The following is a 72089-nucleotide window of genomic DNA, read 5'->3' on the forward strand; positions in this document are numbered from 1 at the left end:
GGAAGTGGGGGGCTACTGTTACGGGGGAACTTAGCCACCATGCCCCACGTGACCGGCACGCGCGCCCAGGAAGACTACGGCGGCCCCTTGATCCAGCAATCCGACCCCGAGTCGGACATCTTCGGCTCCGCAGCCCGACCCCGAGTCGGCAGCCCCTTGATCCAGCAATCCGACCCCGAGTCGGACATCTTCGGCTCCGCAGCCCGACCCCGAGTCGGCTGCCCCTTGATCCAGCAATCCGACCCCGAGTCGGACATCTTCGTCTCCGCAGCCCGACCCCGAGTCGGACATCTCTCGACAACGACAGGCTATTCCCCAGAGGCACGCCGCAGCCTCCTGCTCCACTACTCCCTGCAACGGTTGTATCTGGCGCTGCTCCACGATCCCCTGTAACAGCCGTACAAGGCGGAGCTCCACTACGTCCTGTCATGGCCGTACCCAGCGCTGCCCCACGACGCCCTGTAACGGCTGTGTCAGTGGCAGCTCCATCGTGCCCCACGATGACGAACCCCCCTGAAAGACCCCCCAGCCTGGTATATATGCGGCTGGGGGGAGGAGGGGGGGTAAGCGAGAACTTCCAGAGCATTCTCTTACTTGCTACTATTATCTCTCCTTCTCCTCCAATCTCCTCTGACTTGATCGTCGGAGGGCCCCCACTGCCCCAGTGGTGGTGCGAGGCTTGCTTGCAGGTTTCCCGGTGGAAGGTGGAGCGCAATCAACACCAACCAAGGCAACTCAAACGGAACCCCGTTCACACCGCTGTGCCAATCGTTCTCGGTTTGGACCACCAACAACAAATGTATATTTTTAAACAAAATTAGGAATTAGTGAAAATGAAAACATACTCTAAGAATCCGTGCACATATGTGTTTAATCCTACATCGGTTATTCGCTAAGTAGATCTTGGGTACATATACAGGATTAAGAAATCTTAAATAATACTTTCTAATTAGCCGTTTTAGGTGAGCACCTGAATTGTTACAAATGGTATCAAAGTAAATCCGACCTATAACGTATATGGAATAGGAGACACTGCAATATGGATCTATTGGGGCCGACCACAGGCCGATTGTGGTGTTTGTGATTAGACTTGAATGGATTTGAACCCTTAGCCTGACGAAGAGGTTAAGGATTGAACGAAAAAGTATGTGAAAATTCGTGTGGACATGTGTTTAGTTTCACATTAGCTGAGTAGATATATATATATATAAAGTATTGTTATTATAGAAAGAAGGGAGATGAGAACACAAGAAGAATTGTAATAGAAACTGAACAATTCACTGATAAGAATATGCAGTTCAATGAAAAACTAAACACTGATCCATGGAAAGATGAACGAACTGGGAATCAGAATACATCAAAAGATCAACAGAGCGAAGATTTCATCATTCAGAACACAAACCACTCCCAACTGCTCTTTGGATTACAACTTCTGTCTGCTTCGTAAACCCACTACTAATGGAAAAAAAAAGAAAGAACAGAAAAGAAGAAGAAGAAGAGAACGAAATGTAGATTTCTAAATCTTTCTACTCGAACGAAGTCGACGCGAGTCCCAAGTCCTCACCATCTTACGCCGTGGATCGCCCAGTGGAGAGGAGGGTGAGAATTCCGAGCGGTATCCCCGGCCTCCGCTTCTTCGCCTGGGGATCGGAGGGAACGCATCGGCCGCGGCCTTCCAAGCCTTGCAGGCCCTGCTGAAATTGATCTGGCTTCTTGAGCTTAGGCAACGAAAGACGAGCCCCAGTGCGTCTCTTGGGATGCTCTCCGAAGAAGAGATCTCCGAGGGATTCGCCATGGAGAAGAAAAGAAGTATAAAGCCTAGTGGAGGGAGGAGCAGCGGAAGGAGCTCTATTTATAAGAGATGAGCAAAGTTAGGTTTTGGTTCTGCAAAGTACCAAATTAAAAAGCATAATATAACGTCTTATTCCGACTCGGAGAAGGATTTATATTGGGCGCCCTTTTCCAATTCGTAATTGGAAGAATGATTTAGAAATTTTAAAATTGACGTGCGGAGGAGCTCCGTTTGACGTCTTGATGGAGGACCGAGGATTCGGTTCGAGTTCGAGCTTGTGCCATTGGAGCACAAATTCTCTGTAATATGTATCTGACATCGTAGAGTGGTGTGCAGCTATAAATGGCCGCTATCAAAAATGGACAACCATCAAACAAAACAGTCCACGAGCATTTGTCGTATTATGCACAATACACATTGTTTAATGGCCATTCATCTTCTGATAATAGCCATTCAGGGATGCATAGTACTATACAATGCATGGTCTACACCATAAAGGATCCTAGTTTGTGCCATCGTCCATCAAATATAGCCTAGTTTGAAGATTTTTATGAACCAACTTAATTATATCATTTGGTATAATGATATCAAATTGCTTAGATAGTGTTTTTATGTAGGGTTTGGCATGCCACACTAAGCTCATCTGACCTGCTTAATCAATGACTCCAGTAGTCATCTGAACCACTCTCTCAGATAGCTTATTGCCTCTCTTCTGGATGTGAAAGAAGATTCGGTCAACATACCTTGCTTGCTTTCTTGTGAGAAGAACGGTGATGAATTATGTTATCAGTGCAAAAGGAGTTTCTAAGAAGGTTCGGCGAGTTTAAAGAGATAGAAGGTCAGTAGAGCAATCTGGCAGTTATTGGGGGGTAAGCTTTGGGATTAGCCTGATCAACCCCTACCAGTGTATATAGTGTATAAATATAAGGATTGGCATTCGTATTTATAATTTTCCGGATCTATCCTCTTCAATTAACCCTTCTATCATTGCATCCTTCAAAGCAATTCGTTGTGAAGCGGGCGGCGCTAATTAATCGACATTGTTTGGAAACGACATAATTGGAGGGATAAAGCATGCATTTATCCTGTTTTATCCCTGGGATAAATGCCAAACCTACCAAAATTGTAAGGTGAAATTGCCAACTCCAAGTTCCAACAATTTAGTCAGGCTATGGAAAACCAGGGATTGACCTTCCAAGGGTCCTCAAAGTTTCACCAACCCTACATTTCATCCCCACTTGGTTAGTAAAACTAACAAAAAAGTAACCAGAAAGCAAGCACACATTTGACTTTTTACACAGATGATAGCAACTCAGCTGTAATTGGAAACAACACAATGCTTAAATTGAGACAAAGAATCTTATTCCAGATGCAAATTTGGCACTATCCTGGTGTGCCCCACATTATTTCAAACTGATCATATCTAACAAGTGATCTTGAGAATGAGGCTAAATTCATCGATCGGTTTTCCCTGTTGCGAGCATGCTGGTGCATCGGTGCTATAATTCTGTTTCATTTTACTGAAGGTAAAAGGGAAATAAATACACTGGGCCAAATCGCAATAGCTCTTGGCGCAACTTGGACGTAAAATTGTTCAAGATACCAAGCAAACTTTCGACAAACTGAAGCAGCTTGTTCTCAGAGATCACATCGGTCGACTCCTGATCGAATCCATCTACTGTTCCATCTATTTAATTGAGAGCAACTTTTGGAAGGTCAAGCGTATGGCACTGAGATCTTTTGGCCTACTTTGAGTATGGAAGGGAGCGACTACTCTACTGTTACTGATTAGATCAACAGATAACCCATCAAGATCAGGAAATATCACCTGGTGATTGTGGATATATGTAATTATCTAGCCACTCCTGACAAGCAGATGACAGAATGGAAGGCTCTGCAGCAAACTTCATGAATTCAATTCTGCAAGTTTTAGTTGCAGTGCTTTTATTCATCATGTTTGTATGGACTGTTTGCATGATTTGGAGGTCATTGTTTACCGAGCCAGAGCATTATCAGCCAGGATTTGGAGGCAAAATAGCAACAATAACAGGGAAGAGAGCATAAGATTTAGGGACTAGATCAGAAGAAACACAGACCTCAAAAGATAGAAAAATATAGAGGAAGTGCCTAGAAAGCAACAATAACAACAGAACCACTATGGTTCTAGCAGCCAGCAGATATTGCACAAAGAGAGTTGAGAGCAGCAAGACAAATTTTAGAGAAGACTGGAGTATCAACTCTGCCTCAGATCGTCCCGTATGTTCGCTAAATTCTTTCACAGCCTCAGGAAACCAAATTCGCACTTAAAGTCTAGGCTGATCCCTAAGTTCTTTCTCACTAAGATGTAAATATATTCTTATATATCTTGGGCAGACCTCACTTTTTTCTCACATTCATACCGTTTAATACACACATTACCATACCCATCAGGATTTTCCTTGCAAACATATAACAACAATAATGGCAGAAACAACATACAACGCTCCTCATTCATGCAATTATGTAATAATCTGCTTGCTCGACATCTAATAACAGGTTAAAACATGTGGAATCCATCAAGCATATGTTGAGGGGCACACCATATGTTATTAAATTCTCAATGTACTAAGAACAGAACCTCACATTATAAAGCAACGACCATCAAACAGCAGCTTCTCCCAAAATCTCAGATGATAAGGACATGATGTAGTAAGGCAAACATAGGATAGAATGACCAACAACAATCCAACAACATGGAAAGAACATTACGATAGCAACCAGAAAGTCCTAAATAATGGGATATAGCAATCTTTGCAACCCCAAATCTAAGCGGCGGTCAAGGTGTTGGCGATATCAATGACAAATCGATATCTGACATCTGACTTGGCAAGTCGCTCCATCGCCTTGTTCACGTAATCCATACCAATGAGCTCGATGTCCGCTGTTACATTGTGCTTTGCAGCAAAGTCCAACATCTCCTGGGTATCCTGCATTCCTCCAATGCAACTGCCCGCCACAATTTTCCCACCTATAGGCAGATCCAGCAATTCATTTCATCAAAACACCATCAAGTAGAACATAGGAAACACCAATCTTACAGCACATTTAAGAAACAGCACTTTACTTACCCATGATCAAAGAGAAAACTGGTAGCTCCAGGGGCTTGTCTGGAGCACCCACCATGATCATCTTCCCATGGGTCTTCAGCAGAAAGAGTAGTGGCATGAGGGAATGGACCGCAGATACTGTATTGATAATACCATCCATCGTGCCCATGGCAGCCTAACAGGACAAGATAACATACAAGAGTAAGATACAAGTGTTGGTTGCTGTGGATTTTGTAGTTGGAATTGCTCTATTTTACCTGCATCTGCTCAGGGTTGCTGCTGATCATGAAAGCATCAGCTCCCAAATGTTCAATTGCTTCCTTCTCCTTCCTCGGGGACGAGCTAATCACTGTGACCTTCACTCCAAATGCCTTGGCAAACTTCACAGCTACATGGCCGAGCCCTCCGAGCCCGACCACCCCAAGATGCTTCCCCGGCTCATTGAGTCCAAAATACTTCAATGGGCTGTATACAGTGATGCCAGCACAAAGCAGTGGGGCACACTTGTCTAGGGGCATGGTGTCAGGGATCCGCATAACGAAATGCTCTTTGACGACTACCATGTCAGAGTACCCTCCATAGGTCATTGTTCCATCAGCGTCGATGGAATTGTACGTAAGTATCATTCTCGGACAGTAGTTCTCGAAACCTTGTTTGCAGCCGTCACAGGAACGGCAAGAATTAACCAAGCAGCCCACTCCCACCTTGTCTCCAACCTTGAACTTACGTACATTGCTCCCCACTTCAGTAACGGCGCCAACAATCTCATGCCTGCAAAGTTACTTCTTTTTGGTGAATCTTCATGTACTTTCATGTATATGGGGGATGTCTATCAAATGGTTGCTTTGTGCAATGGTGAATATTTTTTTGTGCTCATGTGAATGATGTTGAGAGTGAAGCAATATTGAAAATTTCTGCTTCCCTAAGGATGAATGCACTGATACTCCATGCACAGGCATGACTGCAACAGCAATAGTAAGATGAAAACCATGACAGACCATGACATCATTACAAACGAGCACTTGCCACAGTTAGCAGGCCAGATCTTCACATTTAACATTTATAGGTGCAGTCAACCAGATTCTTGAGATAATTATTAGCCAGCACATGCATCAGCAATTGAAATAAAAGATTTTATTATGCTAACAAAATTTTGCAAAAGCTAAAAGATTTTACTCCAGGTCCTATTTTATGTGGCAAGCATTCAAAAGTCTTTTGGTGTCCATTGATATGCAATGGCTATGGTGAGTCTCCAATGCTGACAAGTCACGCTATAATTGCGTCATATCGTAAATAAAATCGACTCTAATCATACCATTGAATAAAAGAAAGCAGATCACGTAAAGCTTAGTTACCAGAAACTGGGTTGGCTGCAGGAGCAGATTTAGTTGCATATGCGGGTGCACAAAAGCAGGTCTCTCAAAAAAAATTTAGAATTGGAAGTGCTTAGGAAGTAGGTAGAGGAGCAAATTTCCTAAGATTCTGAAGCGGGCGCAGCACCATGAGTAGAAACTTCCTGCTAGTAACAAGTAAATTACAACACGCAACTGTATCATTGAAAGAGAATGCTGTTTTTCAGCAAAAATAATCAAAATATGCATTTTCCATTTTCTTTAATCTCATCTAAATGAGTATTAGAGAAAGGTTGCATTATGGATAAAAATGTTTGTTGGTGTTCAGAGGTACATACCCTGGGACAATCGGGTAGATGGTATTTGTCCATTCATTCTTTATGCTATGAAGATCTGAGTGGCAGATCCCACAGTATAGTATCTTTATGGTGACATCGTCATCTCCATTGTTCCTGTAGGCCAGTCAATTGTCCTGCTATTAGTCATTTATTCACAGACAAGAAATGTTTAAAGATTTCAATCAACTACCGCAGGAATCACGGACAATCACAAAAACAATATAAGATCATAATTATTAGATTCCAACAATATCCAGATACTTAGCCAGTTATCTAAGCACGAGGCAAACTACCCATGTTTCATCAGATGACTTCCCCTTGATAATTTTATTTTAGAAGGCAAACTATCATTCGTCCCTCTCAACTAAAGGATTGAATCCATCATGGCCATTGACCAATCAATCAAGCATTTAAGGCAGACGGGGCTGTCCCGATTTTCTAATTGAATGGGATGCACCGCCGTCCCGCCGCTTCCTGACATTTGAGATAGAGAATATCGATACGCTGATCGAGACGCTAGGATGATGGCGAGACGGTCTTATCCCGATATATAGGACAGTACCTCATCTTGGTGACCTGCGGGATGTCCCCACCAAAACTTGAATCCTTAGGCCCTATTTGGAGGAGCTTTTGGAGAGCCAAAAAGCATTTTCTGGCCCTCCAAAAAGACTTTTAGATGAAATAGGAATGTTTGGTAAAATTTCGGAGAGCTATTTTAGCTTTTCCAGAAAGCTAAAAACAGCTTTTTGGGAAAGCTCTATTTTGAAGCTTTTCGAAAAAACACTTTTAGACCCAGTCGGAAAGCTGTTTTTTTGACCAAAATACCCGTGATAAAATATAACAATTACACAAAATATCTCTTTAATAATTGTTTAACCAATTTTATCACCTAGCTAGAAAATTTGTTATATCATGAGAAATTAATTTACGCTAATAATTATAATATTTTATATCTTTATTATTGTATTATACTATAAATATAATATTATATTGCATTATATCATAATACATTGATATGTTATGTTAAATAATTTAATATTATATTTAATTATTATGCTATATTTTGCAATATTATATTACTATAATATAATAATTTTATATTACATTACAGTAATATTATCTTATATTATATATTTATGTATTAATATATATATTATATTTTATTATGCTTTGTTGTATAATACCATGCAATATCCTTTATGGTTATTTTATCATACCAAAAATACTTTCTCAATTTGTTTATCAAACACATGTTAAAATGGCAAAACACTTTAGAAATGTAGTTACCAAATAGCAAATAGCTTTTTATAAAAGTTGTACTTCAAAAAACTCTACTTTCAAAAGTTCTACTTTCAAAAACTCTGCTACCAACCGCTCCCCCAAATGGGGCGTTAGTATGGACAGTGCAATTTGATCAGATTATATTGGGCTCAAATTATGTTGTTGATCAATGGTGTAGGTTTTGGCCGAGCTTGTTCATAAACAAGAAAAGATAAAACCAGGTCCAAATAGACCTCAGACCATGGTCATAAACATAACAAGTGGGCAGGTCATGGAGTAGGTGCAAAAAGGGTTTATAAACATAGCACACCCACTAATCTTTTCTTTCCAAGCTTTGCTTCATTTTAAAAATATTTCCATTATTTTCCACCTTAAAAACGATATCAATAAAATTGTCTAGAATAACATAAACAATATAAAGAAAGAATCTCGCACCATCTATCCTTGGACACAAATAAAATAATAGAAAAATCGGTAGAAAGAACAAAATCGATGCAAATCTAAAGAAATGACGCCAGGAATACTTGAGAGGGAGAAAGAAAGAAAGAATCCCATGGGGTTTTCTATAACATTAAGAAAATAAACCAAAATAACAAAGAAGAAACAAAAAGGAGCTAGGATTCTAAGTTTTAGCTCATGTGTTCTTAAAAAAGAGGAGACGGAAGAGAAAAAGAATGGTACCTTCGAGAGAAGGAGAAGGGAGAGAGGACGCCGGAGTTATCTCTGGCCGCCCACCCGAAGGCCTTCCGGGGGTGCTGCGTTTCCGGCGATGCCTTCACTCCGTTCTCCTCCGTCACCGACCCCATTTCTTTTCGTTTCCTCGGCGACCCCGGCAGAGAGAGTGTGATGGAAACAATGGGGAAAGGAAGGAACGAGAGAGGAAGGACGAAAAGATTCGGAGGATGTGGAGAAGGGAAGAGAGGCTTCTGGTCTTCAAGTATCGCTACAGGCTAGGAGGTGACCAGCATTATATAGAAAGGGGAGTAATGGCCGATGACGTGAGTGATGACATTAATTGATTGGAAAATGGTTGCCCTTACTTGGGAAGGGGGAAATAAAATTACATGGGAAACGCGTTCAGCTTTTGGCGGTTCTCCTAGCTTTTGCTAATAAATATGATAGAAATTTGAAAAAAAAAAAAAATTCTACTACTAATCAACTTCCAACCGCCGCCTACTTTACCAAGCCGATACGATAATCCGAGATTGATGTGGTACAGGAAGGTAAATTATAATTAATTTTTTTAAAAAATTATCCTTCTATATTTTATTTTTATCCCATACTTTAACATATAATTTAATAACATATTAATTAAATCATTAACTTTATATAAGATCTAAATGCCACATTAAAAAAAAAAAAGTCTTAAGTAATATATCGACAATCCAAAAATATAAGAAAATATGTGCATCTCCACTAATAAAATGAAAATTTAATTTTTCACCAAAAGTAAACAGTTTTACTAACATCTTCAATTTAACTGGTTGTTGGTGTGGACTTTACAAAATGCAACATATAAATATAAAAAATATATATATCAAACTTCTAAATAAACGGTCTATGAGGTATTGGGGATCGATGGCATCATTATCATCTCTACGATTTGATGAAGTATCGGGAACCTATAAGAAAAAAATAGAAACTTTAGAAGTTAAGAATACGAGAATTATTAAGTTCATACAAAAATATGTTATAATTATATAAAATATTCAAATTGATGTAGTTATTTATCTGAGAAAGGGCAAATCTATGCAACATAGATGAAATCTGGTCAAGCTGAGCCCTTAAAAATTGTATCTCTATCAAAATTGTATCTCAGTCTGATGGCTCTACGTCAACTCCACTATATCGGTATGATAGCTTTGCATTATCTGCTCTAACTCTGTCTGATGGCTCTGCCTCATTTTTTCCATCGCTGCCTTCAGACCACAAATATCTACAGTGCTAATACCTTATCTAGCAATAGCATTTTGGGTATATCTTCTTACTGCAGACAACTAAATGGTAGTAACTTTAGCACCATAACCCCTCACTCGACTATAACACTTCGGGCTCACCAATTTGGCGGACACCTGAGCTTCGACGCGACTAGTTGCACCGGATGATGATGACTCCCTAATATGCTCTGAAATAAGGGATGCAATTTTGTCCTATATCTCTCAAAAAATAGCACATATTAATGTTTGAAAAAATGAAACTAATAAAAAAATTGTTGCACAAATCAAAGATGAATACATATAACTAAATCTCTCGACTCTTTCCGAAAAAGCTGCCATCTCGGTGGGTATGAGTCATCCTATAGAACTCCACCTCACTAGACTCTCTACCATGCTCTTCAATCTACAACAAAGTATATTGGCAAACTATATATCATGATATATGCTATATGATAGAAAAGTTTCAAAGAGTTTCAAAAAAACTTATGAATTCATCTCTACGCCTCGCATAACTCTTCGAGACTAAAGTGTGAGGAACTGCCTGAGATGCTCGTACTGTTCTACCAATGTCGGAATATATCTGCCAAAAAAAAAGTAAACAATGTATAATATATTCGATGTATATATTTGCAATTCATATTAATAATAAATAGAATATAAGGTGATGGGGGGCAAAATGGATCGTCCCGCTCAAGGCAAGGGATCGTCCCGTCCCGGCTGAGCAGACCACAACGTCGACTAGATAGGACCACAGTCCTGCTCAAAATCAACCCGATCTCGGACTCCACCGAAGGCTCAGCTGACCTTGGCCGGATCTCTCCGCTACCACGGCCTCCAGTAATCTCTTCTGATGCTTATAATGACGTCCCGGGCCCGAGCTCGGAACACCCCACTGTATCAGCTGCGAGCCCAAGAGCTCATTCGACCATAGAACTATACTCACCGATGCGCCCTAACCGAGTCCGGGGTGCCCCTTTATATATTCGCCGACACACCCCAACCGAGCTCGGGGCGCCCTATATATTCGCCGACTCGCCCCAACTGAGCTCAGGACACCCTTTATGTTCGCTGACGCGCCTCGACCGAGCTTGGGGCGTCTTATCCATCAACGCCCCTCGACCCTTGAGCTCGGGAAGCTCTACTGAACGACCTCGGGACCGAAAAGCGAGGTGGACCTCAGCACCCGCCAAGCTAACCTCTCTGAATATATGATGCGACCCCTCATCAAGCTCGACCTTGCCCACAGTCGCACCCACGTGCGTACCCATGCCAGCCTACGTGGCTGTACATTACAACGTCACCGTGCCATGCTTTGCTTACTCGCCAACGACAGTCAAGGACAACGCTATGCTGCTCCAGCCATATCCCGTCACACCTATTAACGCCTCACCATTTATAGGAACGACCTATGCCGTGCGCCTCAAGCAAGCTCTAGCTGCGCGCTATCTGTCTAAAACCTATCTCCTCCCATGACGAGGATGGGCCATACCTCCGCCACCTGGACACCTCTACGAGGACTATAAATAGCCCCATCAGGTAACACAAAAGGAACTTTTTAGACCAACTAAGATCCACCCTAACTTGAGCATCGGAGGGCCCTCACCGGAACCACCCGTGAGTCTTTGTGCAGGTACACCGCCGCGCATGAGGTGGCCTCTCTTTCTCCGCCCCAGCCGGCAGCTCCCTTGACTCCCTCGGCATGGTCACCCTCGAGCCAAATTTGAACCACAACATAAGGTATTGAAACAATATATACAACCTGTCCTCTCTCTCAGAAAACCAGTAGTGAAAAGCTCCCTCCACTAATGAGGGTATACATCAGAAGGACAAACACGAGCAACCTCCTCCCTTGTCATGCCCTCGCGCTTGTAGCTCGTCTACAACTTCGTCATCCTCTTCTTCCAACCCTTTTTTTCATATTATATGAGTCTTTAGGTTTAGTCTTAATGACAACAAACCAATCTTTATCTTTTGATTTTTGCACGAAAAGCATTTGTTGAGATTGAAATGAAAAAACGAATGGGCTCTTTCAATAGCATACCAGTATATAGTAACCTTGAAAAATTTACAAATGTGAAGCCATTTATATCTTGCCTCAACTAGGTGAGTTTATATCCACCCAATCACATCGAAATAATACTACCTTTAACTTTCCATAATAATCCATCTCATAAATATATGTTAGGGCATCATAATAAGTTTTTCGTCCACCTCAACCATAATCCTACTATTTTGGATTTTTCTAAATTTCTCACGCTCTTTAGTATGAAATTTAAAATTATTTATAATGAACCCATCATATCTGTTGACAATATTGTTCGGATCTCGAGCAATGATTATTAATTCATCAGAATAATTTCTCTCCATCATTGTTGGTACCTAAAAAAATGATAGAAGTAATGATTAATTATTCAATGTTAATGTCCACATAAATTAATGTATTAAACATCTAATCTGTTTGAAAAGCTATTCAAGAAATAACTCAACCAACCATTTTTGCTCAATCCTTGGGTTAGGACGAATGTTGACGCTTCGCTGAGCTATTAAAAATTCTCTGAACGATCAAAAAATCTTTAGTTAAAAATATTATATCTAATATTATAACCACACTAACCTGTGATACTCGGATATTAAGTCACTTTGAAGTAAAACATAGCCTGTGCCAACGATTTTTGGTCGAGAATAACACTTTCAACTTTTTTCAAAAATTTTTCACTAGATGAGAACTTGTAAACATCTGCATTCTCTATAATACCATAATTCGTTTAAGGTCGATTGAAAGCAGTTTCAACACTTCCAAGATATCTCGAACAAACTGTCAAACACTCCTCAACAATATATTCTTTAGCAATCGAGCCTTCGAGATATGCTCGATTGAGTACATAATCCTTTAAGTGCACAATAAACCTTCAGTAGCTAAACCTAGCCTAATACTGTGAACATCAGAAGCAACTTTGTGATGCCTATCATCAAATATTTTTCATACTAAACTATCCGCTGGGTGTCTTAACATTCCATTCTTTGTACGGCTTTCGTTATGCTATCTCATCGAGGAAGCTGTCTTCAATGATGCATACATCCTTTTCAATCTAAGTATGAGAGGAAAATACTCAAAACTTTAGCCGATTTTTTTTTAATCTGTGCAACATCCACTTCATTTAACAAATTATGCTCGTCTTCTTTATATTTTTTTCCATCGTGAAGATATTCGGCATGACTCTTGGTTAATATTTTCATCACGTTATAAAATATAGTCATTCGGACAACTGTGTGTCTTCTTGTATCCAAGATCTAATTTTTTTACTAGTTTTTTGGCTTCATAAGAAGGATGGCAAAGTAACACCTTCCGAAATGCATCCTTTAATGATTGAAGAAGCATAGTAAAAGACTTGCTAGATCATCAATTCAAATATTTCAAATAGAATAAATGCACAAAAAAAAATATTTATAAAATTCTTACAACCCGGATATAGTTCTTGATCACAATATTTCTCTAAGTATGATACTGAGCTGTATCATCAGAATGTATAAGTTTCTCAACATGTATAGAATCGGTAACTGTACGCTCATCACCTATTACAGCTGATTCTTGTCATCTACTAAAATTTGTTAATTTTTTAATAATATGTCCAAGAGCATATCTGAGTAAGCCTCCTATATCATCTTCTTCTACATAATTTGTTTCCATGTTACTGGATTCAAAACTAGAGGTGTGTTCTATATAAGAGGGTTGGTTACATAGAGACGACAATATGGACTCTCTATAAAATACCCATTCAGTATAATCCTTTAGAAAATCATTCCACACCAAATATTCTTCAACAGTTTTTGGCACAAGAGAAGAACTATTTACATATTTTTGACATGGACATAAAATCTTCATATTCATATTAGATTTCTCAAAAGCAAATATAATAAAATTGTAAACTCCATCCAAATATTCGGCAATGGATCTCGACTTATTTATCCAACTTTTGTCCATTCTATTAGAAAACTAATTGAACTGCAACTTATCTAAAAAAGGTAAACAAAATAAGGATATGAAGAAGGATGGCATAAAATTTATTTGACGAAAAGATCAAAGAAGAAGATGTTAATGAACATGTGGATTTATATGTCCCTTATATGTCTTGCTATTCAGAGAACCATCGAACTTACAATCTTTTATTTTTTGAATTTTTAGAGGTTTTATTTTGAAAAATTAACTAACACAGAGTCCAATTTCCTAACAAAAGTGAAAACAAGATACATGGCAACCAAGCATTCTTCTGAAAACAAACAATGGAAAATAATAAAAAAAAGATCATCATCAATCTTTATTACTTTCTACCAGTTAATTAATCAAGATTTCAACTTCTTTCTCAAAAAAGACATTAAAATACAAAAGAAAAGCCAAGGTTATTTCTCCTCCTCGGTGGAATAATAGCTATCATTAATTAAATAAAGCATCACAATATTATCTTTGTTCTATATTTCACTTAGCACCAACTCGAAAGCTTGAGCTAGTTCTATAAAATCCCCAAACCAGTCAGCAAGGCAAATTTGCCATCTGGGGTTAGGTTTACACTGAATGCTGGTGTGTCTTGAAATGGTACCAAGGAGGTTATGAATACCAACTTTTTATTACAATGCAACTACTCTGCGGTTCTCTCTTGATAGAGAGAAATGGATCAAAATGCAATTGGCAGTCTCTAAAGAAGAGTTGGATAGAGCAGTGGCAGGTGACTGCTTATTTTCACCATTATGATAATAGTAGAGAGATAAAAATGCCCTAACAAAAAAAAAGAAAACAAGAATAACATTCGTTTGTAAACTTTTATGATTGTCCCCTTTAAAGTAGAAAACCAAGGTGTTGTCCATAATTAAGCAAGGAGCAAGGTGATATAGATGCAAAGATCTTTACTCCACACTCTTCCTATTGAGCCTTTTACAGATTCCATTCACTCCCAACATTGCCCTTCTCATTAGGATTTATGTGTAAAAAATATTTGTAAATTGAATCTAAAGCATACAAACGATTAAAGAGAAGAGGCGTCGGAGAGGGGGGAGGAGGAAAAAGATACCTCGGGCGGAGGCAGAGCTCGATCAGGAGTTGGGGTCGGTTGGTCGGCGCCGGAGAGGTGGGAGGAGGAGACAAATACGTTTGGCCGAGGCAGAGCTCGATCGGGGCTTGGGGCCGGTCGGTCCACGCTAGAGAGGAGGGAGGATGAGAAAGATACCTCAGGTAGAGGCAGAGCTGGATCAGGGGTTGGGGTCGGTCGATCAGCGCCGAAAAGGAGGGAGGAGGAGATCCATTAGGACTTGGGATCGGTCGGTGGGCGCCGGAGAGGAGAAAAAGGGGCTAGTGCCAGTGGAAAATGAGGGCTTCAAGTTGGGTGCTGGAGTTTTGTTGGTTGGGACAGTTGCCCTCCGACGACGCTTATGTGCGTTGTCTTAGGTCTAGACCTCCGGCGATACTTATAAGCGTCATCTTAAGTGTCAGCTTCCGACGATGACGACGCTTCAAAGCATCATCGGAGGCCTTCGACGATGCTTATAAATGTCGTCTTAGGTCCTAGGCTACAGGGGCGTAGGATTCCGACGATACTTTTAAGCATCATCTGCTCCTTTCCCTCCTTAAGTTCTTGGCCTCTGATGACACTAATAAGCATTGTGCTTTCCATTACGCTTATTAGTGTCATCACATTTTCATGCCTGCCACTGCTATTTTGAAGTGTTGGCAAATTTTGGCGCCAGAGCTAGAGTTATCGACGTCTTTATCTAGCGTCGGCATGTATATGCCGGTATTTTTCACTTTCACTTTTTCTGGTGATGATAGATCTGAAGCCGATGACAATAAACCCAACAGCCAGGACCATTACCTAGTACAACAATCGACGGACAGAAGCCACTGTCATGACAAGATGACAATGTGACGAAGTTTTGTTGGGAGGTAATAACTCCAAGTTTCTGTTGCAGGTTGTGTGTACTTACTTGGCTCTTTGCTTCTAATCCATGTTTAACTGCGGTGCTCGCTCCAGGTCAATTCCCTAGATGCACGTCAACCACCAAAGTCGGACGCAGAATCCCACGTCGCACTATCCATTGGCACCCGGGAAGACTAGCGTTGCGGCCGCGGAGGGCGCTCGCACTGCCACCTGTCCACGTCTCGCAGTCGCCCGGCAGGACTGGAAGGAGGGAGGCCGGCGGCGGAGGTGTAGCAGGCAACGGAGGCCGCAAACAGGAGGTTGACCGGGAAGGCGGTGCCAGCAACCAGAAAGTTTCCACGCTCCTTGTCCCACCAAAAAAATATTCCATTCTGACTAAAAAACCAACTCAAATATATTAAGTTAAGGCTTACATGGTACTAAAAGGCAAATTATCCCAACTAAAGTTGGAATAAGAATATGACTGGAAATAAGCTCGGGCCAGACTTTGGGCTAAGTCCGAAAAAGTTTAGATTAGATTTGGGCTTAAATGTAGAGCTTATTTATTTTTCGGGCCAGGCTCCAGTAGATGTCATTGGCCCAGCCTAAGCTCGAGCCCGAACAAGTTCCAAACAGAGCCCGAATTTAGGCCCAAATCAATTTGCTTTTGTATATTATTATTTAAACTGAATAATGAGAAAGTAAAGGTAAAATAGATTTAACTGAGAATAATGTATTATGTATCATTTATTTGAGTTATAGGAGAGAGCTTAATTTTTAACTAGCTTATTTACTTGTGAAGCAATATTATGATTATTAAACTTCAATCAGGTTTGGGACAGACCTATTTTTTTCCCAAACAAGTAATTCGGGCCAGGCTCAAGCCTAAGTTTAGGTCCGGCTCAGGCCTAAATTATCTAAGAATTTTCAAGCCTAAGCCCGGCTTGAAGCCCAAAAAAATTGGTTCGAGTTCGAGTAGGGCCATATGGCCCTGCCCGGCCCACTTCCAACCCTAAATAAGGAGCTAAGATAAACATGGAATAGAATCCTAACACAAGTAAAACAAGTAATGATTCTCAACACTCCTCATTACGAAATCAAGGCTAACAATGTTGAACCAGCTATGCAAATTTTCAACCCACTCAATCACCAATCCATTAGTGAAGATATCCACCACTTGCTCTTTTATTGAAAACTTTCCTTTTTTTCCTCACCTTATAAACCTACTTATGAGAAATAGGAGGAACACCACTGGACAAAGAAACCAAATTCCATATTGCATTCCTCTTAAGAGTTGAAATCTCTTTTTTTTATGATATCCTCCAAAACACCATTGCCTTTGGCCTCATCATGTGAAATGGGTTCAGCTAATCAACAACAGTAAAAGTATAACAATAAGAATAAGCAATAGAAGAATAATCTCAATCTTCACACATGTCAATTGGCTTCTTCTTACTTTTACTTCTCTAAATTGGTGATCTACCTCTCGCATCATCTACTAGCAATGTAGAACGAGATGCTATCTGGAGTAAATCGACCATACCGGCCCAAGATCTAGAACAAACACCAAAATAAAAAATATATATTGTAAATAATTGCCCAAAGAAAATAATAGTGGAAGAGAAAAATAAATTTATTCGAAAAAACAAAGGTCAAAACAATGAGATTGGCTCCCTCTCATTTAGAAGCCTCGTCTAACCAAAAATAATTCTTTCCTACTTTTCACATAACTCTCTTCTCCAATTTATAAACCACACTCCACTAAAAGCTGAAAATATCAATAACCCACTCTAATTAGAAAAACAAACTTAAATATATTAAACTTAAAACGCAATCTAAATAAAAATAAGGCCAGCACTAACAGACAAATGTGAAGTAAACTAAGATTGGAGGAAAGATGCTCTGTGTTCTTTCTTTGTATTGATGTATGCTTTGTTCAATATATACAAGAGTGTAAAATAATCAATGGCTACAATTAAGGGCTAAAGAAAGAAAGAAACAAAAGAAAGAAAGAACTAAATGAGAGAAATAGCTAGCCATTGGAATAGCTAGCCGTTGCTTCCTGCTGGAATAGCCTGTCATACATTAAGAATAGTAGCCGTTGCTCTGCTAGCCTATCATACTTTAAGACTCCCCCTCAAGGTGGAGTGTGTATGTTATGCACACCCAGCTTGCGGATGAGAAAATTAAACTAATCGGAACCTAATGCTTTTGTGAAAAGATCACCAATCTGATGCTGAGAAGAAACATGAAGAGTGCGAACGATACCAGCTTGCAATTTTTTACGAATGAGATGACAGTCAATTTCTATATGTTTGGTTCATTCGTGGAAGACGGGATTCGCAACAATGTGCAAGGCAGCTTGGTTGTCACAAAATAAGAGAGTAGGTTGGGGATGTTGGATCTGGAAGGTTTGTAGAACAGTTAACAACCAAGTAAGTTTGCAACAAGTGGAAACCATTGCGCGATACTCAGCTTCTGCCGAAGAACGAGACACAATATACTTTGTTTCTTTGATTGCCAAGAAATAGGAGAATCACTAAGGAAAATGCAGTACCCGGTGACAGAGCGGCGAGTATCAGGACAACCAGCCCAATCTGAGTCACAAAAAGCCTTCAAATGTAGAGGAGAAGATGAAGGAAAAAGAATTTCTTGACCTGGGGTCCCTTTGATATAACAAATAACCCGTGTAGCCGCATCCATGTGAGGTTGACAAGGGCTATCCATAAATTGACTGAGAATCTGAATAGCATAGGATAGGTCCGGGCGGGTAATCGTGAGATACAGTAAACGTCCAATTAGTCGGCGATAACTTGTGGGATTACCCAGAGAGGAGCCATCTGTCTTGGTGAGCTTCAGATTTTGAACCATGGGAAAAGTGACAGGTTTGGAGCCAAGAAGACCACAATCTGCAACAATTTCCAGAGCATACTTGCGCTGGCATAAAGAAATTTCTTTGGAAGTACGAGCTACTTCTAAACCCAAGAAATATTTGAGAGGACCCAGATCTTTAGTCTTAAAATGACTATGAATAAGGCTTTGAGGTCAGCAATAGAAGCATTATCATTGCCAGCGATAATAATATCGTCGACATAAACAAGGAGAGCTGTAAAAGAAGTACCATGTACCCGTGTAAAAAGGGAATGATCACATGAGGCTTGTAGAAAGCCATGCTCTTGAAGAGTGTTGGAGAATTTAAAGAACCACTGCTGAGAGGCTTGTTTCAAGCCATAAAGGGATTTGTTGAGTCGACACACCTGATGCTCCCCCTGACTAGAAAAACCCGGTGGAAGGGACATGTATACTTCCTCATGGAGGTCACCATGAAGGAAGGCGTTGATGACATCAAGTTGGTGCAACTCCCAATTCTTGATAGCTGCTATGGCCAGAAGACACCGACAGTAGTTAATTTGGCTACAAGAGAAATATGTCGTGGTAGTCAAAACCTTCTCGTTGCGTATAACCTTTGGCCACTAAGCGAGCTTTGTAACGCTCGATAGTGTCGTCAGATTTGTACTTGATTTTATAAATCCACTTGCAGCCGACTGGATGCTTGTTAGGGGGAAGAGTAGTGATTGTCCAAGTATCGTTCTCCTCAAGTGCTCGAATCTCAGTAGCCATGGCATCACGCCAGTGAGCATGTTTAACAGCCTGCTGAAAGGTGCGAGGTTTGACATGGGAAGATATAGCTAAAGCAAAAGCACGGTGAGTGGGAGACAAACGATCATAAGAGTGATAAAGAAAGATCATGAGGAGTACCTGACTGCTGGAGACCCTACTGCATGGTGGATGATTGGGAAGAATGAGGAGATGACGCCAGATGGCAATGATAGTCCTGCAAGTACCCTGGTTGTTGCCGCGGCCGTGAAGATCGCCTTGGGTTGGAAAGGTTCAATGGCAGGGTTGAAAGAGCAGTGGTGGTGCGGGGTGGAGGCGAGGAGGAAGTTGGCACGTGTTCAGGAATGGGGCGAGGAAGCACAATTGAAGGTTCAGGAGAATGATTGTGGTAGGAAAATATTGTTTCATGAAAAACAACATCCCGAGAAATGAAAGTTGCATGAGTGTCAAGGTCAAGGATTTTGTAACCTTTGACACCATATGCGTAACCTAAGAAAAGACCACGCCTAGCACGGGCGTCAAACTTGGAACGATTGGTAGCATTAGTGGAAGCATAACACAAGCATCCAAAAATGCGCAAATGGGAATACGATGGCTTGGAAGAAAAAAGAAGTTCGTAAGGAGACTTGCCCGAGAGAAGTGGAGTTGGGAGGCGATTGATAAGATACGTGGCTGTAAGTACGCAATCTCCCCAAAATTGAAGAGGGAGGTTAGCTTGGAAACGGAGTGCACGAGCAACATTGAGTATGTGTTGGTGTTTGCGTTCAACAACTCCATTTTGTTGGGGTGTGTTGACGCAACTCCATTGATGAATAACTCCCTTTTCAGTAAAGAAATCTCGCATGTCGAATTCAAAGCCCTTATCACTATGCACTTGTTTAATGGTTGCATTGAATTGAGTAGATACAAGTGCAAAAAAAGATCGAATAAGAAAGCGGGTTTCATACTTGGTGCGCATGAGATAGACCCATGTGCAACGTGTAAAATCATCGATAATAGTTAAAAAAATATTGAGAGCCATCACGAGAAACTGTAGAAAACGGTCTCCAAATATCAACATGAATTAAGTCAAATGCATGTTTTGATTTGATATAACTAAGTGGAAAGGATAAACGATGCTGTTTTGCAAGAGGGCAAACAGCACAATGATAATTTGAAGAGAGGGAAATACTAAAAATAGAACGTGCTACTAATTCTAAGCGAGATAAAAAAGGGTGGCCAAGATGATAGTGCCATAGATTTGGAGAAGTGACAACCATAGAGGCCGCAATAGCAGGCGAGCCAGCCGGATCATGTAGCAGGTGATATAGCCCAGCGGATTCCTTACCCATCCCAATCGTCCTCCATGTGGAAGGGTCCTGTATAAAATAATAGTCAAGCAAGAATATAAGGCAACATGAAAGTGAATGAACAAGCTTACTTGCATAAATAAGATTAAAGGAGAAGGAAGGTACGATAAGAACATCATGTAAAATAAGAGAAGCAGAGAGGTGTATAGTGCCTATGTGGGTGACAGAAGCAACATCACCATTGGGCAATTTGACAGTAGCTTGAAGAGCCGAAGTGATGGAAGTGAGGTAAGTGACGGATCCGACCATGTGGTCAGTCGCGCCTGTGTCAATAATCCAAAAAATTTTATGTGAAGAGAATGAGGCAAGACAAGGGGATGTACCTGCAAGAAGGGCTCTTGAGAGAGAAGAGCTCTTGAGGAGAGAAAGAAGTTGCTGGCACTATTCTTGGGTAATTGGCAGTTGTGAAGCATCAGAAGGACAGGCCGTGGTGGCTACCTGGTTGGCCGAGCGTTGAGAATTACTCTTGGTGCGATAGCCAGGAAGGTACCCATGAAGTTTGTAGCATTTATCAACAGTGTGTCCAACAATGTTACAATGAGAGCATGTTGGACGCTCACGACGAAAAAAATTAGAGCTATTTTTCTTGCCGTTTGATCGAGGAGGTTGTTGAGTAGTATGTACCCTGCTGGCCAAGGCAGTGGAGTCAGGATTGAGGGACGGTGCAGTAGTGATATCTCGCTGTTTTTCTTCTTGAATAACAAGGGAAAATACTTTGTTAATGGGTGGCAAGGGGTCCATAAGAAGAATCTGACCACGTATATTAGAGAACGAGTCATTGAGACCCATTAAAAAATGGAGAACATATTCCTGTTGTTGGCATTCGACCAATTGCTTGAAAGCGCCACACGAGCAATCAGGTAGAGGTCGAAAGTTGAGCAACTCATTCCAATAACTTTTGAGTTTGGTGAAATAGGTACTTACAGAATTTTGATTTTGAGTAAGGGAGGAAATTGTCTTCTTTAGTTGAAATATGCGAGGACCATTGCTATGGGAGAACCGATCTTTGAGATCAAGCCACATGTCATGGGCATTGTCGATGTAGATCACGCTAGCACTCAGTTCTTTGGAGATATAATTGATGATCCAAGAGAGGACCATGTGGTGGCAACGAACCCATGACATATATAGAGGATCTGTCGGGCTTGGCTTGGGAAGAGACCCATCAATGAACTCTATTTTGTGCTTGGCACTTAATGCCATATACATCGAATGGCTCCAGGTGGGGTAGTTATCACCATCAAGGGGCTGCGAGACCAACATGATGCCTGGGCTATCGCCATGATGGAGAAAATATGGGCTGGAATGATCAGATGAGGCATGGAAGCAGAGGCACTCGAGATAGAATTCGAGGATGAACTTGAAGATGACGCCATTAAAAAAAAATTAAAATAGCTCTGATACCATGACAAATATGAAGAAAACTAAGATTGGAGGAAAGATGCTCTGTGTTCTTTCTTTGTATTGATGTATGCTTTGTTCAATATATACAAGAGTGTAAAATAATCAATGGCTACAATTAAGGGTTAAAGAAAGAAAGAAACAAAAGAAAGAAAGAACTAAATGAGAGAAATAGCCGGCCGTTGCTTCTGCTGGAATAGCCTCTCATACATTAAGAATAGTAGCCGTTGCTCTGCTAGCCTGTCATACTTTAAGACAACTAAAATTTCCACTAAGCAATGGACCTAAACTCTCGCAGTTCTTGTTTCAGTCTCCACCACCCGGGCTTCGATCTCTTTAATTCCAACGTTCTTGTGGGTTCCCATGCCCGCACAGGAACCGCAATGGGAGGGAATCTCTCCATTCTTAGCAGAGGATGAATGAGAAGTAGTTGGTTGGGCCAAATCACAATTGCTCTTGGCGCAGCTTGGACTTTAAATTGTTCAAGATACCAATAAAGTTTTCTACAAACTGAAGCAGCTTGTTCTCAGAGATCACACGGGTTGACTCCTGATCGAATTCGTCTAATGTTCCATGGATTTAATTGAGAGCAACTTTTGGAAGATCAAGCGTATTGGTCTACTGTCATTGATTAGATCAACAGGTAACCCAACAAGATCAGTAAATATTACCTGGTCAGTGTGGATATATGCAATGTTTCCCGAATGGTTGAATTCGGCACAAGCCACTCCTGACAAGCAGGTGACAGAATGGAAGGCTCTGCTGCAAACTCCATGACAGCAATTCTGAAAGTTTTAGTTGCAGTGCTTTTGTTCATCATGTTCATGATTTACGTCGCACCTGCTGCATGGACTGTTTGCATGATTGTATAACATAAATAGCCAACTCTACCGAAAGGAAGACTAACCAAAATTTCTTTTGCTTTCCCCCAGCGACAAATTCACTTTCTTAGTCAAGAACATACGAAGATGTCAAAGCAAAGTGCGAATAACCAACATTGTGAAGGAAAATCCATTACGTCGCATTAAACAATAAAGAACGCTCCTCATTCATGCAATTATGTAATAATCGGCTCGCTCAACATCTAATAACAGGTTAGAACATGTGGAATCCATCAGGCATATGTTGAGCGACACACCATATATTATTAAATCTTCAATGTACTAAGAACAGAACATCACATTATAAAGCAACGACCATCAAACAGCTGCTTCTCCCAAAATCTCAGATGATAAGGACATGATGTGGTCAGGCAAACATAGGATAGAATGACCAACAACAATCCAACTACATGGAAAGAACACTACGATAGCAACCAGAAAGTCCTAAATAATGGGATATAGCTATCGTTGCAACCCCAAATCTAAGCAGCGGTCAAGGTGTTGGCGATATCAATGACAAATCGATATCTGACATCTGCCTTGGCAAGTCGCTCCATCGCCTTGTTCACGTAATCCATACCAATGAGCTCGATGTCTGCTGTTACATTGTGCTTTGCAGCAAAGTCCAACATCTCCTGGGTATCCTGCATTCCTCCAATGCAACTGCCCGCCACAATTTTCCCACCTATAGGCAGATCCAGCAATTCGTTTCATCAAAACACCATCAAGTAGAACATAGGAAACACCAATCTTACAGCACATTTAAGAAACACCACTTTACTTACCCATGATCAAAGAGAAAACTGGTAGCTCCAGGGGCTTGTCTGGAGCACCCACCATGATCATCTTCCCACGGGTCTTCAGCAGAAAGAGTAGCGGCATGAGGGAATGGACCGCAGATACTGTATTGATAATACCATCCATCGTGCCCATGGCAGCCTTACAGGACAAGAAAACATACAAGAGTAAGATACAAAGTGTTGGTGGCTGTGGATTTTGTAGTTGGAATTGCTCTATTTTACCTGCATCTGCTCAGGGTTGCTGCTGACCATGAAAGCATCAGCTCCCAAACGTTCAATTGCTTCCTTCTCCTTCCTCGGGGACGAGCTAATCACTGTGACCTTCACTCCAAATGCCTTGGCAAACTTCACAGCTACATGGCCGAGCCCTCCGAGCCCGACCACCCCAAGATGCTTCCCTGGCTCATTGAGTCCAAAATACTTCAATGGGCTGTATACAGTGATGCCAGCACAAAGCAGTGGGGCACACTTGTCTAGGGGCATGGTGTCGGGGATCCGCACAACGAAATGCTCGTTGACGACTACCATGTCAGAGTACCCTCCATAGGTCATCGTTCCATCAGCGTCGATGGAATTGTACGTAAGTATCATTCTGGGACAGTAGTTCTCGAAACCTTGTTTGCAGCCGTCACAGGAACGGCAAGAATTAACCAAGCAGCCCACTCCCACCTTGTCTCCAACCTTGAACTTACTTACATTGCTCCCCACTTCAGTAACAGCGCCAACAATCTCATGCCTGCAAAGTTACTTCTTTTTGGTGAATCTTCATGTGCTTTCAGGTATATGGGTGCTGTCTATCAAATGGTTGCTTTGTGCAATGGTGAATATTTTTTTGTGCTCGTGTGAATGATGTTGAGAGTGAAGCAATATTGAAAATTTCTGCTTCCCTAAGGATGAATGCAATGATACTCCATGCACAGGCATGATTGCAATAGCAATAGTAAGATGAAAACCATGACAGACCATGACATCATTACGAACGAGCACTTGCCACAGTTTGTAGGCCAGATTTCCACATTTAACATTTATAGGTGCAGTCAACCAGATTCTTGAGATAATTATTAGCTAGCACATGCATAAGCAATTGATATAAGAGATTTTATTATGCTAACAAAATTTTGCAAAAGCTAAAAGATTTTACTCCAGGTCCTATTTTATGTGGCAAGCATTCAAAAGTCTTTTGGTGGCCATTGATATGCAATGGCTATGGTGAGTCTCCAATGCTGACAAGTTATGCAATAATTGTGTCGTATTGTAAATAAAATCGACTCTGATCATACCATTGAATAAAAGAAAGCAGATCACGTAAAGCTTAGTTACCAGAAACTGGGTTGGGTGCGGGAGCAGATTTAGTTGCATATGCGGGTGCGCAAAAGCAGGTCTCTCGAAAAAAAAAAATAGAATTGGAAGTGTTTAGGAAGCAGGTAGGAGCAATTTTCCTAAGATTCTGAAGCGGGCGCAGCACCATGCATAGAAACTTCCTGCTAGTAACAAGTAAATTACAGCATGCAACTGTATCATTGAAAGAGAATGCTGTTTTTCAGCAAAAATAATCAAAATATGAATTTTCCATTTTCTTTAAACTCATCTAAATGAGTATTAGAGAAAGGTTGCATTATGGATAAAAACGTTTGTTTGTGTTCAGAGGTACATACCCTGGGACAATCGGGTAGATGGTATTTGTCCAATCATTCTTTATGCTATGAAGGTCTGAGTGGCAGATCCCACAGTATAGTATCTTTATGGTGACATCGTCGTCTCCATTGTTCCTGTAGGCCAGTAAATTGTCCTGCTATTAGTCATTTATTCACAGGCAAGAAATGTTAAAGGATTTCAGTTAACTACCGCAGGAATCACGGACAATCACAAAAACAATATAAGATCATAATTATTAGATTCCAACAATATCCAGATGCTTAGCCAGTTATCTAAGCACGAGGCAAACTACCCATGTTTCATCAGATGACTTCCCCTTAATAATTTTATTTTAGAAGGCAAACTACCCATGCATTCACTTTCTTCAGTGCTAGCTCTTGCTTTGTACCATGGTTCCAAACAATATATTATTCGACTGGGCTATGGTATTGAAACCTAGCAAACTGAACCAAGAAACGGGACAGCGGAACTGTGGTCCTGAAAGATCACGGACAACACAAGGAACACCAGTAGAAGCCATCCATGTGGTAGTTGAACGTTAAATACAGTCAGGACAGAATGCATTAATGGTGCATTCAGAACACTGCAGCTACCACGTGAAACAGAGTAATTCTCCTTGTACCATTGGCCCCTCTCAGCTAAAGGATTGAATCCAACATGGCTATTGACGAATCAGTCAAGCAGTCAATGCAGATAACAAATTTAGGTGTCATATTGTTATAAAAGAGAGTGTGGATCAAGGATTTAAATTCCGTGAAATAGGGCTATCCCAATTTTCTCGTGGAACGGGACGTGACATTATTCCGCCCCATTCCAAAGGATATCTCAAGACGTGCCGATCAGGATGCCGAGACGATGGTGGGACGATTCTGTCCCAACGCACGAGATGGTACCCCATCTCGGTGTCCAGCGGGACGTCCCGTCCGAACTTGACTCCTTGATATGGACAGTGCAATTTAATCAAATTATGTTGGGATCAAATTATGTTGTTGATCAATAGTGCAGGTTTTGGTCAAGCTTGTTCACAAGAAAAGAGCCAACAAGGAAAAGATAAAATCAGGTCCAAATAGACCTCAGACCTTGGTCATAAACATAACAAGCGGGCAGGTCGAGGAGTAGGTTGAAAAGAGGTTTATAAACTGGGTGTAACACCAACAAAGGAATCTTAAATAGATGTCCCAACCATAACAGCCAGGAAATAGATGTGGGAGTCATTATGCAGTATTTCTAGATTTCAAGATGACAAAGGAATCAAAATATATATCCATCAAGAAATTATTGCTGCTCTCATGTAAAAGGAGAAGGGATAATGACTTCTCAACAAACAATGGTGGGAGGTTGCTCCACCGTTCTACAATAAAGATTCCTCTCGCTGAGTAGCCAAAGAGAAGGGCAGTTTTAACTTTCAATGGATAATCTAACTATTAGCATCAACCTTTCTCCCTTCATGTCAGCATTTTCTGATTGATCTTATTAACAGCAAACTTAACCTTCATTGAAAGCTCTTTGGTTTCTTTCCTTTTATCCTTTAAATAAATGACCAAATTTATAAATAGAAAAAAGTATAGCCATATATCTAAATTAACACTGGTCTCATTCATCGTTAAAATCAATAATGGCAATTCAAGTTTCTAATAACAAAGAATAGTTAAGGGAAAGAAATTGCAATTCTCCCACAAAAGACATTGATGCATTCCAACATCCAGTTATCTTTCTGTTCAGCATCAGCTTTCTGAGAAATATTGTTAGCACTTAAATATATATATATATAATAATTTAGTTTATTGATGATTTACTTATATGAGTGCAGCTTAGTGCTCCCAAATGATACGTGCCCTCCTTCAGCATCAAAAGAAACAATAATATTTTAAATTTATATCATAATAAATATGGTTCTATGATCTAAGTAATTGCAATAATTATTATTTGAAAGGGAAAAAGGTAACTTCCTTTTTGGTTATTCAATTATTATTTCACAATTGTTATGAGTTGCAACCACCTTCGTCGCATTCGTGGCCCCCACCATGCTTTTACTTTAGATCTTTCCAGTGTCTGCCGGAGGGATGGCAAGGGATTTGATTGCAATTTTTTCAGACAAGGGATCCATGTGCAAATCAGGTAAACATGAGAAAAGTTTTTCTATTCAAAAAATAAAAATAATAAAATAATAAATATTACTCAAAGAGCTTAACGGAGCCTAACGGGACCGCAGACTGGATGGCTTTGTATATCCTACCATTTCAAACTATCTGGTGAGCCGGAGATGATAGTTGTTTTGGACATTTCGAGACTTGTTGTTTTCTAATTTTATTAAATATCGGTAAACTTCCGTTCTAGTAAAAATAAATAAATAAAAATAACGCAACAGTTTTTTATTTTCCTCCGCTGTCCATGGATGCTGGGCTACTTTCGCAATAAGGGCAAAGTTGGCATTTTGACCTCAAATAAACAACGAAAACCGGGTATCCCACGAGAGGTCCGTCTCTTTTCGTCCAAAAAGGTACAAGAAGCGACCAAAACTATCTAGCGAACTCTCTTTGGGCCTCAACTCCCACGAAAATTCGAAAAAGAAATATAAAAAATATAAATATGAAAATATTAAAGAATAAGAAGAACAAAGGAGCCCCAATAAATCTTTTTCTCCAAGCTTTGCTTTATTTTAAGAATATTTCCATTATTTTCCACCTTAAAAACGATATCAATAAAATTGTCTAGAATAACATAAATAATATAAAGAAAGAATCTCGTACCATCTATCCTGGGACACAAATAAAATAATAGAAAAATCGGTAGAAAGAACAAAATCGATGCAAATCTAAAGAAATGACGCCAGGAATACTTGAGAGGGAGAAAGAAAGAAAGAATCCCATAAGGTTTTCTATAACATTAAGAAAATAAACTAAAATAACAAAGAAGAAACAAAAAGGAGCTAGGATTCTAAGCTTTAGCTCATGCGTTCTTAAAGAAGAGGAGACGGAAGAGAAAAAGAATGGTACCTTCGAGAGAAGGAGAAGGGAGAGAGGACGCCGGAGTTATCCCTGGCCGCCCACCCGAAGGCCTTCCGGGGGTGCTGCGTTTCCGGCGATGCCTTCACTCCGTTCTCCTCCGTCACCGACCCCATTTCTTTTCGTTTCCTCGGCGACCCCGGCAGAGAGAGAGTGTGATGGAAACAATGGGGAAAGGAAGGAACGAGAGAAAGAGAGTACGAAAAGATTCGGAGTAAGCGGAGGAAGGGAAGAGGGGCTTCTGGTCTTCAAGTATCGCTAAAGGCTTGGAGGCGACCAGCATTATATAGAAAGGGGAGCATGGCTGATGACATAAGTGATGACATAAGGCTCGTTTGGTTCACGAAAAGAAGAGAGGAAAGTATGGTCACCAGAAAAAGTAACAGATATCTCTTATTTATTTAGTATTTTTAAATAAGAGAAACGAAAAATTATATTTTTATTAAAATATAATTTTCTTATTTCATATGAAAGTTTTTTTAATAAAAAATATAAAAAAGTTACTCTTCCATAAAACGTAAATCACTTCATTTTTATTTTTTTTCAAAAAAATTCTTCAGCATTAAAGAAGCATTAAAGAGACATTAAATACCTAATTTTATTAAGAACATAATAAAAATTATACATAACTTTTACAGAAAAATGGATGATCAACCAAATATGAGCACTTTAGAAATTTATTACTTTCTCATTGTTAACCAAACATGCCAAAAGTACTTTCATAGGCATTCTCTTCCTAGTAATCTGTTTTCCAAGAATCATATTCCTACGAGGAAAAATACTTTCCACGAACCAAACGAGAATTGATTGGAAAATGGTTGCCCTTCGAAAGGGGAAAATAAAATTACATGGGAAACGCATTCTGGTTTTGACGTTTCTCCCAGCTTTTGCTCACCAATATGATAGAAATTTTTTGAAAAAAAATTACCACTAATCGACTTTATTGAGCTAACACGATAATTTGAGATTGATGCGGTACAAAAGAGTAAATTATAAAAATTTTCTAAAAATTATTTTTTTAAATTTTATTTTTATCCTATATTTTAATTTTAATTTAATAAAATAATAGTTAAATCGTTAATCTTAAATAAGATCCAAATATTACATAAAAAAATAAAATAGTTTTAAATGATATAACAACTATCTAAATATATATATATAAAAAATGTGCACCCTTCTCTCTGGTAAAGTAAGAAGTAGATGGTTTTACTAATTTTTGTTAATTTAACTGATTGTACGTATGGGTTTTACAAACTGCAGCATACAAATGTATGAATGTAAATTTTAGAAAAGTTTTTGTAATTTGTTCCAATAAAATTGACTGACCTTCACCTACCGGTCGAGCAATAATGAAAGTTTTACGAGGTACAGTCAATGACTGTTGAACGATAGTTTAACATCGGCAATGTGGCGACACCGCGGGGATTGATTCTACGCAAATCATACATTAGGGACTAAGGCTGCAAATGGGTCGGGTCGACCCGGGACCCGACCCGACCCGACCCGCTTTAGACCCGACCCGACCCGAATTTTAGGACCCGCGGGGCCGGGTCGGGTCCTAAATTTAGACCCGATCTATTTTTCGGGTCGGGTCGGGTCCACCCAATCTTGATCCGGGACCCGACCCGACCCGTTACTATATGAAGGCTTAAAGCTAAATCCCTAAATCCCTTCGGCCTTCCTCTCTTTTCGATCCCGTATTTCCGTGTGGCCGACGGCTGTGCCCTAGATCTCGATTAAGGCTGCAAATGGGTCGGGTCGACCCGGGACCCGACCCGACCCGACCCGCTTTAGACCCGACCCGACCCGAATTTTAGGACCCGCGGGGCCGGGTCGGGTCCTAAATTTAGACCCGATCTATTTTTCGGGTCGGGTCGGGTCCACCCAATCTTGATCCGGGACCCGACCCGACCCGTTACTATATGAAGGCTTAAAGCTAAATCCCTAAATCCCTTCGGCCTTCCTCTCTTTTCGATCCCGTATTTCCGTGTGGCCGACGGCTGTGCCCTAGATCTCGATCGCCTTCCAGCCTTCCTCTCCTTTTCGATCCCGTGCGGCCGTGCCCACTGCCCAGCAGCCCAGGTGCCCTGGATCTTGAGCGCCTTCCTCTCTTTTTCGATCCCGTGCGATCGTGCCCAGGTGCCCCGTGCCCTAGATCTTGAGCTGCGGCGGCGGAGAAGAGTAGACCGCTTCCGTGTGGCCGTGCCCGACTTCCGGCTCTCCAGTCTCCAGTCCGCGGATCTCCCCCTTGGCCTCTCCCCATTCTTCAGTGTCCCAAGAACCTTGCTGTACGCCTGTACCAGGTGCTAGTCGCCTTTGTCCTCTATATTTTTCATCCTGATATCTTGCAAATCGTTTCCAAAATATTTTGCTAATGCTATTCTTGTTCTATTATGATAATGGATAAGTAGATCTTGAGCTGCGGCGGCGGAGAAGAGAAGACAGCTTCTGTGCCCGGTGCGGCGGTGCCCTAGATCTCCCGACTTCCGGCTCCCCATTCCGCGGATCTCCCTCTCCCCATTCTTCGTCGTCCCAAGGTATGTCCCTCCTATGTATTTTTTTTAGCATAGGCCGGGAGGAGGTTCCGGCGAGGGGGGCTTGTCTTGTAACAGGGCAACGAGGCTGGACTTGATGTTGGGACTTGGGACCGAACAGTGCAGCAGCGCTGAATATGGGATTATCTCAAGAAAACAGTACGAGTATCTTTGAGGAAAGATAATGATTTATTGATTTAATTGAAAGAATCAGGATGACTGTTAGTCTGTTACTGCATGGGCTGGCCGAATATCATTTTGGTTCTCACCTGGTCTTCATTTTTATGTGCACTATATTTTAAGTTTCTTAGTGCTTTAGTAATCATATTTACCTCCATTTTATAACTATTTAAAAGATGCTTTAGTTATATGAAGTACGCTTTAGTTATATGAAGTCTGTAGTGTCACTTTGTCAGTAATTTTGAATAGTTAACTACATGACATGGCATTTACTTCAGCTTTTAGGAATACTGAAATGTTGTTCATAGCTTAAATTTTGTAAATAAACTGATCATGATTTTTTTATGCATGCAATAACATGATAGACATTATAAAGGTTAGATTATATGCATCTATAAAGTTGCATTTTATGCTCATACATTTTTATTGATTTCTATGCAAAATAGGTTAATGTCTACGATGGATAGCAATGAAAATATGGCTGAAGTTTCAAGTGTACTTCGTTGTGGTAGTTCTCAAGCTATAGAGCCTTCTAATACAGATAGCTCTAAAACGAACAAAAGAAAGAGATCGGAGATATGGAATCACTATTGTGAGGTACAAAACCAAAAGGACAAGGCTAAATGTAATTATTGTCGTTTTATTTTTTCAGCTGATCCAAAAAATGGGACAAGTCATCTTCACAAGCATACAAATATTTGTAAGGCAAAAAAATTTCATGATAAGAAACAGAAAATATTAATAGGCACTGTGACTTCGAAAGATGGTGTTCCGTTGAACGAATTAGTTCCCTATTCATTTGATCAGGAAAGAAGTCGTGAGGACCTTGCAAGGATGGTAATTCTACAAGAGATGCCATTTACAACAGTTGAACATCCAGCCTTTCAGATGTTTATTAGGAACCTTAGACCAGAATTTCATATTGTTTCAAGGACAACATTGTCTTCTGATTGCTTTAAAACTTATGAAAAGGAAAAACGAAGACTTGAAGATTTGTTCAAGACGAACTGTGGAAGAATCAGCTTAACATCGGACATGTGGACATCAAATCAAACATTGGGATATATGTGTCTGACTGCACATTACATCACTAATGATTGGAAACTGAAAAAGCATATTATCAATTTTAAGTTGGTTCCTTCACCACACACAGGCTTAGTCATTAATGATGCTATAGCTAACTGTATTTTATCTTGGAATATTGAGAAAAGGTTGGGTTCAATCACTCTTGATAATTTGTCAGCAAATACAGTTGTAGCAACAGAACTTCAAAAACAATTTAGAAAAGATTTACTTTTGGATGGTAAATTCTTTCATGTGCGTTGTTGTGCACATATTCTTAATTTGATTGTGAAGGATGGGTTGAAGGTAGTGGAGGGTGCTATTCATAGGATCCGTGAGGCTGTTAAATATATAAAATCATCTCAAGGAAGGTTGGAATTGTTTATGGGAATTGTGAAACAGTTCAAGATGAATGGTAAGAAAAGGATATGCATAGATGTACCTACTCGTTGGAATTCTACATATCTCATGTTAAATGATGCTATAGAATTCAAGGATGTATTTATGCGACTTGTGGCCCGGGATCCTAATTTTGATAATGCGCCAACTGAGGAAGATTGGTCTCAAGGCATTATTATTTGTAACTTCTTAAAGGTTTTTCATCTTATAACTGAAGTTTTTTCACAAACAAAAAATCCAACTGCAAATTTGTATTTCTATGAAATTTGGAGAATCAATATGCTCTTGATTGAAGAATCTAGAAGTCAGAATGCAGTTGTGATGATGATGGCTTTAAAGATGCAAGAAAAATTTGACAAGTATTGGAAGGAATGCTCTCACATTCTTGCTGTAGGGGTTGTTCTTGATCCAAGACATAAGATGAATCTTATTATTTATTGCTTTCAGACAATCCATGGTAATGGTGATCGTGCTTCATTTGAGATCAACAAAGTGCGTGAAGTTCTTCAAACTTTTTATGATAATTATGCAATTTTATATGGCACAAATGTCTCTCTTGTTCAAGTGGATGAGAGGGTGTCTACATCCCAAGGTGGAAGACATGAGAATCGTTTTATGCATGGCTATAAAGAATTCATCCACGGAGTACAAGTTACCCAACCATCGAAGTCAGAATTAGAGACCTATTTGGAAGAGAAGGTATTTTACGATCTCTAATTTGGATGCTTACATTAAATTATTAGTCAATAATTCTAATAAAAATGACTTGCTATTTAATTTTTTGGAGCAGGTTCATCCATTAGAAGATCAAAATTTTGACATTCTACAGTATTGGAAATTCAATGAATCTAAATATCCAATATTGTCTAGGATGGTACGTGATATCTTGGCAATTCCCGTTTCTACCGTTGCATCTGAGTCTGCCTTCAGCACTGCTGGCAGGGTTTTGGATGATTTTCGTAGCAGTCTATCTCCGAATACGGTTGAGGTATTGATATGCGCACAAGATTGGCTTCGAGATAGCTTGCCTCATCTTGCAGGTTCAATTTTTACAACATTCATAAATTTTATCATGTACCAGCTGTACTAGTGCTTAGAAACTTTGAGATTTTTAATTTCGTATTTTTTTCATTTGTAGATATTCCACCTCCTCATACAAAATACAAGGTTGAAGATTACGAAACTGTTGTTGATATTAATACCGATGATTAGCTTATGCTGGTAAGTAGTAACAATCATCTTCATTATTATGTTGACATTTGAATTCTCTAATTTGCATCATCTCACGTTGCTTCTTTGAGTTATGCAGGATGGTGGTAATCTATCTTAACTGATGTTCTTGATTGTTTCTGCCGTGCGGGTGATCCTTTAGCTGTGGTCGAATGGATGAAGAAAATTGTGGTTCATTATACATGTTCTTAGTTATGTAATTCTAAAATTCACTGAATATGATGTTGATGCTATGATGCATCCTTTTTGGATTGTCATATGGGGTTGAATTTTGCTTAGAAAAATTCTGTGAAAAATTGGTTCAACTTTTGAGCTTCATCCTTCTACATGAATATCTTCTGCTTTCCCTTTTTGTACTATGTCAGCTCTTCGTCAGCTCTTTTAAATATTGTTTCTTTTTGAGCACTCTCCTTCTTTGCTATTCTTCATGCAGGTCTAGTTTTTAATGAACCCTAGTTTTTTCATTTTACTAGGATGATTGATGACACATTGACACCACTAACACATTGTCTCAGTCACCAGATTTTGCCCCCCCTGTATTTCCAGGTTTTGGATGCTTATGAAGATGAGTATGGAGGAATCATCATCGAATCAGAGAGATTGCCTTGGAATGCAAATGTCTTTGCTTCTGCCCTGCGAGCATCTCTTTCCCAGTGGAAAGTTGAGGTATTTGAAAGCACTAACCATCAATCTCTTTCCAGATATTATTCACTGTTATAGCCGGTTTGTAGCTTTTATCGGTCTTATTTTTATTGTTTTCCTTTTCTGCACTAAATTTTCTAAATGTTTTCTATGTCAAAATTTCCTTGTTCAGTGGAGGCCGTACCATTATTTTTACTGAGACAAAAGAATCTGCATCTGAACTTGCTGGATCATTACCTGGGTCGAGGGCTTTGCATGGAGATATAGTGCAAGCTCAACGGGAAGTAAGTAGTAATGATGATATTAAAATTATGCTTCACCTGGAATTACGCTGAATGCACATGAGGCACCTAATAAATTTTACCACCTGCCTCAGTGACTTTTCAGCAATATAATCCTTTATAATTTGTAGGAGTTGATTTTATGCAGGTCATACTTGTTGGATTTAGGTCAGGCAGGTTTTTGGTTTTGGTGGCCACAAATGTGGCTGCACGTGGCTTAGACATCCAGGATGTGCAATTGATTATTCAGGTATTCATGTAAATCCTGGACTGTGTCATGTTAGTTATTGATCTATAAGTTTCAGACTTCATAATAAAAGGTTGGTTTATTAATTATTTGGGTGGTAATAACTATGTTTACATTTCTCAGTGTGAGCCCCCACGTGATGTTGAAGCCTACATCCATCGTTCAGGGCGAACTGGGAGGGCTGGTATTTTATCACTTTTGATTTCAATAATGATTTTGGAGTTTGATGAGTTGCTAACAAATCGAAGTTACTCTCAGGCAATACTGGAGTTGCTATATTGCTATACGAGCCCAGATATTCATATAGCATTTCTAGATTAGAAAGAGAATCAGGTGTCAAATTTGAGCACATCTCTCCTCCGCAACCTGCTGATGTTGCTGAATCTGCTGGATCTGATGCGGCTAAAGCTATCTCAAACATCTCTGATAGGTAATGCTTCTGTTACTTGAAAAAGTAGAATTGCCTTTAATAAATATATGTTGATTGTTAGCTCAGTGCGTAAATTTTGGTTTATAATGCAGCGTGATTCCAGTTTTTCAGTCACAAGCAGAGCAACTTTTGAGTTCCTCTGGTTTATCAGCTGTGGATTTACTTGCAAAAGCACTGGCAAAGGCTGCAGTAAGAAATACTGTTATTCTCTCCGGAGCTCTTAATATTGCTAAAAATCCTCCAACCATTATGATAAGTTCCTTTTCCTTTTGCAGGGATACACTGACATAAAACAAAGATCCCTGCTCTCTTCTATTGAGAACTATGTAACCCTACTTCTTCAGGCAGGAAAGACAATCGACTCACCAGCGTAAGTATAGAACTTGATTCCCACCAATTGCAGTTTACTTTTTTTCTAAAATAACCATTCGAAAAAAATACACAACATTCTTTGCCATGCTTGCTAAAAACATCAATTGCTCGTTAACAAAGGGCATGATGACATTCTGTATTGAATGGTGGACCCATAATCATTTTTCCAGAAAATTAGTCTTATAGTGATCCTTATCTGATTCTGGTTTCTCTGATATCAACCTCAGGTTTGCTTTTAGTATCTTGAGAAGAGTCTTGCCTAATGAAAATATTGGCGGGGTGAAGGGCCTTTCTCTTACCGCTGATGGAGTGGGAGCGGTGTTTGATGTGCCTGCTGATGATGTGAATGCATTCGTTGAAGTTATGTTGAATGTACCATTTAGAAATTATCCGGTCTGTGTTTTAATTGTGCCTTAGTTTATTTAGTGTTTCTGTATTCGGGTGCCAATACACGAACTATTGTCTAAGTTCGGTGTTGGTGATTGTCAGAAATGTCAATCCCGGTATATACATTGTTCTGGTAAACTGGCAAAGAATTATGTTGTTCAACTACTAGACCTCAACAAATGAATTATTAGGATGCTAAGACAATTTACAATTCAGATTTTGTCATTGTTAATAAAGATACTGTCTACATCAGGAGCTTGGATATGGCTAGTGCAAGATATTGGCAATGCATAGCATCCCCCATCTAATGTTTGCTTTTTTCTACTGCTCCGTATTGGTTGCATGTGTGAATAGGCTTGGCTTGCAGAAAACAATTGTTTAACTTTGCTTGCTCTGGGGTTAAAACTTGTTCATCTCATGGACCCGACCGGACCCAAACCCGGACCCGATCGGATCCGGATCCGACCCGACCCGAATGACCCGACGGGGTCGGCATCGACCCGACCCGACCCGACCCGAATTTCAACCGGGTCGGGTCTGGGTCCAAAATTAGGACCCGAACAAAAAACCGGGTCGGGTCGGGGTCACTCAGGACCCGACCCGACCCGACCCATTTGCAGCCCTATTAGGGACATTGCTCCTATCATTAATCACGGATGACCATGCGTGAAGAGTTAACAAAAAAAGATCCTCACTCTATACCATGTTCATTTTTGTATTCATGCAGAATTTTGTGGATGAAGATGTATCCACGGACAAATATTAATGCAAATAAAGCAGGAGTACAATGTTTGAATGCAAATATTGATGCTTGCGTGAAATATTGCAGCTCTAATGCTTTCATCACGAGGCTTGGTCCCGAAATATCATTCTTAGTCCATAACCACTGCTTATTACGAGGAGAAGACGGAGAACTAATAATTACAAGGGAAAGGCGTTTCGGTCGCAGCGGTTCTCATGTTATTTTAAAGTTTCATAGAATTTTGGCGTTTGACGTCTAGCTGGAAACTGTGGTCCTAGAGTGGCCAGAGGGGTTACGTGTTTCTTTTGAATTAGCCCATCGGACGGACGATTTTGACGGCTCCACCGAATGAATGGTGGAGGTTTACTCGTGTGAATAAATTGATGGAAAGTTGGCGGCCGGAGTGCCGGAATAGTTAGTTCGACAGATGGTTCGAGAAGCGAGCCTCGTGTTCCATGATTTCAGAAAGCAACCGTCTGACGGATGGCCACGTGGCCAGGGCCGGCCCAACCCTTAGGCAACTGAGGCAGTCGCCTAAGGCTCCGGCCCAAAAAAGGCCCACCGCAGGAAATGCCTCAAAGACAAAATGGAAAAAAAGGCCCCCTGTGAATTCGCCTTAGGGCGGCCCACTGTAGAGAAGGCCTCAAAGACAAAATGGCCTTAGGCCCCCAAATACATTGGGCCGCTCCTGCACGTGGCACCATATCAGCGCTCTTCTGTTACACTGATCGAAATGGTTTTTTTTTTCTAAAGACGGTACTAGGAAGGATAAAAAAATAAAAAATAATATATTTTTGAGGGTTCTCGACAACTCCCTCTTTCTGACCATAAGACATCTCTAAAGTAATTAGCCACATATGAGATCACCCAATCCGCGGCCTTATTAGCCTCTTTATATACATGTATGTCCTAAAAAACCATACCACTGCTGACCATGATCCAAATATTTTAGAGCAGGAGGTGACACCCGTACAACGCCTGTGCATCCTTAGATCTAGCCGATAACTGTAGCCGAGTCACTCTCCAGCGTAACTGTTCTGGCCCATAACACATGCCGGATATAGCCCAGCCCAATCTATACCACTCCCAGCTTAGTCTCAGGCATCGAGATATCAGGCAACCACCGGCAACAATTACTCTGGAGTCCGAATTATTATTATTTTGTCTTCTCCTGCGGTGTTTGTTTTTTTTTTGTGAAAATTAGGAGGGGGGAGAGGAAACCTCACCCGCATGGCAGCCCCCTACTGAGTTACACCTCGTTCGATGCGACGTTCGCAGTAAAATTTGAACGGGACGTCGTTCATCGTATGAACGCGCCTCGAATCGTAGAGTTCAAAAATTTTTCTGGATCCAAATCCAGAAGATCCTTGAACTCGAGAGGGAGGGAGATTAGGATTAGAGGAGGGTTGATTAATATTCATAAAACTGAAACAAAAATCCGAAGATATAAATTTGAAGATCTCATCTTCAAAAATTCTGCAGGTATACAACACCGCAGCCTAATGATCTTTCTAGGTTCCTGGTTAAGCCGTACACGTGTCCGGCCTCTCAGGTATCCACACGAGGATCTAATCATCTGAGATAAGATCTTACCGGAGTGCTAGCTCCTTACAAAGACCTCTCATGACTATCAAAAGAGATAGAAAAGAAATTCTGCAACATCCTCTTTGAAGAAGAACGCTTTCTTCTTCAACCTTGCTCGCAATGGAGGAAGATGTGGGATGAAGTTTTAAGCGTGGATCTTCCTTGCCTTGCTCCCGTGGATGAAGAGGAAGATGAGGTCCCCTTGCTGCCGTAGAGAAAGAAGGAAGAAGAGAAGGAGAGAGGAGGCGTGGGGGTCTAGGATTATTAATTCAATGCACATGCCTCCCCTTTTATAGATTGGGTTTAGGGCTTCTCCTAATCTTATTAGGAGTATGGGACTATTACCCACCCTTGGATTAATGCCAAGTGTCCAATCCTTGTGCTCATAGATGCATGACATGTGTCCACTGAATCAATTGATTAATTTTCTAATCACATTAGGATTCCTAATCTCATTAGGAGAATTAATTGATTTGAGAGCATGCATCCTACAGCGCCATGTGGACTTTAAAGTCCGTATAGTGTGAACATGACTTAAGTCATATTCATCCTACGACGACATGTGGTCTTTAAAATCCGCACAAATCTTGGTTTAATCAAATTGACCCAATCATGAACCCAAATCAATTTGGGTCGAACCCAATTTGATTTGCCTCATTAAATCAGCCCAATTGCAATCAATTCCACTTAATTCTTCTTTCATTAACTCACTAGCACTTAGTGGGTTAATTCAAGCACCAATCATATTGATAATTGACTTCAATTGAGATTCTAAATCACAATTATGATAGTCTGACTAATTAAATCCTCTATGTGTGTGACCCCGTAGGTTCTATTCTGACTGGTAGTGAGACATATTGAGATCTCCATCTCAATATCACTGAAACTCCTTTCAGTGGACTGAAATGATTTCAGTTCTACTCTCAGGGTTCACTGATCACCAAGTGAATGCCTTCGAGTCTCACAATCCACTAGTGACACCTAGCAGTATGTGGTGGCAACCCAGCAGAATGGAATGTCTGAACCTTTAGGTGCAGTTAGCGTATGATACAGTCCCTCTATCATGGATCCCGACGTGACGGAGGTTATGAATATCTCGTCAAACCCCATCGTCCGTCATATGTCAAATTTATACGACTTCTAGTTCGAGATATAGAAAACTCTTTTTCCAAAATACCTGGCCAGAAATTTATCGAACTTAGTCTCATAAATCACATAGGATCACTCCTAATCTATCAAGATCGATAGATCCCATCTAGATGCAACCCTATTCCAAAATGAACCTACTATAGCCAATCCGCACTACAACGATCCGAATGGCTAGGGCCCAAGTTCACATCCTCATCAAACTACAGCAACCTCACAGTGAATAGCTGAGGCATCGCAGGTTAAAGGACCAGTCATACAACTGCAGCATAAGTAGTCACTGACGAGTGGATAGACATCCATGTGACTACTATCTTTGGTCACGCTCAGTACCTTATTCTCTAACAAGTACTCGCATAATCATTCCAGTGTCTCTACACCGTGGACTAAAGACTCGTCCATCTGACTAAGTGATCTGTGCACTAATCTCAGCGGATCGATCTCCGTCCCTCGTGATGGATCCATCCATCAGGAGCATTTAGAAATTAATCCCTAATGACACATGCCTCAAATTCTCAACTTCTTGAGAATATGTGTCATCATCTATTAATTTCTTGGACGATTCATGGACACATACAAACATGAATGAAAAAACAAATTGCCCAATCTTATTTACTAATAAGTGTCAAATTACAAATTTATGCCCCAGATTACAAATTTATGTCAGTCACGTTGGCTTTTAGGGCATACTTCTAACAATCTCTCACTTGCACTAAAGCCAATCAGACATATATTTAAGTCCCAATTTTTTAAGATGGACTTCTAATTTCTTCTGACTCAACTGCTTAGTGAATGGGTCGGCCACGTTATCAGTGGAGTCTACTCTCTGCACCTCTACATACTTCTTTTCGAGGTAGTCGCGAATTAGATGAAATCGCCGCTCTGTGTGCTTGGACTTCTGGTGAGACCTTGGCTCCTTAGCTAGTACTATGGCGCTGTTGTTGTCGCAGAAAAGTGTTATGACATCTGATGACATGACTCCTAGCTCTTCGACAAACTTTTTGTACCAGAATGCTTCCTTTGCAGCATCCGTCGCAGCAATATACTCTGCTTCCATGGTAGAATCTACAATAATCAGTTGCTTGGAACTCTTCTAATTTGCCGATCCTCTATTGCATAAGAATACATATCTTGATGTAGACTTTCTATCATCAGGATCAGTCATTAAGTCTGAATCAGTATATCCTTCTACCTTTAACTTTGTGCCTCCCCCAAAGACCAAAAACATATCCTTAGTCCTTCTCAAGTACTTAAGGATATTTTTCACAGCTATCCAGTGCTCCTCGCCTGGATTCGACTGATATATGCTCGTGACACTCACAGCATGTGCTATATCAGGTCGAGTACCTAGCATGGCATACATGAGGCTCCCTATTGCCGATGCATAAGGGATCCTACTCATGCGTTGAATCTCTTCAGATGTTTTTGGACACATCTTCTTGGAGAGATTTATCCCATGCCTTAAGGGTAACAATCCCCTTTTAGAGTTTTCCATGCTGAACCTCTTCAGCACTTCCTCTATGTACATTTTTTGTGATAGGCCAAGCATCCTCTTAGATCTATAACTATAGACCTTAATCTCCAAAATATAAGATGCTTCACCTAGGTCTTTCATGGAGAACTTCTTAGACAACCATAACTTGACCGATGTGAGCATGGGAATATCATTCCCAATCAGGAGTATATCATCCACGTACAATACGAGGAATACTATAGCCCTCCCACTGACCTTTTTGCACACACATGGTTCCTCTTCGTTCTTGATGAAATCAAATGGTTTGATCACATCATCGAAACGAGTGTTCCAACTCCAAGATGCTTGCTTGAGTCCATAAATGGATCTTTGCAACATGCAGATCTTGTGATCACCATCACTGGAAGTGAAACCCTGAGCCTGTTCCATATAGATATTTTCCTCAAGATATCCATTAAGGAATGCAGTTTTCACATCCATCTGCCATATCTCATAATCATGATAAGCTGCAATGGCAAGCGACGTTCGAATGGACTTCAGCATGGCTACCGGTGAAAAGGTATCCTGATAGTCAATGCCTTCGCACTGACTATAATATTTTGCCACCAACCTTGCCTTATAGGTCTCTACCTTGCCATCGGAACCCATTCTTCTTTTGTAGATCCATTTACACCCAATAGGTATAATATCTTCAGGTGGATCTACTAAGGTCCATACTTGGTTGGAATGCATGGAGTCTATCTCTGACTTCATTGCATCCATCCGTTTCTCGGAGTCGATGTCTAACATCGCTTCGTTGTAGGTCTTGGGATCATTACTATGATCTCTTTCTCCCATGAGGAACTCTTCCTCTATGTCCTCTGTAAGCATACCTAAGTATCTTTCAGGAGAATGGGAGATCCTACTGGATCTACGAAGTGGACGAGGTTCTTCATGTATTGGCTCAATGTGAATAGGTTCACTAGGCTCAATTGCTCGTTGCTCTTGAGAGACTCTCTTCGAGCTCAATTTTCCTCCCACTGCCCCTAGCAAGGATAAACTGTTTTTTCAAGAAGATGGCATGTCGGCTCACAAACACTTTATGGTCTTCTGGGATGTAAAAATTATATACTAATGACTCTTTAGGATATTCAATGAAACGAGCACCAATTGTCCTAACCTCTAACTTGTCTGCCTGTTGTCGTTTGAGTTGGGCCGGACATCCCCAAATCTTGAGATAACCAAGACTTGTGAGGATGATAGTGGTATTTTGATGATTAATGCAATGATTAATAATGAGATAAAATTTACGATAGGAAAGGGATAGTGAATTCTAAATTCCAGTTCGGCAAAGTTTCAAGTGAAACGTACTCTTAAATGGATAATAGTAATTTTCATTGTTTAGAGTATGTAGCACCACCATGACATATATTCAAAATTGTTTAAAGTTTATTTCATTGATTATATGGATAAATCTAACCTTAAGTTGCAGCAAAGTATAGATTGAGTCGACCCCAAGCTTGATTGAGTCGACCCCGGCACATCAAGAAAACATCTGGCACACTTCTGCAAAAATAGCACGGATGAACAGTACTTGGGTCGACCCAAGTGAAAGTTGAGTCGACCCCATCTTCAAGCTTCAAGAAAACAAGTCTCTGGAATCCCTGAGAGGGTCGACCCAAATGGAACTTGAGTCGACCCAATCTTGAGTCGACCCCAATAGAACATGAGTCGACCCAAAGGCTATGTCATTCAAAAATCAGTTCTCTGGAATCTCTGAGAAGGTCGACCCAAGTGAAATTTGAGTCGACCCAACCCAACCTTGAGTCGACCCAAAAAGTGTTGAGTCGACCCAAGTGAAGGAAGGCTGAAACATAAGGTTCTGTGGTTCCTGAGAGGGTCGACCCCAATGTTGCATGAGTCGACCCAAGTGAAAGTTGGGTCGACCCCAGTAAAAGTTGAGTCGACCCAAGCACGGGCAGAAGCATAACGGCTAGTTCTGCAGAAGTACTTTTTGACCTCCAAACAGTAAGTAACGGCTAGTTTTTGAAATCTGACCAATGAGGGATGTCCAATGGGTGAGGAAAACTATTTAAAGGGACACTATTCATCAGATAAGAACAACCTTTTGCAAAATATCAAAGCTTACACAAGAAAGACAAGTGCCCTAATCTTCTTCATCCAAGTGCTTCATTCAAAGATTCAAAAGGAAGTGGTTGAGCAGATTCAAAGAGACACTAAGAGCTCCATCCACCCTTGAAGAGTGAAGCATTCTTGATAAAGAAGAGAGAAGTCTCATCAAGCGATAACTATATTCTAAACTCTTCTTTGTAGCTTATAATTGTTATATTTGCTCATCTAGGAGCTTCAACTTTCTTCTTTCTTTTGTTAATCACCTTGTAAAGGTTTATTGGTGAGCCCGCAAAACCAACGGTGTAGGTTTATTGGTGAACCCGTAAAACCAATTGTAAAGGTTCGTTGGTGAGCCCGTAAAACCAACATAGGTTTTTGGTGATCCCGAAAAACCAAAGTGTAAAGATTTTTGGATTGTGAGTCCAAAAAACAATCCAACTGTAATCCGTGGGATTATAGTGAATTTCCAAAGGGTCGCTTGGGGAGTGGACATAGGTGCTTAGGAGAGCACCGAACCACTATACTTCTTGTGTGTTTGTATTGTGCATTAGTTTAATTTCACTCACTAACTAATTGACTAAAGTAAGATAGCAAAAAATTTAGAAAAACCAATTCACCCCCTTCCCTCTTGGCTTGTCACCTTGGGCAACAAGTGGTATCAGAGCAAGGTGCTCATATAGTATTTGTTGATCTCACAATCAAGAGACAAAGATCATGACAACCCAAGTAGGATGTTCTATGAGTGAGGGTCAATCCACAAATAGACCTCCTCTATTTAATGTTACTAATTACACATACTGGAAAGTTAGGATGAGGATATTCATTCAAGCTCTAGACTATGAATTGTGGTATATTATAACTAGAGGACCTCACACATCCACAATTAGTATAGAGGGCACAATCATTTCCAAACCAGAAATGGATTGGAATGAGAGTGATAGAAGACTAGCACAACTAAATGCTAAAACAATTAATGTGCTTTACTGTTCACTAGATGTAAGAGAATTCAATAGAATATCTACATGCATCTCCGCGAAAGAAATTTGGGATAAACTGGAGGTCACACATGAAGGAACTAATCAATTTAAGGAGTCAAAAATAAACATATTAGTACATAAGTATGAGTTGTTTAAAATGAAATCCACTGAGTCCATAACTGAAATGTTTACTCGTTTCACAGAAATCATAAATGGGCTAAAGAGTTTAGGAAAGTCTTATACTAACTCTGAATTGGTGCGAAAAATTCTCAGGTCTCTACCAAGAGTTTGGAAGGCCAAGGTAACAGCAATTCAGAAAGCAAAGGACCTCAATACACTGCAATTGGAGGAACTTCTAGGATCACTCATGACCCATGAGTTGACCATGAGGCAAAATTCAGAAGATGAGGTCAAGAGAAGAAAGACCATTGCATTAAAATCTACCACTCCAAAACATGAAACTGAATCGGAAGAATCTGATGATGAGGAGGAATTTGATGAAGAAGGAATAGCTATGCTTGGAAGAAAATTCAGAAAATTTATGAAAGGTAAGAAGAAATTTAATAAAAAGAAGTCCTTCTTCAAAGGTAGCTCAAGCAAAGAAAAGAGTAAGGACAAAGAAAAGAAAAAGGAAACACCAATTTGTTACGAGTGTAACAAGCCCGGGCATTTCAAGATAGATTGTCCGGAATTGAAGTGGATGGCAAGAAAACTTAAGAAGAAGAACTTCATGGCTGAATGAAGTGAAAGTGAGGCGTCAAGTTCGGAAGAGGAAGATCAACAAGAGTCGGCACAAATCTGCCATATGGCCAATGATGATGAAGTAGATTCCGAACTTGAATGTGATTTTACTGTTAAAGAATTACATGATGCATTTTTAGAACTCATGGAAGAACACAAAAAACTAATCAATAAAAATAAAGTTCTAAAAGATGAAAATCAGTCTCTTATCAAAGATAAACTGAAACTATCTAATAACTATGAAACATTAAGTAGGAGATTCACAAATGAAACCAAGAATCTAATTGCTGAAAATGTCAAGTTAAAAGAAGATGCTGAAAAATACAAATCCTTAGTAGACAAGTTTACACTTAGTTCAACCAAATTAAATATGATTCTTGATAGTCAAAAAGCCGTATATGATAAAGCTGGATTAGGATATAAAACAAATAGGAAACAAAAATACTTAAAGAACATATTTGTGAAAGCCAAAAATGAAAATATAACTTGTCATTGCTGCAATAAATTAGGACATAAAACATATGAATGTAACTATAGAAAGTCTAGCAACAAGAAATTGAGTAATAATTATAAGCTTAAATTCAAGAAAGTTTGGGTTCCAAAAGGAACATCAAGTATTAACCCTAAAGGACCCAACATAGTTTGGGTACCTAAAGCTTATTCTTGATCTTGATTGCAGGGGTGTCTTGCAGCCAATAAGATGGATAAACGATGGTATCTAGATAGCGGCTGTTCAAGACACATGACAGGTGACGTAGAATAATTTGTTACCTTAGAATCTAAGAAGGGTGGAGTAGTAACCTATGGAGACAATGGAAAAGGGTATATCATTGGAAAGGGTAAAATTTTTATTACTCCATCTACCTTTATAGAAAATGTCTTATTAGTTAATGGTTTGAAACATAATCTACTTAGCATAAGTCAATTTTGTGATAAAGGTTTTAAAGTCACATTTGAAGCCTCAGTATGCATAATCACAAATCCTAAAGATAATAGCATTGTACTTATAGGACAAAGGCAAAGAAATATTTACATGGTAGATCTTCATGAATTAGGCAAAAAAAATAGATTATGTTTAATTACTAATGAAGAAAAAAGAAAAATGAAATAAGTTGGCTTTGGCATCGTAGACTAGGACATGCTAATATGAACCTAATATCAAAACTAGTCAAAAAGGAATTAATAAAAGATGTGCCAAAATTGATCTTTGAAAAGGACAAAATCTGTGGACCATGCTCATTAGGAAAGCAAACAAAATCATCCTTCAAATCAAAGAATATAGTATCGACCACTAGGCCATTTGAACTCATACATATGGATCTATTTGGACCCACTAGAACCGCGAGTCTAGGAGGGAAGAAGTATGGACTAGTTATAGTAGATGATTTCTCAAGATATACATGGGTTTCATTTCTTGCACATAAGAATGAAGCATTTTCAGCATTCTTGAAATATTATAAAAATATCATAAATGAAAAGAAGCTCACTTTAATAGCAATTCGAAGTGATCATGGAACTGAATTTGAAAATCAACACTTTGAAGAATTTTGTAATGAGAATGGTATCTCACATCAATTTTCAGCACCTAGAACGCCTCAACAAAATGGGGTTGTTGAAAGAAAAAATAGGACCTTGGCAAAAATAGCACGCACAATGTTGTGCGAGTCAAATCTTTCAAAGTACTTTTGGGCTAAAGCTATAAGTACTGCTTGCCATATCCTAAATCGGGTTTTAATACGACCAATAACCAAGAAAACTCCTTATGAACTTTGGAAGAATAAGAAACCAACTGCTAAATATCTTAGAGTATTTGGATGTAGATGTTTCATTTTAAACAATGGCAAGGAGGATCTAAGTAAATTCGATGCCAAGTCAGATGAAGATATCTTTTTAGGATACTCTACATCTAGCAGGGCATACAGAGTATTCAACAAAAGAACTCTTGTAGTTGAAGAGTCAGTTAATATCATTTTTGATAAGTCTGATAGTGAGTCTCCTAGGAGAGAAAATATTCTTGATGATGATGCAGGAATTATTGACTTTGAAAAACTGAATCTTGATGACGTGCCAAATCAAGAGATGGAAAATGATTGCGTGCCACCACAATCTCAAGACTTGCCAAAGGAATGGAGGTATGCATATGGACACCCTAAAGACTTAATCATTGGTGATCCATCTCAAGGGGTAAGAACTCGATCCTCTCTTAGAAATTTAAATGATTATCTTGCTTTTGTTTCACAATTGGAACCTAAGACTTATGAAGAAGCTGAAAAAGACACCAATTGAATAAATGCTATGCAAGAGGAATTAAATCAATTCAAAAGAAGTAATGTATGGATATTAACTGAAAGACCAAAGCATAACTCTGTAATTGGAACAAAATGGATCTTCAGAAATAAATTAGATGAAAATGGAGTAATCATAAGAAATAAAGTTAGACTTGTAGCTAAGGGATACAATCAAGAAGAAGGGATAGATTTTGAGAAAATATTTGCTCCCGTGGCTAGATTAGAAGCAATTAGATTACTTCTAGCTTTTGCATGTTTCATGGATTTCAAATTGTATCAAATGGATGTGAAAAGTGCCTTCTTAAACCGTTTTATAGAGGAAGAAGTATATGTAGAGCAACCTCCTGATTTTGAGAATCATGAATTACCAAATCATGTGTTTAAATTACATAAGGCATTATATGGATTAAAACAAGCACCTAGGGCTTGGTATGATCGACTAAGCAAATTTCTACTGAATAATGATTTTAGTAGAGGAAATGTAGATAAAACACTTTTTCTCAAAAGGAAAGACAAAAATCTGCTAGTGGTACAAATATATGTAGATGACATAATCTTTGGTACCACAAATGATAATCTTTGCAAAGAGTTTGCTAATCTAATGCAAGGAGAATTCGAGATGAGTATGATGGGAGAACTAAATTTCTTTCTCGGATTACAAATCAAGCAAACTAAAGAAGGTATCTTCATTCATCAAACTAAGTACACAAAGGAAATATTAAAGAAGTTTGGGAATGAAAATCACAAGGGAATAGAGACCCCAATGAATCCCACTAGTAAGCTAGACAAAGATGAAAAAGAAAAAAGTATAGATATGAAGCTTTACAGAGGTTTAATTGGATCTTTGCTTTACCTTACTGCTAATAGGCCAGATATAGTGTTTAGTGTGGGAATATGTGCTAGATACCAATCAGATCCTAAGGAGTCACATCTAAGTGCTGTTAAAAGAATTCTTAGATATTTGAGAGGTACTACAAAAATAGGATTATGGTACTCGAGAAACTCCTGTCTAGATTTGCTTGCATACTCTGATGCAGATTTTGCTGGATGCAAATTAGATAGAAGAGCACTAGTGGAACATGTCAATTTTTAGGAAATAACTTAGTATCATGGTTTAGCAAAAAGTAGAATTCAGTTGCATTGTCAACGGCTGAAGCCGAATATATAGCTGCCGGCAGTTGCTGTGCTCAAGTACTATGGCTTAAGCAACAACTAGAGGACTATGGAGTTAAACTAGATAATATTCCTATAAAGTGTGATAATACTAGTGCCATCAACCTTACTAAAAATCCAGTTCAGCACTCTAAGGCCAAACACATTGAAATAAGATATCATTTCATTAGAGATCATGTGCAAAATGGGAACATATGTATTGAGCATGTTTGTACTGAGAAACAATTAGCTGACATATTCACAAAACCTTTGAGTGAAGATAGATTTTGTATGCTTAGGAGGGAATTAGGCATATGTGATCCTTTTGATTGAGGAGATATAAAAAGGAGCAAGCTGTCTCATGATACTCTCCTCCCATTTCTAAAAACCTATGAAACATTAGTCAAACTAGTCATCTATAGATTCCTTACTCATGTATCATTGTCCCAGTAAGAATTTGTAAGGATTGGAAGACAGGAAAATTTTTAAAAGGGAAAAGGAAGAGAAAGAAAAATTTCTGAACTAGAGTCGACCCAACCCAAAATGGGGTCGACCCAAAGTTGAGTCGACCCAAGAAAAATCTAGGGTCGACCCAACGACGGGACCCCACTGTTAAAAGGGGGACCCGTGAGCAATCTAGGGCACTGTTTTCACTTTGTCCTCTTCCAAAAACCCTATTTTCCACTCTCAAATCTCTTCCAATCATCTCCAAACAGTAGAAGGAAGCTTCCCCAAGCCGTTAGATTAAGATCTTGAAGGAATGGGACCCAAGCGAGCCGTGGCTAAGCGATCCGGGAGGGTTTCACGAACAACCCGTGTTGATAGAAATGCTACAGAGTCTTCTACAGTGCCTCCACAAGGTGAGACACGTGTAGAACCTCCTCCTCCTCCCTCCCCTTCAGTCCAACTTGCAAAATATGCGGGGAGACCAGTTACCACGGGAAGAAGGATCCACTCCGAGTTTTTGGATCAAGAAGGATTCCGGTTGGGTGATTGGATCCGAAGGCAAAGATGGGAGTATCTTTGCTCCCTAGATGTGGTGATCTACCCAGGGTTGGTTCGTGAGTTCTATGCCTTCCTGAAAGTTGGAATGGGAGGGCTTATATCTGAAGTCCGAGGAGTAACGGTTAGGGTTTCAGAAGAAAGTTTGAGTGAGTTGCTTCATCTCCCCTGCGAAGGTGCAACTCCAGAAAAGCCTGAAAACAAGTTGAGAGCTCTACGGTTGATTCTTGAGAATGATGATTTCGACTATTCCGAAAATGTAATAGCAAGCTCTCTTTCAGCTGAGATGAGGTTGTTGCATAACTTCATAGGTCAGATTTTGTTTCCGAAGAGCGGGAGATTTGATCTCATTTCTGAGCGAGATTTGGTTGTTATGGAGCACATTATTCAGGGCATTCCCCTGAACCTCCCAGCTATGATGCTTAGGCAGATGAGGAGGGTCATAAGCAATACAAGAGTCTCCCTGCCATATGGTATGATACTCACTCTGGTCTTCCGACAGCAGACATATCTGTAGAGGGTGAGATCTCCAGGCACCTTTTATTCACTGATACTTACACTGCACGGTCACTAATCCGTATGGGTTATGAGAAGGTGAACGGGCAGTGGGTGCATACAGGAGCAGGGATACATGCATCGGAGGGTGATGCACCAGAGGTTGAAGACCCCATCCCTGAGGCTGAGGAACCTGAGGAGCATCCTACGGTACCTTCAGAGGCTGGCCCCTCGTCATCTGTTCCCACGGGGTGGACAGATGAGTTTTGGAGTAGGATGACTGAGCTTATGTCAGCTCAGGCGAGGACTATCACTGATGGATTGACGAGCCGGATGGATATTATGACTGCTGAGATTAGCGATCTCAGAGAGGAGGTCGGAGCATTACGGAGAGAGAGAGAGGCTCATGGTCCATCTGTGCTCCGAGCAGCTGAGTCAGAGGTCTCGGCACAGAGTCATCCAGCTCAGCGAGGTCCACGCCAGACACAGTCCCATCACGCTCGACCTCCCCTCGCCACTTATGCTAGGAGGATGAGGACTAGATCACAGCCATTAGATACCCCCTAGGCTGATGTTAGCATTATGTTCAGTGCCTAGGATCTATCTAGTTCTCATATGTATTTTGTGTTGATCATGTACTTTGTTGATCATATGTACTTTGGTTTGATTGAAAAATATTGTATTTTTGGCGTTAATGTACTACAATGTTTCATTTTGATCAGTAAAATCTCATTGTTTATTATTTTCTATGTCTACTTATCAATTGCCATGTACCTATTTGATGATGACAAAAAGGGGGAGAAGTAAAGAAAGAAAGAAGTAGCAATGAGTTGACAAACAAGGTTAAAATTATAATAGGAAAGAATATACATTTAAGGGGGAGCAATATGTAACAATGAAAATGTTAAAGTCTAAAATTTAAATCAAATTTCAGAATTTGGCACATACCTCTCATACTTCGATACATAATCTGAAACTCTTTCGTTATCTCAAATTTTTGAAGTTTCAGCTTTAACCAAATATAAAAGAAAGGGGAAGAAAATCAAAAGTTTAAATTGGCAACATTTGGATGAAATAGGGGGAGACTTCACTCTCATATTTGAAAAGCTGAAATTCAGTAACTTGAGCCCTTCTAAAACTAATTTTAAGATAAGTATCAATTTGCTCATACTTAATATTTTGTAATCATCAAAAAGGGGGAGATTGAGGATGATAGTGGTATTTTGATGATTAATGCAATGATTAATAAGGAGATAAAATTTGCGATAGGAAAGGGATAGTGAATTCTAAATTCCAATTCGGCAAAGTTTCAAGTAAAACGTACTCTTAAGTGGACAATAGTAATTTTCATTGTTTAGAGTATGTAGCACCACCATGACATATATTCAAAATTGTTTAAAGTTTATTTCATTGATTATATGGATAAATCTAACCTTAAGTTGCAGCAAAGTATAGATTGAGTCGACCCCGGCACATCAAGGAAACATCTGGCACACTTCTGCAAAAATGGCACGGATGAACAGTACTTGGGTCGACCCAAGTGAAAGTTGAGTCGACCCCATCTTCAAGCTTCAAAAAAACAAGTCTCTGGAATCCCTGAGAGGGTCGACCCAAATGGAACTTGAGTCGACCCAACCTTGAGTCGAGCCCAACAGAACATGAGTCGACCCAAAGGCTATGTCATTCGAAAATCAGTTTTCTGGAATCTCTGAGAGGGTCGACCCAAGTGAAATTTGAGTCGACCCAACCCAACCTTGAGTCGACCCAAAAAGTGTTGAGTCGACCCAAGTGAAGGAAGGCTGAAACACAAGGTTCTGTGGTTCCTGAGAGGGTCGACCCCAATGTTGCATGAGTCGACCCAAGTAAAAGTTGGGTCGACCCCAGTAAAAGTTGAGTCGACCCAAGCACGGGCAGAAGCATAACGGCTAGTTTTGCAGAAGTACTTTTTGACCTCCAAACAGTAAGTAACAGCTAGTTTTTGAAATCTGACCAATGAGGGATGTCCAATGGGCGAGGAAAAATATTTAAAGGGACACTATTCATCATAGAAGAACAACCTTTTGTAAAATATCAAAGCTTACACAAGAAAGACAAGTGCCCTAATCTTCTTCATCCAAGTGCTTCATTGAAAGATTCAAAAGGAAGTGGTTGAGCAGATTCAAAGAGACACTAAGAGCTCCATCCATCCTTGAAGAGTGAAGCATTCTTGACAAAGAAGAGAGAAGTCTCATCAAGTGATAACTATATTCTAAACTCTTCTTTGTAGCTTATAATTGTTATATTTGCTCATCTAGGAGCTTCAACTTTCTTCTTTCTTTTGTTAATAACCTTGTAAAGGTTTGTTGGTGAGCCCGCTAAACCAACGGTGTAGGTTTATTGGTGAACCCGTAAAACCAATTGTCAAGGTTCGTTGGTGAGCCTGTAAAACCAACATAGGTTTTTGGTGATCCCGAAAAACCAAAGTGTAAAGATTTTTGGATTGTGAGCCCGAAAAACAATCCAACTGTAATCCGTGGGATTATAGTGAATTCCCAAGGGGTAGCTTGGGGTGTGGACGTAGGTGCTTAGGAGAGCACCGAACCACTATACTTCTTGTGTGTTTGTATTGTGCATTAGTTTAATTTCACTCACTAACTAATTGACTAAAGTAAGATAGCAAAAAATTTAGAAAAAACAATTCACCCCCCCCCCCCCCTCTTGGCTTGTCACCTTGGGCAACAACTTAGTTTCTTACCATGCCATATCTTATACGATGTGGTAGGAACGGACTTAGAGGGAACTCTATTCAATATGTAGATAGCTATAAGTAGGGCATCTCCCCATAAGAATAAGGGTAAGTCAATGAAGCTCATCATGGACCTGACCAAATCCAATAGGGTCCGATTCCTTCTTTCTGACACTCCGTTGAGTTAAGGTGTTCCAGGAGGTGTCCATTGTGAAACTATGCCATTTTGTTTGAGATAATCATGAAACTCTCCACTAAGGTATTCTCCTCCTCGATCTGATCGAAGAACTTTAATAAGTTTTTCTGTCTGTTTTTTTACTTCAAATCTGAATTCTTTGAACCTTTCAAATGCTTCAAATTTATGTCTCATAAGATAGACATAACCATACCGTGAGAAATCATCGGTAAAAGTAATAAAGTAGAAAAATTGACCCCTAGCCTACACATCGAATGGGCCACACACATCAGTGCGTACTAGGGCAAGTATTTTAGTGGACCTCTCCCTGTCTTCTACAAAGGGTAATTTAGCCATTTTTCCTTGAAGGCAGGATTCACAAATCGAATATGACTCAGAAGTCAATGAACTCAAAAGCTCATGTTTCTCCAATTTGTTAATTCTGTCTTCTCCTATATGATCAAGTCTGAGGTACCATAAATACTTTTGATTTATCTCATCTCTAGATCTTTTAAATCCTATGGTACTCACTGTATGCTTAGATACGTTCACAGATACATCCATATGTAGGTAATAGAGACCGTCAATTATAAAACTACGTCCAAACAGTTTATTTCGTAAATAAATGAAAATGTAGTCTTTATTAAAATTAAATTCATAATGTTCCTGTGCTAGACAAGATACAGAAATCAGATTTCTGCTAGCACTAGGTACAAAATAACAATCTCTAAGTATCAAACTAAATCCTGACGGTAAATGCAAAGGAAATGTGCCCACAGCAACAGCAGCAACTCTTGCTCCATTGTCAACCCGTAAGATTACCGCACCTTCCGTAAACTTTCTACTTTCCTTTAGACCCTGCATGGTAGTGCACAAGTGAACACTAAAACCAGAGTCTATAACCCAACTGGAAATAGAAGAAACAGTTGATTAGTTTCAATAATGAGCATATTAGACATACCTTCAGAAGGTGTGTCACCCTTCTTGCTCTTTATGTTTTCCATGTAGATAGGACAGTTCTTCTTCCAATGGCCGTCTTCATTGCAATGGAAACATTTTCCTTTGGGTTCGGCCTTCTTGTTAGGAACTTTCATCTTCAGCTTTTTCTCGATCTTCTGCTTCTTCGCAGGCTTCTTCTTCTTCCCAGTAGACTTTCTCTTGAAAGTAGAAGCTAGCTCAGCAGCGAGAACTGTGCCCCTTGAACCTTTCAAGGCTCCCTCAGTTGTCACCAACATATTCAACAATTCAAGTTTGGTGCATTCAATTTTATTCATATGGTAGTTTACAATAAACTGCCCATATGAAGATGGCAACGATTGTAGGATCAAATCCGTTTGCAAATCCTTGTGCATGGTCATGCCAAGCTTCTCAAGCTCCTCAAGATCCTTGATCATGGTCAAACCATGTTCATGGACGGACTGTCCATCGTGCATCTTGGCATTGAAGAGTCGCTTGGACACTTCAAACCTCGCTGCGTGACTCTGTTCACCATACAACTCTTGTTGTGATCAAGTATGTCCTTAGCAGTCTTCATGCTCTCATGCTGGCATTGCAATTCGTTGGATATGGATGCCAAAATGTAGCACCTAACCTTATTGTCGTTATCCAACCATTTTGCATGCGTCTCATGCTGCTCATTGGTTGCACGGGTTGGTAACATCGAGAGTTCATGGTCAAGAACATAAGCTACCTTTTTGCAACTCAAGACAATGTTCAAGTTGTGGAGCCAATTTATAGTTTGTTCCGGTCAACCTATTGTTATCTAGAATTCGAACTATCGGGTTAGAAGCCATTGACATCTGCAGAGAGTAAAGATTCTAATTAGAAATTTGTATTTGACATTAATTTATTTTAGGGACCCTTAAAATAAAATTGGATCAAATCCTCCCACTATTTCTCGGATCTCTCACACTCCCCTAGTAAAGATACGGAAACCTGCAACTTAGGGTTTCGAGTGGGGTGCTGCGGTCCCACCAATCTATATGTCATCTCACCTAACAGTTATTAGAGACATATAGACGATGAGTGTACAACTCTTGTACAATGCTTCGTAAGCATATTGAGCTAACCTGGTCTCCAAGTCATAAGGACCTCACCTAACAGTTATTGGACCCGTTCTTTGGTTAAGTCAGACCCACCGTATATCCCGCGAAAATAAAGCTATGATTGGGTCCTCACCTAACAGTTATTGGAGCCCAACCCCACCTTTAACCCACAACATCTCATGTTAATAGAGAGGTCCAACCCCCGATGCAACTAGCCCACTGTATCTAGCCGAGACTAATCAACGCCGGAAAGATTTTAGCAACTATACTACGGTGAAAGACCAATCGACTTAATATTGGATAATTAGATCTTAGTGATTCCAACTTTGAGCTTTCCATAAGAGGTAATCGATCAATTGGCCAGGTAAGCAGGTGGGAGGCTTCCCTTACTCAGAGAGTAAGGTCCTAATTAAGTAACCACCTTTGAGCTTTCCTAGACACCAATTAGATCAATTAATCAAATATGGTTAGCTCAACGTATCGTTCACTCTCGATTGATTTAGGAAGGTTTTAGGTCTCTTGGGATCTACATCTAATATAACCATCTACCACATACCATATGTCATTCGATTTACATCTTATGTAAATGTCACATTGGTTCAGGTTTACATCCTATGCAATTATGAAACCCTTTCATATATTATGTAATTACATCTTATGTAAATGACATAATTATTTCAGTTTACATCTTATGTAAATGTCCTCTTGTTTAAGGGTTTTATTTACATCTCATGCAAATAAATTTTGTTCATCTAATACATACATCTCATGCATATATTGTTTTAAACATAACCTTAAATAAGTATGAACATTATGATTACCACATGCATCTCATGTATACCTTTTCAGATTTGTAACTTTAAACCTATTATGCTATTCTCTGGATTTCAGATCATGCATTACTTGATTTAAAACATTGTAATCTAATTACAATTTTAAAACAATTTGCAAGATCATAGTAAATAAAAATCTGCATGCTGAAAATTTCAGCAACCTAAAATTTCAGCATGCAGAAAATCCAGCAAACATAATTCCTTTAAAAATCAGATTAAAAACGTGGTAATCAATCCTTAAGTCCTAATCATGCTCTCTAGAACCATGGCTCTGATACCACTGCTGAGTTATGCCCCGTTCGATGCGACGTTCGTAGCGGAATTCGAACGGAACGTCGTTCATCGTATGAACGCGCCTCAAATCGTAGAGTTCAAAAATTTTTCTTGATCCAAATCCAGAAGATCCTTGAACTCGAGAGGAAGGGAGATTAGGATCTGAGGAGGGTTGATAAGATCTTACCAGAGTGCTAGCTCCTTGCAAAGACCTTTCATGACTATCAGAAGAGATGGAAAAGAAATTCTGCAACATACCTCTTTGAAGAAGAACGCTTTCTTCTTCAACCTTGCTCGCAATGGAGGAAGATGAGGGATGAAGCTTTAAGCGTGGATCTTCCTTGCCTTGCTCCCGTGGATGAAGAGGAAGTTGAGGTCCCCTTGCTGCCGTAGAGAAGGAAGGAAGAAGAGAGGGAGAGAGGAGGCGTGGGGGTCTAGGATTATTAATTCAATGCACATGCCTCCCCTTTTATAGATTGGGTTTAGGGCTTCTCCTAATCTTATTAGGAGTATGGGACTATTACCCACCCTTGGATTAATGCCAAGTGTGCAATCCTTGTGCTCATAGATGCATGACATGTGTCCACTTAATCAATTGATGAATTTTCTAATCACATTAGGATTCCTAATCTCATTAGGAGAATTAATTGATTTGGGAGCATGCATCCTACGACGCCATGTGGACTTTAAAGTCCACATAGTATGAACATGACTTAAGTCATGTTCATCCTACGACGACATGTGATCTTTAAAATCCGCACAAATCTTGGTTTAATTATATTGACCCAATCATGAACCCAAATCAAATTGGGTCGAACCCAATTTGATTTGGCTCATTAAATCAGCCCAATTGCAATCCAATTGCAATCAACTCTACTTAATTCTTCTTCCATTAACTCACTAGCACTTAGTGGGTTAATTCAATCACCAATCATATTGATAATTGACTTCGATTGAGACTCTAAATCACAATTATGATAGTCTGACTAATTAAATCCTCTATGTGTGTGACCCCGTAGGTTCTTTTCTGACTAGTGGTGAGACATATTGAGATCTCCATCTCAATATTACTGAAACTCTTTTCAGTGGACTGAAATGATTTCAGTTCTACTCTCAGGGTTCATTGATCACCAAGTGAATACCTTCGAGTCTCACAATCCACTAGTGATACCTAACAGTATGTGGTGGCAACCCAGCAGAATGGAATGTATGAACCTCTAGGTGCAGTTAGCGTATGATACAGTCCCTCTATCATGGATCCCGATGTGACGGAGGTTATGGATATCTCGTCAAATCCCATCGTCCGTCATATGTCAAATTTATACGACTTCCAGTTCGAGATATGAAAAACTCTTTTTCCAAAATACCTTAGTCTTATAAATCACATAGGATCACTCCTAATCTATCAAGGTCGATAGATCCCATCTAGATGCAACCCTATTCCAAAATGAACCTACTATAGCCAATCCACACTACAAGGATCCGAATGGCTAGGGCCCAAATTCACATGCTCGTCTAACTACAGCAACCTCACAGTGAATAGCTAAGGCATTGCAGGTCAAAGGACCAGTCATACAACTGCAGCATAAGTAGTCACTGACGAGTGGATAGACATTCATGTGACTACTATCTTTGGTCACGCTCAGTACCTTGTTCTCTAACAAGTACTCGCATAATCACTCAAGTGTCTCTACACTGTGGACTCGAGACTCGTCCATCTGACTAAGTGATTTGTGCACTAATCTCAGCGGATCGATCACCGTCCCTCGTGATGGATCCATCGATCAGGAGCATTTAGAAATTAATCCCTAATGACACATGCCTCAAATTCTCAACTTCTTGAGAATATATGTCATCATCTATTAATTTCTTGGGCGATTCATGGACACATACAAACATGAATGAAAAAATAAATTGCCCAATCTTATTTATTAATAAGTGTCAAATTACAAATTTATGCCCCAGATTACAAATATGCGTCAGCCACGTTGGTTTCTAGGGCATACTTTTAACACCCCCACTGGGCCCCCTTTTACCAGAAAATGTTCGATGCAGGCCGCAAGTTTTCATGTACTTTCTCCGACCCGTGGGTTCCTCCACTGGTTCATTACCCATGTGTGAGTACGTCATCTCAGCACCACCTCGGTACCGGCAGATCAGATGGCGACTCTACCGGGCAAACCCTGCAGGGGGCATTCGGTCTCCATATTTAATCGGCGTCCGTGCGTTTCGAACCTGGGTCATCTTGGTGGGCAGTGTTTGTTTTTAATGTTACCATGCAGGTCAGTTCTTTTTATTGTTTTATGCTGCACGTCATTTAATGCTTGAAAAATAGATGTAAAAGTAATATTTTTTGATCTAGTTTATTTTTAGTAATTTCTTAGTTTCCAGCCTAGAAATAATGATTATTGTTTTAAGGCCGGTGTAGAAGACCTATCAAACTGGTAGAGCATATGGGAGGGGATTTTTTTTTAAAGGCTGATGCGTTATAACACGTGAACGGCTTCGAGTAATTTATGTGACGAAGTTCTATTTTTTATTTTATTTATTATTTTTTTGGTAGAAAGGGGAGCATTAAGCTTGATTCCAATAAAACTATAGAGTTTGAGAGTTACATAATAACGAAAAGAAAAAAAGAGAAAATATCTTAGATAGATGGCATCAGAAAAAGAAAGGATGACTATGATAATACAAACAGTAAGTAGAAAACCCAGCTCAAGACTATAGAGGATACAACCATCTGGTAAGGCCCAAGTGTTGATATCCACACAGTAGGGAATCATAATAAACCTCCTGATAGTTTGAGAAGATAAAAGCATTATATTTGTATAAGAATATTCGAAAGATGATAAGGAATGGAATGGCCCTCCAGGTCAAGTATGTATATCAAAAGGCTAACGGGACAACAGATTGGGTAACCTCCTATATGGCTGATCATTCTGAGAAAACCTTGTGGCTGGATAAGAGAGACTACCCGGTGTCTTCCGAGACTTATTAGCTTTTGGATTTTTTTGGATGTATCCGTATCCGCTATATATTCATTTGTTTTAGCAAAAAAAAAAAAATCATATTTGTAAGCACCAGTGTGCACAGTACAGTATCCCAATAAATCCAGAGGAAACTGCAATAACTCCAATATGGTAGTGCTCATCAGATCGCAAGAAGGAAAGGGTCAGCTACTTTGTCCAACTACTGTGTCACATGAAATGGCCAGCTAAAATCTTGTACAACAGTTGCAGAGGGTAGAGGCCAAATTCCTGAGAAAATATGAAGAGATTTGGGTAAGAAAAGATTTAATGGTGGTATAAGAATAAACAAATAAATAAATAAATAAAGATCCGAGAACGAAGATTTAACGGTGGTAAAAGCGAGCGGTCGGGACTTGGGACGGCTGGGATGCTTTAAGATTGGTGATCATGATGTGACGTTCGTGAGGGCGGAGTAGCCGTTTTGATGCCCGGTAGCGTCCGGACCAAGCCTAGTTAACGGACCACTAAAAAGTATCTAATAACAAATATTTGTAAATTACTTAAATCTTTCTTACTATAGTTAGATAGATATAGTGATCATACTTTTATAAGAGATTTTTTTTCTAGGTGAAAGGTTTTAATTTTTTGATGAAAACGGGAGGCTAATGACCATCGGGAGCTTTATTGAGATGGAAAGGTAGCCAGAGAGGACATCAGAGAAGATAGAGAGGATGATAGAGGACGGCGACATCGCTATCCACCTCTCAGCGTGGACCGCGCCATCGCGGTCCACCCACTCTCTCTCCCAATTGATCTCGCGATCCATATTACACTGCGAGATCAATCCTATTACAGAGAGAGGATCTCTCTCTGTAACAGCGCGGTCATTATGGAATATTAATTTGATATCTTAGTAAAGTTGGTGGTTCATGTGTATAATATTAATTTAATTGACATAATATGTAGTAAATTGTTACTTTTAGTGGTCCGTATGGAATCTATGCAATAAATTTACCCATTAATTATATTTTGAATGCATAAGTAATTTATTTATGTACAAGAAATAGATATCTAAGTAAGTTATATATGTGTGTAATCTATATATATATATATATATATATGTAAATTGTACAAATTTAGATATGCTTTACAAGGTGCTTTATGATTATGGATGAAATCATAATTTCTGATTGACAAAATATTTCATATCTTTGTTGTTGCATTGTAAGAAGAACAAATGTCTAAGAAGAGCCAACATACCCTTGCTAGTCCATCAACCCAAGCTGAGAAGAAGAAGGCCATTTGGAATGACAAATTGATGGAGGAGTTTATCGATATATGTATTAGTGAAGTTGAAGCTGGTAATCGCCTAGGAACACATTAATTGTATTGGTGAAGTTTATCGATATATGTTTACCTTGGACTTCAGCTTTTAAAGATGGCTGGCAAAGTTTTTGGTGGGATATTAACTGTGTGCAAGCCTTGATTAATTATGTTCCAAGATATATTAAGTGTGTACCAAGCTAAATTAACTGTGTTCAAACCGTATATAATTGTATACTAAATTTACTTAACTATGTACTAGAAAGATTTAACTATATGCCGGGCTATATTAATGATGTCTCAAGAAAACTTAACTGTATGCCAGGCTATATAAGTGTGTTCCAAACCTTATTTAACTGTGTACACAATACATGCTAAACAGATTTTGGACCGAAAATTACGATTAGCAGAATTTTTGGACCGAAAATGGTAGTTTTGGTCAATAAGGACTTTTGTTATACCACAGTCATTAGAAGGATGAGAAATTGATTTACGTTAATAATTATAATACTTATACCTTTATTATTATATTATACTATAAATATTATATTATAGTACATTATATCATAATACATTGATATGTTATGTTAAATAATTTAATATTATGTTATGTAATTATACTATATTATATACGAGGAGGAGCGGACAACAAGGAGAAAAGCGTAATACTATATTACTATATTATGATATTACTATATTATAATAATGTTATATTATATTATAGTAATACTATACTATATCATATATTTATGTATTAATACATATTATATTTTATTATGCTCTGTTGGATAATACTATGCAATATCCTTTTCGATCATTTTGTCATACAAAAAGTAGTTTCTCAGTTTGTTTACTAAACACATATTAAAGTTCCACAACACTTTAGAAATATAGTTACAAAACAACAAATAGCCTTTTTATAAAAGTTCTACTTTCGAAAGCACTACTGCCAACAGCTCTATCAAATAGGAACTTAGTAGTAGTCTGTCAGTTTCATGTCTCCTCTTTAAACTATACACTTCCCTCCAACTACTCCGAATGCCAAGTGTAAACCCCTTTTCTTTCACCTGGCTTTAGATATTGTGTACATGTCTATTTACAGATTCGAGTTGGGTTGGGTTGGATCGGATCGGTTCGTAGGATTGAAAATCCAAAATTATCAAAATTTTAAATGGGTCGGATCGGATCTGAATTCAATAAACCTAGACCTGACTCGAAAAATAAAAATGGATCCAAGTTTGGAACCTGACTTAGCCCCACGAATCCTCCAAAATGGGTCGGGTCACAATTCAATCCGACCTATTTATAGCCTTACCAAACGATACACACCGTCGATTTCCAAATATATACTGCACAATTCTTTAATACACACTCAGCAGTGATCCAGTACATAATTGCAGGTAAATTGATGTACAATTTTGAAAACATAATTTTTACCGGTCCATGCTACATGGCCAGGTAATACATACCAAGTAAATTAATTATTTAAAAAATCAATACATACCTCTACGTAAATTGATACATGATGTTCAGAGTATGGGTTCATCAGTGCCAACATATAGTCCATAATTTTCTAGCTTTGATGAGGAAGAGGACGGATAGAAAGATTTAATGAAAAAAAAAAAAGAATGTTGTGCGCACAATTTTTTTTTCAGAAGGAGTTTTTAATTTTTAAATTCCTTTCTTAAGATGTATACTAAAAAAATATATGGTAAAATACAAAACTCGTTCCATATTTTCTTCTTCCGTTTCCGGCCCTGTATGATTTTTGTTTCTTTGTGGCGAGCCTACACAAAATTTTATGTGCATCCCCCCTCACCCCAACCTACTTAAAAAAAAAAAAGAAATAATATTTATTGTATATATATTTCTACGTTGCTATGTGTGCTACTAAGTACCCGCTAAACTAGCTGTTCATACGGTCAAAATTCAAAAAGGCTCAAGATGAAAGGTCAAACTTGCATACCAGTTACTCCCAACTTTCCGAATCCCTACAAACCTGGTTGATAAAAGCCAAGCTGGTTCTCAAAATTAAATTGTTGAACTTAGGTATAATCACTGCCATATTGGCGTGTGGCAATGGTAGTGGATATCCGGACGGCATTAAGACGACGGCGGAAATGATGGAGATAGCTAACGGCAATAATAATGACGGAGAAAAAATAATAGTGATAGTGATTGTGATAGCAGTAGCGTTGGAAAAAATCGTGAACATAATTTTTTTTTAATTTTTTATAAATAATAAAAATAATTTGTAATATAGAAAATAAAATTAGTAGTTCAATGTAGCCGCAAAAGTCCATTTTAGAACAACTTAGTGCTAGATGGGAGCATAAATCCTAACTTAATGCTTTGCCTTTTGAGGAATGATACAGTGACAAATAATTTCATAAAACATGATGCTATCAGAAAATTAGCCTAAAAGCTTGAATGATGCATGTTTGATAAAGAAATGTGACATGTCCAGCCTAGACACCCCACTACGAGTATTTTTTCCTTCTTTTGAGGCAGCATGGTGGAAGGTTACTGTTGGGGGAAAAATGGATTGCTCAAAACACGTGGATATATCATCGGCACTTGATGGCGAGCGCAACGATGACAACCCTCAAGGCATCCGACCTCAGCGCGCCTGGCCTCAGAGCTTGCAGTCTTAGTCCCGGTTAAGTTGAGCCCGATCGACCTCAAGCCTAAAAAAGACCCAGTCAAAGAAAGAAGCAGATCCCTCCACTCCACCGAAAATCAAATCCACCCCGAGGCAACTATGGGTTCTACATGTGGACGGCGAAGGAGCTCAAGGTCGAGAACCTGAAGGTCTTCAATGACTCTTAACTGGTCGTGAGCTAGATCTTACGAGATTTCGAAGCGAGGGAGCCGTCGATGCAAAAGTACCTCTAAAAGGTGCGAGACATCACTTCCACACTGAGCTCCTTCGATATCCAGCACATTCCTAGAGTGGAGAACGCGAGGGCGGACCAGCTATCAAAACTGGCAACTTTCCGCATGAGCGACCTTCCGAAGACCACAGCGCTCGAGTATCTCCAAGCACCCAACACCGAAGAGCCTGAACTAGTTCTCTGCTTCGAAACCGAACCAAGCTGGATAGATGCGTTTGTCAACTATCTACAGAGCGAAATCCACCCCGACGACGAGCTCGAAGCCCGCCGGATCAAGCGTCAGGCTTTCTGATACCTCTTATACGAAGGCAAGTTCTACCGTAGGTCCTTCACCTCTCCCCTCCTCAGATGCCTCCGTCCCTCAGAGACGGATTATGCCATGCGAGAAGTCCATGAAGGAATTTATGGGAACCACCTAGGAGGTCGGGCCCTGGCCCACAAGATTTTACGCCAAGGATATTATTGGCCCATATTTCAAAAAGACGCCGTGGACTTCGTCCAAAGGTGCGATTGATGTCAGCGAAATGCCAACATTCAACGTCGACCTTCAGTTTCACTGACCTCGATCAGCACCCCCTGGCCGTTTGCCCAATGGGGGATCGACATCTTGGGTCAATTTTTCCAGGCCATGGAACGGAAAAAGTTCCTCATTGTCTCCATCGACTACTTCACCAAGTGGGTTGAAGCCGAACCGGTAGCCCAAATCTCCGAGCCAAAAATGCGAGATTTCGTCTGAAAATCAATAATCTGTAGGTTTGGGCTCCCCCGTGTCCTCATATCCGACAACGGCCGCCAGTTCGACAACGTCCGCTTCAGGGAGTTCTGCTCCGAGCTCGGCATCAACCATCGTTTCACCTCAGTCGCTCATCCGCAGACGAACGGAGAAATCGAGGTGACAAATCGTACCATTCTTCAGGGACTCAAAGCTAGACTCGACCAATCCAAAGGGCAATGGGTTGAAGATCTGTAGAAAGTCCTCTAGGCCTACAAAACTACATTCCAAGTTCCTATCGGTGAAACCCCCTTCAACTTGGCTTACGGAACAGAGGCGGTCATCCTTTTAGAAATCGGACTCCCGTCACTAAGGGTGGAGAACTACGATGCAGCCTCCAACTCGTCCCAGCTCAAGAGTAACTTGGATCTCCTCGAAAAAACAAGGGAGGCCGCTTGAGTCCGCATGGCAAGATATCAACAGAAAGCAGCGCAATACTACAATTTCGGGGTAAAGGTCAAGCTCTTCAAAGTAGGAGATCTCGTCCTGAGGAAAGCTGAAGCTTCTCAACCTACCGAGCAACGGAAGCTCGCCCCGAATTGGGAAGGGCCATATCGAATTGCTCGAGTCCAGCGGCCCGGAGCGTACAAATTGGAGTCCCTTCAAGGAACTCCCATTCCCCGAAGCTGGCACTCTGTGAACCTCCGAATGTGTTATCAGTAAAGCCCCCCAGGGGTCTCCAGTGTTTAAGGACGCAACCAATAAAGCGTTTCTCAAGGTTTTTTCTCGATTATTCAGCGCTTCTTCTAATGATCTACTTGTGAACTAGAGGATGCCCCGACCAAGTTCGGAATGCCCTGACCAAGCTCGGGACGCTCCGTAGCGCCAACCTCGAGCTCAGTCTCCCACAACCTCAAGTCTTGCCAAACAGATGCCTGACCAAGTTCGGATGCCCGACCAAGTTCGGATGCCTCGACCTAGTTCGAGATGGCCTGCTGCGACAATCCCAAGCTCTCCCTAACGATGTCCTGACCAAGCTTAGGGGCGCCCAGCTGCATCGGCCGCGAACCTAGTGTCCCTCGACCTCGGGTCCCGCCTAACAGCGCCTCGACCAAGTTCGAGGTCAAGAGACATGCAAGCTCCGATGGTCGAATGGCAGCTCAGCCTCGGTCTACACTGCGATTAAGTCCGAGCCCAAAGACTTAGCAGAATTTTTCCGAAGGTCGAGCCCAAAGACTTAGCGGGATTTTTTCGGAGTCCGAGCCCAAAGACTTAGCAGGATTTTTCGGAAAGCTGAGCCTAGAGACTTAGTGAAATTCGCCAAAAAATACCGGAGTCACCTGTGAAAGCAAATGATCCGCAGAGTTCAATTCAAGCGGTCAAAGATAAAAGTTCGTCAATTGCGCAAGAGAAAGCGAACTCGGAGGATATGAAACTTAAAGCAAGAAGATAACTTACTCGGATAGCGAAACAGTAGGCCTGATCAACAAAGCTGCCGATATCGACGACTTCGAGCTCAGCTCGATCGGCTGGGAGCAGCGCACAGCGAACTACCTTGCGTGCGACGTTGCTGTCGTGGTGGGCCGAGTTGTCCGCTCAGACCGACCACGCCGGGCAGAAGGGCCTCCTCTCAGAGCGGCACCCGGCTCTTGACGAGCTCGGGACGTCGGCCGTTGAAGAGCTCGAGATGCTAGGCCTGGCCGAGCTCAGAAGAGAATGGTGAGAAGAGCTCGAGATCCCGAGACCACTGCCCGGCTCGGGAATCGAGCGCCGCAAGTGAATAACCTGACAGGGTCACTGGAAAATAGGGGTCGGGCAAGTTGGAGCCGTAGGATCCCTCGCAGCCCAAGAAGAGGTCGCGTGCTCGACGAAGGTAGCTTCCTTCCGGATGAACTCGGAAGTCCCAGACTCAAGGTCCCCCACCTCGGTAGGAGTAGAAGTCGAGGCCGATCTAGCCTTCTTCTTGTACCTGGCGAGAAGGGCCGCATTGCTGGTCACCATCTCTGCAATGTCTGAAGAGAAGAAAGAGCTCAAGTGTCAGATCGGCACCAAAAAGTGATAATAAAAAAAGAAAATGAGTAAGACAAAAGACGACGAAACAGGGGAGGAGCAGTGCAACCGCCCTTACCCTCGGGACGCGCCAAGCTTAGGCCAATGTTCACCCGAGCCTCCTCGCTCAGGAGATCATTCAGAAAAATGTCCCCCTCAAGGCTGTGAAGAGCATTGAGAATCTTCTGCTCGCTCACCAAAAGCTTGGGGAGCGTGTTGATGGCCTTGAGCCGAGGTTGCCCCCACGACGGGTCGAACTCCCACATGCGCTTGAAGGAGAGGAAGAAAAATTTCTCCTTCCACCCACGAATGGAGGAAGGAGCACCTCGGAAGAACGGTCTACCACCCCGAAGGGCAAGGTAAAGTCATTCTCCGTCCGCGAGATTGGATTTCAACATGAAACACCAACGGAAGATGTTTAACGAGGCCGGTATCCCGTGCGCAAGGCAAAGAGATAAAAAGCCGATAATGGTCCTCCACGAGTTCGGAGCGAGCTGTGCTGCGATGAGTTGATATGCCGCCAGGAGCTTGTTCACGAACCCATGCAGAGAGAATTGCAGGCCGGCCCAAAGTGTCTCTACGTACACCCCGATCCGACTCGGAGGAGGTCTTGTCACCTGGTGTTCCGGCCTTGCAGGCTCAAGGCGGAACCCGCACTGGGGGAAAAACCGGGCTCGAATCAAATCCAACTCCTCCTCGGCCAAGTTCGACCCGACTCCCTCTGGGCCATGGCCCATCTCCGATGCAACCTCCCTCCTACAAGAAAGGTCCCTACCGAAAGATGAAGCACCATCTGACATTGACGTGCTCACCAAATAGAAGAAAATAAAGAAAAAGGAAGGGGAAGAAGGAAAAGAAAAACAGCAATCCTCCAAGCAAACATGGGTAAGAGACCTACTGTGGGTTTCACCGAAAAAGCTTCGGAGCGCCGCCGGAGGAAACTAAGCAACGATTGGAAAAAAAAAAAGTAAGAAGAAGGTGGAAGAAGAAGAAGACAAGAGCTGCGGCGGCCAAATGAGAGCTTTTAGGGCCGGGCTAGAGTTTATATAGACCCCCCCCCCCCCCCCCCGACGGCTCAGATCGACAGAGCCAAACTACGCTTCCCGTCTAGATCGCGCCACATGTCGGCCTCGGAAACCGAAGCAGCGTATCAACTTGGATCGATGCTTTAAAAGCAAAATCGAAGCGGCGTCTCGTCGGATATTGGAGCCTCATCATGAACCTGTGGCCCGAAACTGCCTCGGAAAGCGAAAGGCCGCCGCTTCGTGCTCTCATTAAAGATGCTCCTGAAATGCGTGAAACAGCGGGGCGATTTAAAGCCATCTGATTCCACCAGCGTGATGAAGATAACTACTTCTTTCGCTCGAGCTCGCAAATGGCTCGAACTCGGAAGTCGGAGGGTAGTGTTGGGGGAAAAATGGATTGATCAAAATACGTGGATATATCGCCGGCACTTGATGGCGAGCGTGACGGCGACAACCCTCAAGGCGCTCGACCTCAAGGTGCCTGACCTCAGCGCGCCCAGCCTCAGAGCTTGCAGCCTTAGTCTCGGTTAAGTTGAGCCCGATCGACCTCAAGCCCAAAGAAGACCCAATCAAAGGAAGAAGCAGACCCCTCCAATCCACCGAAAATCAAATGCCTCTCCTCCTCATCCGGAGTCTAATCCCGCGATCTCCGCCTCAACGAATGCCAACGATTAAATGTGCACGATCTCAATGGACCGCCAGCCAGTCCAAAATCTCGGGCCATCTACGGTAACTCATTAATTCACACGATCACGTCCAATCACTACGGTAACTCATTAATTCGTACAGTTACGTCACATGTAACCCATACACCCCTCTTATAAAAAAAGGGACTTCTTCCTTCTGAAGGGAGATCTTTCTTTTACGTAACCTCTCTGCTTGCTCCACCAAAAAACCCCTCTGACTTAAGCATCGGAGTTCCGGTGCCGAAACTTCCAGACCCCGGCTTCTTGCAGGTCCCCCGGCGGAAGCTGTCCACCGCCGCATCCCCTGCCGAAGCTCCTTCTCCTCGGTCCGCGGTTACCCCGGGTCCAGTTTTCCACAACAGGTACCCTGCCCCTAACTTTTTTAAATTAAAAGGAAAATATTATAGAATAGAGGGAAGAGAAAACAACCAAGAGAGATTATACTAAAACACTGGTTGAAGATTTGAAATAGGCAGCAAAAGGTTAGGAGAGTTCCAACGCTTAATGACCTTTTTCTCTTTCCAGTTAATGAGCTTTCCAACCGCTGGAAAATTTGAAGAACTTCAAACAATACGGAAGTGATGGATGGCTTCCATGAAGAAAGACTCTTAAGGATACGTTTCGTTCGCAACAGAAATCAGAATTGGAACCAGAATTGGAATTAATTGGAATAGAAATCGGAACGGCTATATTATCTTATGTATTTGGTTCTTAATTGAAATTAAAATTAAAAAAAAAGAATAAAATTTGAATTCTAGAAAAAAAAAATCAAGATTGAGTTTTGGAGAATTGAGGCATTTCCATTCCCCTCTAAAATCGAAATCGAAATAAAGTTTGGTTGGAATGGAAGTCGCTTATTTTAATTTTCATCACATAGCTCAAGTTTCTCCAACCAAACGTGCTCTAAACGTTTTTTTTTTTTTCGTTCTAGATATGTCGACAATTAGCACTAGCCGTTCGCAGGCCTTTCTAATCTGCGAGCTGATTATTTTTGCTGAATCTTAAGCAGTTCTTACAAAACCAAATTCTTTTGTGAAAGAGCAGTAGATGGAAGAATGAGATGTTGTTTCTTGGTCCTTATCACGCAGCCGACAACCTAAACTCACCAGAGACCCTTAATTTGAGAGAACCATGGTTGTATGCATCACTGCTTTGGAGGGAACCCAAGGGGAAAGAAGACCATCGTTATAGATGGATTGACAGCAGGAGCCTGCTGAGAATCTATCTGAGTAACCTTCCAGATTGAAACATCCACAATTCTTAAAGGTCTTATGTTGGATAAAAATTCTGTTATTTGCTCAAAATCTATAAATTTCCCAGATGAGATAGGATTCGCAAGTTTAACAAGTCGTTCTGAGGATTGGTGAATAATGAAGAGAGAGAGAGAGAGAGAGAGAGAGAGAGAGAGAGAGAGAGAGAGAGAGAGACTGTGAGGACTCGTGCAAGCATGTCTTTAGTCCCACATCGGTTATTCGGTGGATTTAATTTAGATACTTTTACATGATCAAAAAACACAAATAATACCTTACGACTAGTCATTTTGGATGAGATCCTATATTGTGAGTAAACGAAGTATAATTAAAAAGGCATCAAGCTTCTTAAAGTAAAAAAGCAGCATTAACCAACTTCTTCCCCATTCTTGCATACATTAGACTATTTCACCAAGACAATGAAGCCACCTACTTTCTCTTTACCTTTCTAGAAAAAGGATCTTTTAGTTGATCGCTTTTTTTTTTTTAAAATTTATTTCACAATCTATCTTAGAAGTCTAAGAACGGACAAAGTTAAAGTGCAAGATAGTTAAGACTGAAGAACAACATACCATTCAAAGTAGATCGACTGTGCCAATATAAACAAAAAATATATATATTTGCAAAGAATTGGGATAAGAAAATAATAGTGCAAAAAAAAAAAAGAGAAAAATAAATTTATTCAAATGAGAAAAAAAATTGAAACAAATAGTTTCTCCTCTAACAAAGATGCCTCACTGAAAAAGCTCCACATGTAAAAAAAAATTTCTCCTAGTTTCTTCACATGCCTCTCTCCCTCATGTTTATAAAACCACTCTCTCTATCCCACTACAAGATAAAAATGCCAGTATCTCCTACTAAAAGTCCGAATCATCAATATCTCAAGCTAAGTAAAAACCAAGCTCAAATAAACTAAGCTTAAGATTCAATTTAAGTAAAAGATGACCTGTATCATAAAGTTACTAAAACTAGCAACTTACTAAATATAAATCATAATAGGATTAGGACTTGGCAATGAATCTCCACAAAAGACCGTATTAAAGAAGGGTAGTTCTTTCTCCTATCAATGGTGATCTCCCATCCACCTTTTCTTTAAAGCATCCTATTTTTAGATTTGGTAATGTCAATTAACTTTAGCTAGTACTTAACAAATCACCATCACAACAAGTGTTATTGTTGGAGAACAAACTTCATTGCCTGAACTACAACATGTCATCTCAAACTATAACTTTGATACATTATCCAAAACTGCACTTAGCTATATTATCTCTAGTTTTCTAAAAGCTTCTCAGCATTACAATGTCTTTTTTTCAATTGATTAAAAATGCTCAAGCATATAAGTAAGAATGTCAATGAACTGCACCAACCCAAAGATCCAACCTGAAAAGGCCCAGGCTAACATTTAGACTCAAGCTTGTGTTGGATCAAGATCTAATAAGCTGGACGTCCGAAATCGGTGACAACTTGGACCTAATTCAGCCCATCCCAACGGATAGAAATTCCTTGATTCAGGCTCTGCCATTCTTGGCATCCTCAAGCCAATCTGGGGTCAGGACGAACTTAGAATAAGGTTGTAACCTCAAGCACTGTTTCATCCTTTGCCTTGAGATCATAATAATAGTGGCTGTCCCTTCTGAGCCCATTAGAAATCAAAGGAGCTGTCCGAGATCTCATTCCATAATAGTCTTCTGCCCTGCTTCAGAAATAACCTCTCTCCCTCTCTCATCATCACTCAGAAACTCCTGTCTTCATGGAAATTTTTATGAACTGTTTCTGTTCTAAGTTCCAACAATGTTTTAATAACTTTCATCAAGGAAAAAATAAAAGTAAAAAAGATGTTTCAATAACATTTTGTCCCATTGTGAAGGCCCCTCAAGGTTAGCTGAAAGAACAACCTCGATTTTCCCATTCGATCTTGGGGACTACTACTTTAGAACAAGTTAAGAGAAACCCATATATAATAATAACAAATAACAATATTATTTGCTTGAATCATTATTCGTAAAATATAATTATGTGTATATTAACCTTTTTTCATAAATCATCAAAATAGACTTTGAATTACAAATACTGTTTTATTCTGTAAGCAATGGAAGATATCATACAATGATTGTTATGTCCATTGCTTGCATGAGGTTGTCATGATGCGGTAAACAACAGAATTATTATATTATTCCTTTTTGACCGACGGGACTGGTGAAATATTCCTTATCCGCACCTCTAGCACTAGGGAACAAACCAACTCATAACGGCAGAAAAATTATTACGGCATTGGTAGGATGCATGGACAAATTGTCATAACAAGTAAAATTGAAGAAGTAACGACTTATTCTTAATTCAGGAGACTCTCCATAATATTAATTTGAACTACTTTAGCCATTACGAGCAGTACAGAATTCAGAAGCAAGATCCGCTGCATCGGAAAGCCGAGTAACAGGCCAAACTTCTGAAGATCATAACTTGGTCATACGATGTCCGATTGAGATGATTTTTTTAAATCGAATAATATTTTAAGATCTACGACATGACGCCTCACACTTTGAGAGGTGGCACTTGTAGCAATAGAGCCCAAATTCTATTATTTGGAATCCGAAATGAGCCAGTCAAATTGAAAGTTTTCTTTTCAGAAATTTTTTTGATCGGGCATAACTCTCTATCTGAAAAAAAATCAAACAAAGCGATAGAAGGCAAAGTTGATATAAAAGTCGAGATCTACTTCCTCAAGAATTTTAGCTTTTTATTTTTACTAATAATGTCTATTTTAGAAAAAAGAATCCTACTAAAACTCGGAAGAGGAACCGATCCAAATTGTGTAAGGACGGACCTTACCATTATAAATAGAATATGTATCTCAATTTTTTTTAATCATCAATGAAAAAAAAAGCGACTTAAGCTCTACTTTCGAAATTTTTCTATCTTCTTCTAGTTATTTTTTGAGAGATTCTAGTTGAGCGGATTGAAAAAAAATTTCTTTCTTTCCTATCGGATCAATTCTCTGCCTTGATAGGTTAGTCTATGATTGGTGGAAGTTATTGCTTTTGAAATGGAGCAGAAGGTTCCGGAGTATGCAAAGGTACATAGCGCCATGGAGATCCTATGCTAAGAAAAGGCAGTGGCTGCGTTTTTTGATCCTATCAAATGCTCCCAACGTACTCAGTTCATACCTAATCTTCAAGGGACCGGGTTGTATCTTAAGAATGGTTGATTTTCTTTCACGATATTAACCGTTGGAATGCATCTTGTACAACTCT

General features: G+C 40.2%; 4 protein-coding genes across 6 annotated transcripts; 2 read left to right on the forward strand and 2 right to left on the reverse strand.

Moving 5' to 3' along the window:
- Positions 1 to 4336: 4336 nt before the first annotated feature.
- On the reverse strand, positions 4337 to 8834 carry LOC103721082 (putative mannitol dehydrogenase). Its single transcript, XM_039123059.3, has 5 exons — positions 8531 to 8834; positions 6569 to 6682; positions 5136 to 5649; positions 4900 to 5053; positions 4337 to 4799 (listed from the first exon to the last, which is right to left on the reverse strand). The coding sequence occupies exons 1-5, from the start codon at positions 8653 to 8655 to the stop codon at positions 4597 to 4599; spliced, it is 1110 nt and encodes a 369-aa protein (XP_038978987.1). The 5' UTR covers positions 8656 to 8834; the 3' UTR covers positions 4337 to 4596.
- Positions 8835 to 23185: 14351 nt separating this feature from the next.
- Positions 23186 to 28771, reverse strand: LOC120109306 (putative mannitol dehydrogenase). Its single transcript, XM_039123058.3, has 5 exons — positions 28394 to 28771; positions 25397 to 25510; positions 23964 to 24477; positions 23727 to 23880; positions 23186 to 23626 (listed from the first exon to the last, which is right to left on the reverse strand). The coding sequence occupies exons 1-5, from the start codon at positions 28516 to 28518 to the stop codon at positions 23424 to 23426; spliced, it is 1110 nt and encodes a 369-aa protein (XP_038978986.2). The 5' UTR covers positions 28519 to 28771; the 3' UTR covers positions 23186 to 23423.
- Positions 28772 to 30682: 1911 nt separating this feature from the next.
- Positions 30683 to 34131, forward strand: LOC120105679 (zinc finger BED domain-containing protein RICESLEEPER 2-like). Of its 3 annotated transcripts, XM_089929128.1 has the most exons (6): positions 30683 to 30705; positions 30814 to 30939; positions 31563 to 33276; positions 33368 to 33617; positions 33716 to 33798; positions 33887 to 34131. In XM_089929128.1, the coding sequence occupies exons 3-5, from the start codon at positions 31567 to 31569 to the stop codon at positions 33787 to 33789; spliced, it is 2034 nt and encodes a 677-aa protein (XP_089785254.1). In that variant the 5' UTR covers positions 30683 to 30705; positions 30814 to 30939; positions 31563 to 31566; the 3' UTR covers positions 33790 to 33798; positions 33887 to 34131. The 3 variants fall into 3 exon arrangements, with proteins under 3 accessions (XP_089785254.1, XP_089785255.1, XP_089785253.1); XM_089929129.1 differs by lacking the exons at positions 30683 to 30705; positions 30814 to 30939 and having other exon boundaries at positions 31501 to 31713; positions 31924 to 33276; XM_089929127.1 differs by lacking the exons at positions 30683 to 30705; positions 30814 to 30939 and having other exon boundaries at positions 31501 to 33276.
- Positions 34132 to 34281: 150 nt separating this feature from the next.
- On the forward strand, positions 34282 to 36430 carry LOC149768384 (DEAD-box ATP-dependent RNA helicase 7-like). The gene is made up of 8 exons (XM_089928357.1): positions 34282 to 34473; positions 34539 to 34733; positions 34879 to 34980; positions 35101 to 35161; positions 35236 to 35407; positions 35500 to 35596; positions 35683 to 35777; positions 36007 to 36430. Exons 1-8 carry the CDS (start codon positions 34282 to 34284, stop codon positions 36194 to 36196), a joined length of 1104 nt encoding a protein of 367 aa, XP_089784483.1. The 3' UTR covers positions 36197 to 36430.
- Positions 36431 to 72089: the final 35659 nt, after the last annotated feature.

Source organism: Phoenix dactylifera, chromosome 2, assembly GCF_051530095.1.
Source record: "Phoenix dactylifera cultivar Ajwa chromosome 2, Ajwa_hap1_PhDact_Kaust_v1.1, whole genome shotgun sequence".
NCBI lineage: Eukaryota > Viridiplantae > Streptophyta > Magnoliopsida > Arecales > Arecaceae > Phoenix > Phoenix dactylifera.

Coding starts and splice junctions, on each gene's coding strand:
- LOC149768384 (XM_089928357.1), top strand. CDS start 34,282: ATGATTGATGACACATTGACACCACTAACACATTGTCTCAGTCACCAG. Junction 34,474..34,538: donor TTTCCCAGTGGAAAGTTGAG/GTATTTGAAAGC, acceptor GCCGGTTTGTAG/CTTTTATCGGTCTTATTTTT. Junction 34,981..35,100: donor ATGTGCAATTGATTATTCAG/GTATTCATGTAA, acceptor TACATTTCTCAG/TGTGAGCCCCCACGTGATGT.
- LOC120105679 (XM_089929127.1), top strand. CDS start 31,552: ATGCAAAATAGGTTAATGTCTACGATGGATAGCAATGAAAATATGGCT. Junction 33,277..33,367: donor AGACCTATTTGGAAGAGAAG/GTATTTTACGAT, acceptor TTTTTGGAGCAG/GTTCATCCATTAGAAGATCA. Junction 33,618..33,715: donor TAGCTTGCCTCATCTTGCAG/GTTCAATTTTTA, acceptor TTTCATTTGTAG/ATATTCCACCTCCTCATACA.
- LOC120109306 (XM_039123058.3), bottom strand. CDS start 28,518: ATGGGGTCGGTGACGGAGGAGAACGGAGTGAAGGCATCGCCGGAAACG. Junction 25,511..28,393: donor CCCTTCTCCTTCTCTCGAAG/GTACCATTCTTT, acceptor ACTGGCCTACAG/GAACAATGGAGACGACGATG. Junction 23,627..23,726: donor AGTTTTCTCTTTGATCATGG/GTAAGTAAAGTG, acceptor ATCTGCCTATAG/GTGGGAAAATTGTGGCGGGC.
- LOC103721082 (XM_039123059.3), bottom strand. CDS start 8,655: ATGGGGTCGGTGACGGAGGAGAACGGAGTGAAGGCATCGCCGGAAACG. Junction 5,650..6,568: donor ATCTACCCGATTGTCCCAGG/GTATGTACCTCT, acceptor GTAACTTTGCAG/GCATGAGATTGTTGGCGCCG. Junction 4,800..4,899: donor AGTTTTCTCTTTGATCATGG/GTAAGTAAAGTG, acceptor ATCTGCCTATAG/GTGGGAAAATTGTGGCGGGC.